The sequence below is a fragment of the Centruroides sculpturatus genome, unplaced genomic scaffold, assembly GCF_000671375.1.
Source record: "Centruroides sculpturatus isolate CEXI.00-Female unplaced genomic scaffold, Cexi_2.0 scaffold1509, whole genome shotgun sequence".
Classification (NCBI taxonomy): domain Eukaryota; kingdom Metazoa; phylum Arthropoda; class Arachnida; order Scorpiones; family Buthidae; genus Centruroides; species Centruroides sculpturatus.
Window position 1 is genome coordinate 97,617 of NW_019385645.1, and position 72,089 is coordinate 169,705.

A 72,089-nucleotide genomic window follows, 5' to 3' on the forward strand; every position below is an offset into this window, starting at 1 on the left:
TAGAGAGTAGGGTATGTCCACAAAATAGAATATCCCACATGATGTTTTTGTGAATAGTCAAGGTCATTACCCGAATGGCTGAATCAGTGGAAATGTTTGCAAGAATAGCAAGGCAGTGCTACCAGATGCAAGAAAATAAAACTTGTTCATTTGAAAAATTACGAATAGGACACTTCTTCCATCATCCACAACATCATAAGCCTCATCAACAGACGCAATAAAGACAAACTACAGACGCGCCTCGTTTGGACCCCAGCTCATAAAGGGATAACCATAAACGAACAAGCGGACAAACTTGTTAAGAGTCAGCCATACGACACCAAGAAAACCCATTATATTACTCTGGAAGATTACATCAGCATTATAAACACCGAAATCAAACAGCAAATGGTATAACTTTCCCAACCATACAGACTATCAATGGCTCATCACCGGCAGACACATCCCCGTCATGGACTATATGGATCGTTACACTACTATCCTGATACATTGAGCCAGGACCAATTCCCTCATCACTAACTCCTTCCTCCATAAACATAACTTGAAAAATACTGATCGTTGCACCTTCTGCCCGACAGAACAGGATACAACGATACATTGGTTGGATAACTGTCATCGATTTGAACCCGTTAGGAAAAAAATTCTAAACAATAACAATATCATTCATCACAAAATCTTCAAGATAAGCAATTGCCTCAAATTCACGCCCATCGAGATTTGTATACAAAGTATGATCACCTTTTTCACCGTCTACAAGCAGACCTATAATTATTGAGGAAAACATTACTTTCGCCATCTCTCACCACCATGGGGCGCAATAGTCTGTGTAACTCAAGCCCAACGACTACGATAATACGATAGGACATAATTCCGTATACGCTATACAGTATTATTATCCAGATATTGATTGCTGATCTAAACTAAATTCATAGGCTGTTGATAGTTTCGGGGTCATCTTATAGGACAGATATATGCTAAAACTATTAAACTTTGAAGAGAATTTATACCTCATCTTATCTGCGCAAATATACAGTAGCTAGTTCTCATGAAGACGATGACATATCTTGACAAATGCTGTAATTTGCAAAATACATTTTCGTATTCTTCATATATTAAAATATTTATTGCTTTTTATAGAATGTGTTGTTTTTGTATTGTTAATTAAATTAATGTTTATTGATATGATATATATGTTACCACTATAAAAAAATCTAATGACAAGCAGACAACAAAGACAGTTAGTCATTCTGGAGATCTGCATTTGGTGCCAGGCCAAATTCTTGAAAATTTTCATGAATGGTTTTGATCCGGACATGTTGGACTCTGTTCCTCACCACAAATCTGTTCCAATTGTCCTATTGTGGGGATAGTCAAATTCACAATAGGCATGAAAAAAGGATCTTAGTACCCATAGAATGATAAAAAAAAACTTTCTATCACTGAATCTGTATCATTCAGAACAAAATAGAAAATTGTGTTTTGTTTTCTAATTTACTTTTCTTCAATTCCAGATTATAATTTTTCATTGCCTTAAATAAAAGTCTGTCTACAGACTATCAAATCAGAATTAGTGTTTTGCAGATTCCTTATCCATTATCAACTATAAAATCAAAAATCTATAATTTTATAAGATAGCATTCATTACCAGAGTGAATTTAAACATTTAAATGCAAGCATTCTCAAGTCTTTCTGGCTATTCATCTGCTTTCATTCAATTCTAAAACAATAATGTTTAACTCAAATCTTTTAGTTATTTGGAATATTTTTGAAATTTACAATGTTTTTGTTTCTGTAAAACAAAGTAAGCAACATACCTTTAATGGTGAATAAGTTTTCAGCTCAGTTAACAAGCCATTAACCAGATATAAGAGAACTGTTAATCACCATTAAAGAAATATTGCTTACTTCATTAAATTAGCTACAGTGAAACTAATTAAATTTCATTTTGTAGAGTTTTCTGTATCATTGTTACATTCTTGAAGATGAGCAAAAGGCTCAAATGCAATTGGGTTTAAACTATTTAAATTCACTTTGATAAAGTATATTATCTTATAATACTGTGGTAAGAAATAAACATTTGAAGGCCTTAAATTTTATAAGCTCTTGATTGAATGTTTCCAAACTAACAGAATGTCATTTATGTATGTAATATGAGTGATATGATGTTACAAATATAATTTGTGAAACACTTTCTGTAATAAATATAATTTGTGACAAACAATACTAATGTATTGTTATAGTGAAGTGTGATAGATTTTGGTTAGTTTCCTGCTAGGTTTTTCCATTCATAATTTCATGGAGTTTCTTCTGAATAGTTATATAATTGTTGCCGTCAACTGTTTTTCCAATCTCCAGGAAATTAATCAAAATTATGTAAGTGTCAGGCAAAGAAAATAATTTATTTTAATTTCAGATTTTTGTGTCAGATATTGTGCTATTTTACTTATCGCATTTCATTCTTTGTGTCACGTCACGTTCCTACTGAAAGAGATTTAATTATATGTAATCAAATCTTCATCAAAAGGTTCACTGATCTATGTCGTCATTTATAAAATTCTAATTGTAAATAAATTGTAATTAACTGTATTTAATTTAATTGTAAATGTTACAGACCAATTTAAGTGTAAAGTAATCTGTGATGTTCTTTATGATGCAAAATGGCAAACTTCATGTTCCTACTGAAAGACCTGAAACTCAAAAAAGATACTTAGACATGTAAAATAATATAACCAATCATCTATTTATTAAACAATTAACAAGTATTTTAAAGTACATTTTCTTAATAAAGAATTTTTTGTATTACAAAACATTCTAGATTAAAACATTTTGCACTAAATAAAAATCAAGGTATTGCATTTTACACATAGCTTTCCTTATTATAAAAAATTAATAGCACCAAAAAATTCCTTTACAAATAAATGATTTTAAAAATTAGAGACCTAATTTATTTTGCAGAATTGCTGGAGCACGGCTTTTAAATACGTCTGGAGCTACACGATTCAACTAACGTAACTTTTAAACCATTTTCTTTAATTAAATTAAAAACACTCCAAACTAATTTTTAATTTTAAATAATTTTAAAAAGTTTTCTTGTTTATTTTTCTTTTAATGATTAACATATATATACTGTATATATATTCTAAAATTTAATAAATCTGCAAAATATGGGTCTATAATGTTAACAATGTTCACAACCTCATATTTGAGTTCATTAGTTTTATTAGCATTTACAACAATTTAATTATCATATGTATTGCCGTGTCTATTCAAAAACATTACTACTGCAACAAAGTATTTGAAAATAAGTATCATCCCAATAACAATCTTTGTAAAACACCTACGAACATAAGACAAACGAAGTACACAAAACTAATTCATACAAATTCCGGTTGTATGCGCTTCGTTTGTCATAAGCTTAACAGCATATAAAATATATTTTACACCAACAAGTTATTCCCAAAATGTTTTATTTGCATATTTATATATAACTATCTACTCATACACTTATTTTTCTTTTGAATAAACATTATTAGATAAGAACCTTATGCCACATGAACCTAATAAGTTTTATAAACTAAATGGAAGTGATACAAAGATATTTTCATGATATTCATTTATTCCGATTATCATTCACACTAAATACAATTATTTTATAAATGATTTTTATGAATATTTAACAATATTAAATAGAAAAACCCCTGTACCAATGTTTATCATGAATGCTGTAGTCAATGTACCATTTTCTGCAAAGTAACATTCAAATGCTAAAAATCTACAGGTACTTTGGACTTCAGCACAACAAACACAAACTCTAAAATTGTATAATATAAGATATATCAAAATAATAAAAACTAGCAATTTATATTTATATATTTTATTAAAAGAATGAATTTTTAAATGGTTTTAATCAATTGTACATTATTTTAGAAACAAAATTTTGATTTTATATATATATATATATATATATCTTTGTTATGAATACACAGGAAAGAAGAAAATTCAAATTTAAAGTTTTAAAGTTTAGTTTTTGTATATTTTAAATATATATTAATTTAATCATGTATTAAACCTGGAAGACAAAAAATATTTTTTTAATATGGACAACCTTCTTTTTATGATCAATACCTATCATTTAGCTGCCTAATTCTTAATACTTTTATAAATTGAATATTTAATAAATAGCTAAAATGTAAAAAGAATAATATATAATTAGAAAACTCCTTTCTGAATACATATTTGCAATAGCAAATATTCTAATACAAGCTTAAATGTTTAACGGCAGATTGTATACAAAAAGGACTGCATAAAATTCATAAAAATGCTTCAATTATCAGCAAAGCAAGCAGATTTTTTAATATTTTAGAGATTATAAATTGCAGATCTAGTGATATTTTATTGTGCAGGGTGTTCTGCTCGAAAGTACCCAATTTGAATTGGATACAAAAAATTAATGGTTAAAGATGTAAGTTCACCAATGATCTTATATGAGAGAAAAACTCACCAAATTTCATTGAAAAAAATCACCACATCTCTATCAGTCACAGTGACAACATCAAGGCAATAGGCAATTTCCTGTTATGTGTGCTGCAGCATGTCCTGTCTCATAGTGGAGACGGCTGTGATGATGCACTCCCAAAGATCTTGAAGGCCTCTGAATAAAGTTGCATAAACCAGATCTTTCACATAGCCCCACAGAAAGATATCTAAGGTGAGTGGATCTAGTCAGCCATGCTATCAGGAACACCAGACCATGACCTGCGCTTTCACCTGTGATAAAACCATGACAGGACAATAATGCTCATGGTTCGACTTCTGCACCATCTTACAATACAAAAGAATCTTTATGAAACTTGATAAGTTTTCCCACCAGATTCCCCCTTTTGCTCTTATTTATCTTAACCCATTCATTTTTTTATAGCAAATTAAAACTGGGTACTTTCGAGCAGAACATCCTGTATTTTGCTAATACCTGGTATGTTTTTCAATTGTGGTAAAAGAGATTATGGTATAATCCATAAAAATTTTCCTTATCTACTATGCTTTACAAACTATGCTATATATAAAAAAAATCCTCAAAAAAATATAAAGAGAATAAATTAAAATTAATTACAATACAATAATATAAATTTAAAAAAATAATAAATAAAAATATTATAATCGATTATTTCTTTTAATAATCATCACAGATAATAAATTAAAATAAGATCACTCTTTATATTTTGATTATAATTTTTGATTTATTTTACTGCTATTGCTAATGCAATTATTATTGCAAACTCTTATTTTTACGTTATAAAAATTGAAAACAAAATCCTTCAACATTATTCGGTACAAAAGAAATTTTGTAGAGAAAACAACATTAACAAAATAAGTTTTCCTTACAAACACATGTATATATATATGTGTTAAGGGGAACTTATTTGTTTAAACATTTAGTCAAATATTGCTAACAAAATATTGTAATATTATTGTTATTATTACTATTACTTTTTAACAACCAAAAACTGAAAAATTAAAGAAAATATTTTCTAAATTTTTAAACATTTATATAGTCTATTTGTTGATTACAAATCAATCTACTGTATACAGAATTAATATATGATTAACTATATAAAATGATTAACTAGATAAGCAAGCGAGAAAAATTTTTCTGAATAAATGTGAAATATTTTAAAAATCTTATTAATGATGTGATTATTATACTTAAATAACAAATACTTGCCTTAATTATACTTATATTTTAATTTTATAATTTGGATATAATAAAATAAAATTAAATTAATAAAATATTTATCTTCTTATCTATTAATTTTGTCAAATTTCAAAAATTTGACAAAAATAATAAATAAGAAGTTAAATATTTTATTAATTTTATTTATACAAAATCATTCAATATTTTACATTAGATTAACATCAAAATTAAAATAAAGCTTTAATAAACTTGATTATTAGCATTAATTATGATTTTCATTTTTTAAACTGAAGAAAATAATAACTTTTTATAAATATTTCATTTTATTTTATTCAAATTGATATGACACTTCTTAAAGATTTATATATAAACTTGTCTTAATATTAAATAATATAATACACATTATATTACTTATTATTAAGATAAATGTATACTATAATTACTAGAAAAAGAACGTAGCTAGAAGAATTTCAGACATAATGGAATTAACATACAGACAATTTAGATAATTGCTGAATAGTAAGAGAATAATTTACATAACTCTCAATTATTTTTAAATTTTTTATGAGAATAAAAATATGAGAATAATATATTATAAACATACAACAATTTTAATTAAAAGCTGTTTAAATCTAGTATTTATCCAGTAATTTACATTTCTAAATACAGTATTTTCTATTCTATAGATTTGGTTTAGAAGAATAACATCCATAAAATAATTTAAAAATATATTTTTCCCCATTAAATTTTTCAAGTTTTTGGTCTTATAGTTTGAACACAAAGAACATTAAATGTTTCTTTAATGATATGTTATATTATTTATTATGTGAAAAAAAGGAAAAATTTACAAGAAAAATATAACAATATGTATTAATAATGTAGAGTTAAAACATTATTGCAATGAAGTAAAATTAGGAAGTTACTATCAAAATAAATCTTTTTTTTTTCTTTTAAGAATATGAAAACACATCAGCAGGACACATATTAACAGTTTTTTAAAGCTTCTTTGCTTCTTCTTCAGATCTAATTCAACATTGCTGTTCCTTTCAGTTCAAAATGGAGTGCAGGTTATAATGGAAGATAGTTCATAATGTTCTAATATAAAATATATTTTTACATTTTAACTTGAAAAGTATTTCCATTTTAAGTCTGTCTAGTGGACGGATAATGCACTCAAATTTACAAGTTTAAATTCGTTCTTCACATTTTTTGGATTTTCTAGATTTATTACTAATCATTATGTCACCATCTCATATTAATTTTTAATTTAGAAATCTCTGGAAGAAAAAAATCAAGCCAGAAGGGGACTTGAATCTGCAATTTCTGTATACTNCATTGCAGGAGTGTATATGTATTTATGTATAGGAAGGTTCAAAAAATAACAATACCAGCCAAAGATGCTTTAGCTATAAAAATATAAAATATAAAGAAACTTTGTATTATTTAAGCTTTCTTTAAACAGATACAAATGCTAAAAATTTTGTGAAGTTATATTACTGAAAATAATATTATTTAAAGACACACTGTTAGGCATATTTCTTTCTTTATCTTTTAAACTTTCTGCCCTATACTAAAAGGAGTTTTTCCATGCCAATCATAGTTTGGTTAGGCTCACAACAGAGTGGCCATCTAATGTATCTAGATGGCCATGGCCGTGGCCAGAGTGACACGGCCTAATGTATCTAGATCCATAAAAACTTCCAAACAAGCAATATAAACTTCATAGTGGGTGGGACCCCATAGTGTGGTAGGCTAATATTTACTACCTCAACAATCCAGATATCTTGCACCAGATGTTAGAAACACTTAACATTTTTTAAATTCAATGATTTTTCAGATAGGACAAAATTAAAGAGCAGAATAATTACTATCTAACTTGCAATTTGCATAATATGTTTTCACAAAATCTTTAGTATATATCTCATTAGAAAAGCAGAAAAATAAAAATCTCTTCATAATTTGATGTATTTTCTGGTGCTAAATTATCTTGTTTCAGCTTTTATCACTATTTTTATGTACAGATATTTTTACATAGATTCTTTAAAAACACTTACCTTAATGATAACAACAGTTCATCTATTATTAAAACAACTCAACTGGAAATAATTAGCTTAATGAATATAATTGTGGAGTTCGTGGAAAAAAAAAAGTTAAGTTAAATCTCATAAATATTAAATTTAAAAATAAAACAAAGTGAATAATTTAGAGTAAACTAAACATAAAATAATAATAAAAAGTATTAACGAAGCAAATATAAATTTAAAAAAATAATAAATAAAAATATTATAATCGATTATTTCTTTTAATAATCATCACAGATAATAAATTAAAATAAGATCACTCTTTATATTTTGATTATAATTTTTGATTTATTTTACTGCTATTGCTAATGCAATTATTATTGCAAACTCTTATTTTTACGTTATAAAAATTGAAAACAAAATCCTTCAACATTATTCGGTACAAAAGAAATTTTGTAGAGAAAACAACATTAACAAAATAAGTTTTCCTTACAAACACATGTATATATATATGTGTTAAGGGGAACTTATTTGTTTAAACATTTAGTCAAATATTGCTAACAAAATATTGTAATATTATTGTTATTATTACTATTACTTTTTAACAACCAAAAACTGAAAAATTAAAGAAAATATTTTCTAAATTTTTAAACATTTATATAGTCTATTTGTTGATTACAAATCAATCTACTGTATACAGAATTAATATATGATTAACTATATAAAATGATTAACTAGATAAGCAAGCGAGAAAAATTTTTCTGAATAAATGTGAAATATTTTAAAAATCTTATTAATGATGTGATTATTATACTTAAATAACAAATACTTGCCTTAATTATACTTATATTTTAATTTTATAATTTGGATATAATAAAATAAAATTAAATTAATAAAATATTTATCTTCTTATCTATTAATTTTGTCAAATTTCAAAAATTTGACAAAAATAATAAATAAGAAGTTAAATATTTTATTAATTTTATTTATACAAAATCATTCAATATTTTACATTAGATTAACATCAAAATTAAAATAAAGCTTTAATAAACTTGATTATTAGCATTAATTATGATTTTCATTTTTTAAACTGAAGAAAATAATAACTTTTTATAAATATTTCATTTTATTTTATTCAAATTGATATGACACTTCTTAAAGATTTATATATAAACTTGTCTTAATATTAAATAATATAATACACATTATATTACTTATTATTAAGATAAATGTATACTATAATTACTAGAAAAAGAACGTAGCTAGAAGAATTTCAGACATAATGGAATTAACATACAGACAATTTAGATAATTGCTGAATAGTAAGAGAATAATTTACATAACTCTCAATTATTTTTAAATTTTTTATGAGAATAAAAATATGAGAATAATATATTATAAACATACAACAATTTTAATTAAAAGCTGTTTAAATCTAGTATTTATCCAGTAATTTACATTTCTAAATACAGTATTTTCTATTCTATAGATTTGGTTTAGAAGAATAACATCCATAAAATAATTTAAAAATATATTTTTCCCCATTAAATTTTTCAAGTTTTTGGTCTTATAGTTTGAACACAAAGAACATTAAATGTTTCTTTAATGATATGTTATATTATTTATTATGTGAAAAAAAGGAAAAATTTACAAGAAAAATATAACAATATGTATTAATAATGTAGAGTTAAAACATTATTGCAATGAAGTAAAATTAGGAAGTTACTATCAAAATAAATCTTTTTTTTTTCTTTTAAGAATATGAAAACACATCAGCAGGACACATATTAACAGTTTTTTAAAGCTTCTTTGCTTCTTCTTCAGATCTAATTCAACATTGCTGTTCCTTTCAGTTCAAAATGGAGTGCAGGTTATAATGGAAGATAGTTCATAATGTTCTAATATAAAATATATTTTTACATTTTAACTTGAAAAGTATTTCCATTTTAAGTCTGTCTAGTGGACGGATAATGCACTCAAATTTACAAGTTTAAATTCGTTCTTCACATTTTTTGGATTTTCTAGATTTATTACTAATCATTATGTCACCATCTCATATTAATTTTTAATTTAGAAATCTCTGGAAGAAAAAAATCAAGCCAGAAGGGGACTTGAATCTGCAATTTCTGTATACTGTGCAAATGCATTGCCTATTACATTACTCAAACCTCCACCCACTAGATTTATTGATGCCATAGTGAGAAAAAAAAATTCAAAAACTTTATATATTTAAAACTATAATGCTTTTAAAAATATAGTATATATTAGAATGCTACGATCTATGTTCTATTATAATCTATATTCTATTTTTAACTCTGAAAAGAATAACAACATCAAATTAGATATGAAGAATAAGCAAAAGGAGATCCAAAAATGTTTATCAGTATTTCTTTCCTAACCTTTCCGAGTTAATTTAAATATTTTTAAAAAGCTTAATAAAGGAGTAAATGAAACAAAATAATACATTGTTTAGTTAGAGAGCAATTATTTAATCAAATAATAATTTTATCTGTTCCTTTTTATAGATTATTAGGAGCAGACTTCTTTGCCAAATAATTTAAAAGGGAGTCAGAAATTATTTTTTGATTGCTTTGTCAGTTATTCAGCAAGTGTACTTTGCTGAATGTTTGTTTCAACTTACAAAATTCTGCATAAATTTTTCAACTTTGTATAAACGAATAAACAAATAATGCTAAATATATCACAAAATATTTAAACAAGAAGATACTATTCTAAATTGTATTAAATTCATTAAATTGCATTTGTTATTTTTAAGTAAATGAATATTTTACAATATAGAATAGTATGTTGCACAAAAACTAGAAAAAAAAAACAATATATCACATCATGTGTTTTGAAATCAGAAAATTGCATTGAAAATTAAAATATTCTTACATTTAAAATAAATGTTTGAATATTATAAATTGCTAATTTTTGTTTTCATTAAGTTACAGAAATTAATGAATGGAATAAAATTGAAATTCATTATTACAAAATTTCTAATAATGAATTTGTTAATATAGATTTATGACTAATTTAAACAATGGGTATTCAAAAAGCTCCTGGAAAANGAAAAAAAATCAATTAGGATGATAGATATCGCCTATTTGCCATATACACTACAAAACAATTTGCATATTCAAGTGGTTTATTATTACAGTTTGTGAAATTTTGTTATATCTTTATAAATTATAATTTATTGTTTGATTTAACAATTTTATTAAATTTGACAAATAAAAAATTGCATTATTCGGAAAAAACGCTATTTCCGACTGGCGTCCTCTTAACCCATAAGTATCTAGTATTTCAACTAAAAATAATATAATGTCACCATCTCATATTAATTTTTAATTTAGAAATCTCTGGAAGAAAAAAATCAAGCCAGAAGGGGACTTGAATCTGCAATTTCTGTATACTGTGCAAATGCATTGCCTATTACATTACTCAAACCTCCACCCACTAGATTTATTGATGCCATAGTGAGAAAAAAAAATTCAAAAACTTTATATATTTAAAACTATAATGCTTTTAAAAATATAGTATATATTAGAATGCTACGATCTATGTTCTATTATAATCTATATTCTATTTTTAACTCTGAAAAGAATAACAACATCAAATTAGATATGAAGAATAAGCAAAAGGAGATCCAAAAATGTTTATCAGTATTTCTTTCCTAACCTTTCCGAGTTAATTTAAATATTTTTAAAAAGCTTAATAAAGGAGTAAATGAAACAAAATAATACATTGTTTAGTTAGAGAGCAATTATTTAATCAAATAATAATTTTATCTGTTCCTTTTTATAGATTATTAGGAGCAGACTTCTTTGCCAAATAATTTAAAAGGGAGTCAGAAATTATTTTTTGATTGCTTTGTCAGTTATTCAGCAAGTGTACTTTGCTGAATGTTTGTTTCAACTTACAAAATTCTGCATAAATTTTTCAACTTTGTATAAACGAATAAACAAATAATGCTAAATATATCACAAAATATTTAAACAAGAAGATACTATTCTAAATTGTATTAAATTCATTAAATTGCATTTGTTATTTTTAAGTAAATGAATATTTTACAATATAGAATAGTATGTTGCACAAAAACTAGAAAAAAAAAACAATATATCACATCATGTGTTTTGAAATCAGAAAATTGCATTGAAAATTAAAATATTCTTACATAAAGAATATTTATAAATGTAAATATTCTTTACATTTATAAATATTGTTTAAAATGTTTGAATATTATAAATTGCTAATTTTTGTTTTCATTAAGTTACAGAAATTAATGAATGGAATAAAATTGAAATTCATTATTACAAAATTTCTAATAATGAATTTGTTAATATAGATTTATGACTAATTTAAACAATGGGTATTCAAAAAGCTCCTGGAAAATGTAAATAAGAAGACAAAAAATTGAATTTAGCACTTTATTTTTTAACTTATGTTCCATTTAATTAAGTTAAAACATTTTTCCATAAGGTGTCGCCATCCTTCTAAACACTTCCAGTAGAAGTCAGTACTTTTTGATTCTAGCCACCGAACTACAAAATGTTTCACTTGATCTTCAACTGCTAGCAAACACCTTTAATGCCTGTTTTTTAAATTTGGGAATAAAAAAAGTCTGATGGGGCTAGACACGAATACCTGATAAAATAAATCTCAACAAGTTTACACTTATACAAATTAATTATAAATGTAGCATTCTGTTTACAAATAATAACTTTCTGGGAACTTTTTGAACACCCCACATACTACCATAAGTAAAATTTGCAACTATATATCTTAAAAGAATTTACTAGTAATCAACTATCACACATGCAAACACACAAAATGAGCATATATTTTTCCTAGATCTCATCCAATTATTCAAGCCATATGATTTAGTAATCCCATTATACTATGGATGGAATTATAAGGCACAATTTGATGCATAACAATAATAATAATAGTAAAAATTCAAAATAACCCAGTTAGATATTTCCTTCCATTACTTATAATATATTAATTACCTTATGAAAGATAACTGAATTAAAGAATTTATCTCTTATTTTATGAAAATAAATCCCTGATATTGCATGTTTTCTTTTGTGGTTTGAAGCGAAGATGCTCTTCAATGAACTGGCAGGGACACCGAGCATTATGACAGTGACGAGGAGGAGACGGGTGACAAGATAGTTCGGATCCATCAGGATGCAATGGAAGATTCAAATCGAGTCGCTTTCTACTAAATTCTTTCACCCAACGCTGACTGTATCGCAGAAGTAACTTTTCTGCATATTTCTGTTCGACAAAATAAATGCTTATTACTTTTATAGACTGCAAATATAAATCCAATAAATTAATGATGTATATTTTATTTACTGAATGGCTCAAAATAAAGAACAAATCTATATTAAACCTATATAATTAATCACAATTTATAAAACTTGGCACAATAGTTAATACTTTTCCTCTTTATTCTGCTTGTTAAAGAAGCCAACCTATTAACTTATAATTTTTAAAAAGATTGGCTTCCTTAAATTAACAAGCAGAATAAAGAAGAAAGCTTATATAATTATTTCAAGTTTTAATTATACACAGTAAAATTTGAAATAATTATAATGCTGCAAAATTTTATTGATATAAGATTTCTTCAGACTAAAGGCTACCCCATAAGAACAATCAAATTCCATGCTACATTTAGGTACAAGAGAGCTCTTGAAAAAAATTAATTCAGGAGCTCCTAATTCATCTCTCAATTTTGAAAAGAATTTTAATGAAATACTGTCTTTACGCAAAATATAAATTTTAAGACTATATTTTACGTTCTTCCAAGTAATCCATACTTTAAACAAACAAATTAAACCTACTGTTATTCATTATTAACTCAATCATTAGTAAACCACTGTAGTATTACATAACAGCAATATATTAAACATTACTGACTCAATCAGTAGTAAAATTAAATCTCTCTTATTCATTATTAACTTAGTCAGTAGTTAAATGTATTATATGCATACATAAAAAAGGTAATAAAACTCGGTGAATAATTAGAATACAGAATTAATAATTCTGTAATTCTTCAGCCATCAAAAATACTTATCATAATATTGTCATCAGCTTAAATTAAATCCTTGCTGCAGTGCAAGCAACACAATAAATAAAACTGACTAAACTTTTAAAAATTCATACAAAAATTATTAAATTTTTTTCGTAAAAAAATCATGCTTTTTGTTTAGTCATCTTTCTAGTTATGTATTATATTTTAAAATCATATAATTCATTAATTAATAATAATATAATTATTTTATAGAAATTATTAAAAAGAAAGAATTAATTAATTAGATTTGAAAAATTTTTACTTCTTTCTGAGATACACGAGTAGTTGAACTTCCAGTGATAATGATATCAGAAGTATCAATGTCCATTCGAGAATGATCAATGGGTGGTTGAGGTCCCCTGTGACCAATTGTTGGCTGTAATTTTACAAAAGAAGCTCATTAAACTGAAATAAATTACTATTATCTTAAAGAATAAAACAGTTAAAGATTTAAAATCTTTAACTGTTTTATTTTTTAAGAGTATAAAGAGTTTTAAAACTCTTATCAAACCAAAAATATTATAAAATTATTTCTTTTTATTAACACTTTTTCAATTGAATACAGGAGTTTTCCTACTTATGAACAGTCAGTTTAATTTTGACCATACATCTAAAATTTAAATTTCGCACAGACTCTGAAGTTATCTTGCCAGTCATGGGAGAGTATTGAAGTCAGTCTTTGGCCAGTAATAAATAATTAATGTGAATTTATTTCTAATGCATATCGTCATTTTTCGTTTTTGTGTGAATTCTGACATTTCATTGCCACTGGTGAGTAAGCATTAAAGTTATGAATGTTTGAATAATGGCATTTATTGCTATTGTTTGCAATTTTTATAAACATTTAAGATTAGTGCTTCAAAAATTCATCCAAAATGTAATAGTTCAGTGGATATAAATGCAAGAAGTGTGGCTCTATTACCATGGAAACTAAACTTGACATTATAAAACTAAATGTGTTAGATAAAAAAAAAACTGCATTTGAAATACCTGCTACTAAGGAGTAGCAAGTGGGTAAACAAGCATAATAAATTCCATTAAGTATATTGAAGCATCAAACACTAACAATATGTGGTTATTCTGTGTACAAATGTACAGTACTTCCTAGGTGTAAATTTTTGACTTACAACAAAATGTCAGGAACTAACCAGTTTATAAGTAGGAAAACATTTGTATTTAAATCTCTGTAAGGAAAGCAGAAGTTGAAAAGAGTTTAAATCCATTATTCAATAGTTGTATGATTTACATATTTTATTACAGCTGATATATGCTCTATATATATATAGCTGATATATTCTAGATGTTTTTCTAAGAAATATTACCCATAGAAAAATTATGTAAGCATTTTAAAACTTTATATAATCTACCTTTAATCATTAATAAATATCAGTTATGGTTAATCATGAAGTGATCATTTTTAGAATGAATGTTTTTTAAATATTTCAATGAAAATTTTATAATATAAATAATGATAATGCTACATTAGAACTCATTTTATATAATACATAAAATAATCAAAATATGCTGAAATCAAAATTTATTTGCAATTTTCTTTCAGGATATTTATTAGCTATGTAACAGAATTAAGCTTAATTTCTAAATGACCAAAAACAGTCCAGAAGCAGAAATGTGATGTTGCTTCCTGTCTAGAAATTTTGGATTAAACAGATTCTGTATGGAAAAAAATTTGAAAATATTTTTTCTTTTCTGTTCCATTACATGTACTACACATGTAACAGAATACTGGATAATCATGATATTATATATGATACATAGTCTTAATTTATGAAAATATTTGCATAAATTAGAACTATTTATGAATTATAAATTATGAAATTAAAAATTATCATCATTAATTATTCTTTAGATGTGTGTGTAATGTTCTTAAAAGCATACCATATATTAACTGTACTAAATATGCATCTAAAAGTTCATGTCACTACCAAAAAATTTATTAAAGATTATATCTAGTTTTCTAAAATTTAATTTAAGGTGAAAACAGGACTGTCAACTCAGTTGCTGCAACCAGGTTGCACCTATTGCATGTATGGCTGTTTGCGTGAGGGTGACCATAAAACCTCCGTCATGTTTGATGCTTTTAATATCAAACATGATGGAAATTCAATAGTTCGATAGATACTGCAACAGGTGGTGACAAAAATGATTGTGTGACAGAGTATAACATAATGAGTGTTTCAAGGTTGTTTAAGCAATCACAATTGCTTGTAGGTCTATTGAACACAATTCTATACAATTACTTGCTTGCCTTGTATGGGTCCTTAATTGTCAAGTGGATATTGCACATATTCCAGCTCTGTTGGCACCAGAGTTAATGTTGAATCAAAAGTGGACGTGAACATCAAATTTGACAAATAGTGTTAACATATTGTTAACACTATTTGCCAAATTTGGTGTCCACTTGACAATTAAGGACCCATACAAGTCAAGCAAGTAATTGTATAGAATTGTGTTTAATAGAGCTACAAACAATAGTGATTGCTGAAACAACCTTGAAATACTCATTATGTTATACTCTGTCACACAAGCATTTTTGTCACCACCTGTTTTGTCACCACATACATTCATCTATCAACCTATTGAATTTCCATCATGTTTAATATTGAAAGCATCAAACATGATGGACGTTTTAGAATACATTGCAAGAATAATTACAACTAAACAGGTGAAATATATAACTTAGGCTATAATAGTAGACTTTGCAATGACTATAAACAAAGTGCAAGGACAATCATTATAAGTGGTTGCTGTGAACTTGAAAAGTCCACGCTTTTCTCGTGGCCTGCTCTTTAGCCACATATAACTGTTATCAACCTTGTTATTCTTGGAATTTGTTTCTTTACATCCTACACTGTAAACACATACATACATACATATCTATGTGACAGAGTATAACATAATAAGTGTTTTAAGGTTTTTTTCAGCTATCACTGTTGCTATACCTAAAACACACTTTCATCTGTATTTTCAAATCTATTGCTGCAACCAGGTTACAATTCTGACCTCACTCATATGAATTAATACAAGTTAAAGTGACCTGAGTTCTATGTACAGTACATATATGACCAAATATTGCTAAATGTATCTATTAATATTTAGTTATTTACTTTATGGCTGAAATATTTTAAAATTTAAATTTTATGAAGTTAAAAATAAAATATGCCTTTATTTTATTTTAAAAAATAAGCTATTATAATGAATGAAAACAAAATTGTACCTCTATTGCTTGCTGTGCTTTAAGTCTTTCTTCATTTTCTAACATATCTTTCAAATATTTCTGAAAAATTTATATTAAAAATAAATTATTTTATCATTATAATTCTCATGCCATTTAAAATAATTTAGATAGTAATCTATTCAATCTACTAAATATATTCTAATAATTACATTCAATATATTGATTTATTTTTTTGTAATATTATTATAATTTTATTCTCAATTATATTAGTAAAAACATAATAATCATAGAAAATTTTTTTAATCTGAGTCTTGTCACTCCAAATGTAATTTTATTATGACAATTGTTGTAAAAATATTAAATAAATATCCAAATAATGATTGTTTAATCTAAATTATATCTGATTCAATAGTCAATTTGCATAGTTATCAATGCATTTCAATAGTTCATGTTCATTAGATTCAGTCTTTGTTTAGAGCTATTCATAGATAGTATAAAGTGAGTCAAAGTCTCATTATGTAGGTGAAGGGTTCAATTATGACAAAAGATTCACTTGTAACTGACAAAAGATGCTCTGTATTAACACAATTTAACTGAGGAGCATATCTGTGTGTGCAGATATGCTCCTGCTCAACATAAACATACATTAACATGGTATTATACGAATACATGCATTATAAATGGTTGTTATTTTATGTTCCATGTAATACAACAAGGGTGGTCAAACCTTGTCACAATAGGAGTCATACACTGTCTATCAGATATAGGCTAATGAAAGCCACATCCTCCATTGAAATGACCATTGGAGAGCTGCATCCTCTGTTTATAGTATTTGGTACTTATGGGTTAAGAGGACACCAGTTGGAAATTGCGATCAAAGTCGCGATTTTGAATGAAATATCAAAATAACAATAGACTAGTAAATTTAAATCTAAAAAGAAGAAAATTTACTGATAAGGTTATAAAAATGAAAAAAAATCAATAAGGATGATAGATATTGCCTATTTGCCATATACACTACAAAACAATTTGCATATTCAAGTGGTTTATTATTACAGTTTGTGAAATTTTGTTATATCTTTATAAATCGTAATTTATTGTTTGATTTAACAATTTTATTAAATTTGACAAATAAAAAATTGCATTATTCGGAAAAAACGTTATTTCTGACTGGCCTCCTCTTAACCCATAAGTATCTAGTATTTCAACTAAAAATAATATAATCATCACTGTTCTATAGCAAATATCACTGTTTACCTAGTCATCATAAATTACTAGTAATCATTTACCTCTTTCAACTTTATGAACATGATATGATCTAAGCTTTCAGTTGCCTGTTTGAAGTTAAGTTGGAAATTTCCCATACAATTTCTGTGTATATTACAATACATAATAGTAAAAAACTTACCAAAATATCATATATATGTAAATAGTCTGTATCAAGCTCATAAAAATTGTGTATGTGAGAGCCACAATAAGAGTCTAGAAAAGCTGCATATGGCTTGTGAGCCACAGTTTGGCCATCCCTGTAATACACTGTTTCCTTCAAATGCTCCACAAATAAAAATCAAGAGGAATGAAGTCAGAGAATTTAGGAGACTACATTATAAATCATTTTTACTATTGTAAATCATAGAGAGTCTGCATGTATGAAGTATTTTGAAACACTGTACTCTATTGTGTATTTCAAATTTTTCATTCAAATTAAATAATACAGTTTTACTTAATCAATTCAGATAATTCCTTAATTGGGTCAGCTCCTTCCTACATTAGTATGGATTAATGAAATTTTACTATTTATTTTAAAATAGTAAAATTAGAAAAAGTATTTAATTTCAGATTTCTTTCATCCTTTAATTTCATTTAAGGAATCCTTATTTATGAATGTTATTAAATGTCATATTAATTTTGGAATAATATAATTGAGAATGTTTTTAAGTGAAAAAACAGTTAAATATATTAAAATAAAATTTAAAAAATAAATCTAAATTGTAAATTATATGTTCTACTTGATTTAATGTTTGTATATTCAATAACTGCTATATGTTCAACAACTGATGAAGACCCATCAACTGGACCAAAAACATTCTTGTTCATTAAATATTTAGTGCTGGAGTAATTTAAAGTGTGGATTTTTTATTTTGAAATTCCTTCTCCAGTTCCTCATTAATTTCTTTTATTAAAAATATTTTTTATTTTATTTTTATTGTCTCATTATTCAAATCATTCTATCATAAAACTTAATACAAAATTCATAGACAGTGTGAAAAATAAATTAAATTCATTTTTAATCATAGATATTATATCTAAGAACTTATTCATATATTAACAGATTTAAAAACTTATCTTAATTAATAAAACATTGAACTTTACTACATAAAAAAAAACATTAAAATTTCAAACTGTAATTATCATTTAGAAACAATTAACATAGGAAAAACTTTTAATCATGACCAAAAAACTATCGCCTCAAATTCTAGTATCGTCATCAAGTCATGCATTAATCAAATTATAATATGGTAAAAAAGCAAGCAATTTTTTGCAATATTACAATATAGTTTTTTGATGATTCATAAATATTTTAATGAAACTGTAATCATTACAATCTTTATATTTTATCTTATGCAAATCAAAATGTTTGGTTTTTTTATGCATTTTCTTTATTATACTTTCAATTAATTCAATTAAGTATTAAAAATAAATTATATCTTTTATATATTGTAATTATCAGTATATAATTACAATATATAAAACAATTATAGCATATTATATTTATATTAATACATTAATGTATAAAAAAATTTTTATAATATAAAGGAATAATACTTACAATACAATAACTAACATCGAAATACAGGAATATCAACTATAATTAATGTAAGGAAGTTTTATAAACTTTTATAATTTAATATTACATTATAGTATAATTATAAATTAATAAAGTAGCATCTGATATCCATTCTCCATAAAGACTTTATTTTATGGGAAAGTTCTGAGTACTAATTTTTTTCAGTGTATTTTAAATTTGTGGGTGTTTTACAGTGTTTATGATGCATGTGATTTCATTTCATTTGTCAATGAACTTGATATCTGATCTGTTGTAATGGAATTTGTGATTATAGCTCAATCACAGTATATTTTGTGTGTATCATTCATTTTCTATGACTGTCTGAGGTGTATAGTTTTAGTATGATTTCTGGATGTGTTTGTATGAAAGCTTTTGATGTATACTATCCTTACAAAAATAACTGGACACTTATGCAAGTATCAAAAATTGTATTTTATAAGCAATTTTAATACTTAATGGAACTTGTTTTGGCCTTAATGACAGCTGACAGTCTATGTGGCATACTTTCCACTAAACTTCTGATACATCTCAGATGGTATTTTCTTCCATTTCTTCTGCAAATGGATGGCCAGTTCTCTCACAGATGATGGATGGTTTGCATAATTCCTGATCCTTACTTTTTTCTCTCCTCCATCTGGTAATTACAAAATTCTGTTAATCTGGTGACCTTTTCTTTGGCAGAAACATCATGAGCAAACAAACTTCTAATGTGAGAACCAATGATAATACCATATTCATACTGATTTCCTTGAATTAAGGCATATTGACTGTAAATGGCAGATACCTCTAAGGTCCCATGTTTTATATTACACAGTTTAGAATACATAATTTGCTATTAAAAAATGATTACTATCTAATTCACTTTGCAAATACAGGTGTCAAATTTCTTTTGGAAGGATAGTGTATTATGCTGAGTACAAGGTAGTATCAAAAAAATTTTAAACTGGTAATATGCAGGAAATGAAACACAGTACAGCAGTGTGTGCCACAAGATGGTTTTTTTCAACAGCTTTATCAAGTCAGTGCACCAAAAGTCATTGTGCCAAGTGAATAAGATTTCATGCTACACTTCTTTGTTTACTATATATAGCACAACTTTCTTGCCATCAAAAATGTATGAGAAACTTAGAGAAGAATATGTACATAAAATATATGTCAAAACTGGTAAAAAAGCACCAGAAATGCACAGAAATTGCTTCAGCACATATTTAGTGACTATGTTTCAGGCAAAAACAAATAGAACTAAGAAATGCCAGAAGACAACAAACAAACAGCATAGCCTTTGATAATCATAACTCCCAAAAATACCAAAAAATGATGATGAAAGATATTGTCCCAGCAGATTAATTAATTGTGGGTAGATTGTTCCATAGTGTTTCTGCACTGTTTTTGAAGATGTGTAAAAAACAATGCAGAAACAGTATGGAACAACTTTGTCCACAATTAATCTGCTGAAATAATATCTTATTACGTCATTTCTCATTGACACTATCTGGAAAGTACTTATGTATGCTCCTAAACCATGGGATTGCCACCCTGAATGAATAGTATCAAGCATAGAAAAATACCAAGAAAGTTTATGTATTAATTCATATTGTCAGCAAAACATTTCAGATATTACTGAAAATTTTAACATGTTATGGCTAGTTTGATTGACAAATTGAACATGAAACAAATTTCTGCCAAATTCTTGTCACATATCCTGACAGCTGAACAAAAGGAAAAACAAATGCAGATCTGTTAAGGTCTCAAAGACACTATGACTGCTGACTGAATTTTGAAATGTGTAATTACTGCAGATGAAAGCAGGATTTATGAATAAAGTCAATAACCAAACAACATTCCTCACAATGGAAAAGCCCATCATCTCCACATTTCAAGAAAGCACAGCAAATCAGAAGCAATGTGAAGTCAATATTAATTACATTTGTCATTCATAAAGAAATTCTTCTAAAGGAATTCATTTCACAAAAGCAAATAGTCAATACAGACTATTACACTGGTATGCTGAAGTGTGTGCAGACCCCAAGAGGTTCAAGCACCCAGAGTTGTGTACCTTTAGGAACTAGATGATCCACCATTGAAATTATGCACCCCACATGTTTATTTAAAGTGCAGCAATTTTTAGTAGAAAACAACATAGTTGTTGTTGCCTCACTCTTCTTATTCTCACTCTTGATTTGGCCATATGTTACTTTTTCATTTTTCCTAGTATGAAAACAAAACTCAAAACTAAAGATTTGGCATAGTTGAGATGATTCAAAAACATGAGAATTGTGCTGAACAGCATAAAGAAAGAGGACATACAGAAGTTTCAACAATTGGCAGAATCACTTGAACCATTGCATCAACTCCTAAGGGAGTACTGGTAAATTTTAAAATTACATGTTGTATTTTATATTTAAATAAAATGCTATAATTATATTATAAAATTATGTTCTGAAATATATGGAATATGCCTGTAATTCTGATAATAGTTTGCATTTTTTTGGCTTATTCTGATTAATTTTGCTACTTGATTATGGCTTTGTTATCAATTTGCTCACAAAGAATGAAATACAGGAATATCAACTATAATTAATGTAAGGAAGTTTTATAAACTTTTATAATTTAATATTACATTATAGTATAATTATAAATTAATAAAGTAGCATCTGATATCCATTCTCCATAAAGACTTTATTTTATGGGAAAGTTCTGAGTACTAATTTTTTTCAGTGTATTTTAAATTTGTGGGTGTTTTACAGTGTTTATGATGCATGTGATTTCATTTCATTTGTCAATGAACTTGATATCTGATCTGTTGTAATGGAATTTGTGATTATAGCTCAATCACAGTATATTTTGTGTGTATCATTCATTTTCTATGACTGTCTGAGGTGTATAGTTTTAGTATGATTTCTGGATGTGTTTGTATGAAAGCTTTTGATGTATACTATCCTTACAAAAATAACTGGACACTTATGCAAGTATCAAAAATTGTATTTTATAAGCAATTTTAATACTTAATGGAACTTGTTTTGGCCTTAATGACAGCTGACAGTCTATGTGGCATACTTTCCACTAAACTTCTGATACATCTCAGATGGTATTTTCTTCCATTTCTTCTGCAAATGGATGGCCAGTTCTCTCACAGATGATGGATGGTTTGCATAATTCCTGATCCTTACTTTTTTCTCTCCTCCATCTGGTAATTACAAAATTCTGTTAATCTGGTGACCTTTTCTTTGGCAGAAACATCATGAGCAAACAAACTTCTAATGTGAGAACCAATGATNTAATCGATGCTCTACTGTAATGGCATAATAAAATAATGTGTGCATTTTATTTTGAAAATATTTTACTAATAACTTCAAGAAATTATCGAAATTTGTTGTTCCAATTGTTTGTAAGTATATATATAAAAAACTTTCTGAAGCTGGATATATTGATACTTGACCAAACAATCACCTTAACTAATCAGGCTATAAATTTGCTATTATAAATGATTAGATATTAAGTAATTTGGTATTAGAGGTAGATATTAGGTGCCATCTATTATCTAAATTAATAATTATAATTTCTAATAATTTATTAAATAATTTAGCACCATCTGGAAGAAAAGAACTAGCCCAGAGTGGGACTTGAACCTGCAGCCTCTGCTTGCCGTGCAGTGTGCTTGCCATTTTTGCCACCCAGACCTCCATAATTCTTTGCTTCCAGACATATGTAACTTTAGATATAACCATATGCAGTTACACACTAAATTATTTAATAAATTATTAAAAATTATAATTATTAATTTAGATAAGAGATGGCACCTAATGTCTACCACCCTAATACCAAATGACTTAATATCTAATAATTTATAATAGCAAATTTATAGCCCGATTAGTTAAGGTGATTGTTTGGTTGAATATTTGTGACTGTTGTAATACATTAATTACACCATATAATTTATGTATTGTAATTATATTAATATATGATGTGATATTTGTAATATTACATAAGAATAATATAAAAATAATAACTATTCCAATTTTACACATTGTTCATGTACAAAAATATTAAAAAATAAACTAGTACTAACAAATTATAAAACATTTGCTTTATTTTCCTCCTCAATATAAGAAATGCATGCTAATTTTCAAATAAACAAATTTCTGTCATTTAAAAAGCTGTTATTCCCTTTATAAAAAAATGACTACAATTCACTTTACTTAGTATGAAATCTTAGTATTCATTTTATGATGAAATGCTAGATTGCTTTACATTCTGTTCAGAGAATTCATAATTTGTGGTTGTTTTTAATGATAATTATAAAATTTAAAAACTAGCATTTTCATATGATGAAAAGCTAGAAACTGGCTTTATACCAATAACCAATTAGATATAATCAATTAGAAACTGGCTTTTAACTTTTCATTGAAAGTTAAAAGCCAGTTTCTAATTGGTATATCATCAATGATGAATTTTCATATCAAAAACAATATCAGCAGTATCTCTATTGGTATAATACAGATTATTGGCTAATCCTTGTAATCATCATCATCTTAAATTATAGATATAGGAATAAATAATCTTACAATTATTTTCTCTATGCAATTTCATTTAGGCAGATGTCTAATATGAGTGTGTGATTTTCATCAATAAAAAACTAATTTGTCAAATTTAAAGCCTACATTTTAAAGGTCTAAGTTTTTGAACTCTTAAAACATGTTATTTTCTTTAAAAACATTTTTAATTATTAAATTTGAATGGATATATTTAGAAAAAAGAATATCTAATCAATAATTTGTTATCATTAATTTTAAATTTATTTTTATCTCTCAAGTCATATTCTAATAAAAAGAATGTATTCAAATGATAAAATATTGTTACTCTTAAAGTTTGCTAATTTTTAAAATTTAAATCAAGTTTTAATACTGTATGTAATAATATAATTAAGTTAAAGGATACATTCACTTTATGACATGAAATCTTTCCACGATCATCCAATCCAACTAGGATGTTATGCTTATACAACAAAGCATTAACACTAGCCACACATTGTTCAAGAAGTCTGTATAGCTGTTAATTATAAAGAAAAACTGAGTATATTGGTATAATAGTAAATAATATACAGAATAACATCAATAATTTTTACCAAAATTATATTTAAAGCTCTCAAAAGAAATTTATATATATTGAGAAACAGATTAGAAAATTATTGTTTAACATGTTTGTTGCTCTAATATCAGTTATTCTGTATCTTCACATCACATATTAATTACTTTGTGTGCCATTTTTGATGTCCTTTAAATATTACAGAAATTTATGAAATAATAATTTAAAATTTCTCCTAATTACAATTGCAATTTTATTTTATATCCCATCTATAAAGAATTATCATCACATATACAAATTACTTTTGATACATCATATTCTTTATCATCTATATTTGTAATAAAATTAAACAACAAAAAGGCAACAATGTATGGCCTGTTTCAAATAGTAAATGCATTGTTAATTGTCATAAATTATATCAGATTTTGCTATTTGATTCTATTATAAATATAAATAATATAGATTTAATATGAATAAAAAATAAAAATACCTTTATTTAATTTTGACATGCAGGTAATTTGATGATTTACAAAAAATTTTAATTGAAAAATTTTAGTTACATGGGTCATTTTAGAAGTTTTCTGTATAAATATCCATGGAAAAAATGATTAGCACTTCAGTGCATAGTTCACATCCATAATTTTAACAACCTCATGGTAATAATAGAAGTATGAGATTCTATGTTGATACTGCAAAATGTATTGTGAAGGATGGTCTATAAAGTATAGTGTAAAATGACTGAGACAGTTTGGAATATCTTCTGATAGAGTATATCTGAGTTTGGGAAGCAAGCAGCAATCTGTGCCAAGTGGATACTGCAAGTGTTAAGCATCAGGAAAAAATTCATGTGACATTCTCCACTATGCATTTGTAACGATAGACAGAAAAAATGTATTCTTGTTCTACATTCTGATTGTGGATGGAACACAGATTTGAAGCTGAAGTGTCCTAAATTCACTATACAAGGTTGTATGATACAGTCAAAGTGTATTCATGGTTATGTACATTATTTTTTTTTCCAATGTAGGTTTGATAATTGACCATCCTATTCCACTGATACCATAGTCAGAGCTATATTATACATCTTTGTTGGAAAATAAGATTCACCAAGCCAATGGTTGAAAGTAACATACCCATTAGAACAAGGCATCATTCTCTTGCAAAACATGACCCCTTGCTGGCATTTCAATATTCAAAACCATATGGCAGCATAGAACTGGAAAATTCATCAAACATCTTTTTTATTCATCTGAAATTCTTTCTATGATTTCTTCCTGTTTGCAAAGTTTAAGAAGCTACTTGAAGAGCTGAAGATTTTACACAGTGGAAGAAATCAACACTGCCATATGGGAACCTTGATACTATACGACTGCCACAAACTACAAGGGTAAAACTGATCACTTGCACAATATTGGCAAAAATGTATTGAACCTGATGGTATGTTATATATTTATAAAGGACATTGTGCTTCATGATTTCTATCAAAGATAAATTCCTTTGTTTTCATTTCTCACCTGCAGCACATCCACATAGTAAACTTTTAAAATGACCTATGTAGTTCTATTAAGGCTAAATGGAAATTATATGAAATATTTATACTAAATGAATAAAGTTATGGTGAAGCTAAGTCAAACAAATCTACATAATAGATACGTTTTTTTAATGTTAATTAAATTTAATTCTAAATTACAGTACTAATTCACTTTCACTTCTAATAATTAGAAATCTTGGAACAATTATAACCAATTTAACCAAAGGATGTAAAAATTGTACATTTTTAGATATGCAATGTCAATACAAAGATGTTAAAGACACTTTAAACAATGTTTTATATGTACTATATTTAAAACGTTTTAAACTTAGGTATTTAAGACTTGTTAAATTATAACCGGAATCAAATCTATCCATCCTTCTATCTAAATATTTAATTTACAATACATTAATTACATAAAATTTAAATAAATTTATATATTTTATTTTTTAAAAAGTCATGAATTTTACCTTTATTTTAAGCCACATACAAATAAATATTCCAATAGCATTAACAATTAACCATACAATTCCACCTCCAAAAAGAGCCAAACCACGAATACCAGAAAACAGCAATGATAAAAGTATGATGAAACCAAGAAGTATCCATACAAGCAAAACACGTTTGTAGAACATTATATATACATTGAATCTGATATCGTTAACTAAAACTTGCATTGCCATGACGTAATCTTCAACTGTCAACTAAAATCAGAAAATAATGCTTCATATAATTGAAAATTAATCACAAAGAAAAAATTTAACAAAATAAGAATATTCAAATTGTTTCTCACATAAAAGATAAATTAGCAAGTAGTAATTGTAATATTATTATTCTTACAGTCAAACCATGAGCCATTAATTCCTCTGGTACTAATTCTGGTCGAAATTCAGCTTTAGTAATCCAAGAAAAACGTTTATTGATAGGAAGAAGAGTAACGATAGTATCACCATTAGCTGAAAATTATTCAATTTTAATTAATTATCATAAATAAATCAGTTATATCTATATATACTAGTTAATTAAATACTATATATACTAGTTAATAATTAAAAGATTACAAATATATTAATATTAAAAGCTATCATTATTTAGAAGAGAGAAAATAATGTCAATATAATAAAAATGAATCAATAAAAACAATTATTAATTTACTTTTAGGTTGTTTAGAATGTATTATTTACATCTAATACAGTGGTGTATTGTATAATGTACTTAATCCATTTCAGGTGCACGTCTGTTAAGTGAAAAGTCTGTTATACGAAATGCATTTTCCCATAGAAATACATGTTAAAACATCTAATTTGTTCCACAGCATAAAATAACCGTACTGTACCATTTAAAAAAAAATGAAAATGGAGCAGTCACTAATTATGCTAGGTATGAAGTGTTCCTCCAACTCCTCCTCAGATGTTATGAGGAGAAGTTGGAGGAACACTTTTCTTCACACATTCATACAGACACACACTTCTTACACATTGCAGCAGGTTTCTTTTTATTGTTTTTTAATCAGAGCTAGATTCAGGAGAGGCTACCGGGGCTTGCAGGGTCAACTCCTCTTGTTCTATCCTTTGTTTTTTGGCAGCTGGCTTCTTGAAAAATATGTCCAAGGAAGTCTGTTTCTCTCTCTTCTTCCTCTTGCCTGTCAGAAATGACGGGCAAGGGTGTCATTGTAGAGATCACTGATCCTGTTGGCCTCAGCTCTGTTTGGATAGTGAGTGTTGGTAAATTCCTGAACCTCTCCCCATTTGACAAGGAAGTCCTTGATGGCAGCAGTTGAAATTGGTTGATTGGACTGATCCTCCTCCTCGTCAGATGAAGCTTCCCTTTGAGCTTCATCATGTTCCTGGGCCAGAAGTGCTTGGAGCTCTTCAGTTGTCAGCTCTTCTTGGTGTTCTTCAATGAGCTCCTCCACATCCTCCACCTCCAATTCCAACTCTCTGGCCATCGAGATGATCTCCTACATCACTTCTGTATCCTCAGCTGGTTCTTCCTGAGTCCATTCAGGAACAAGCCTCTTCCAGGCTGAATTGAGGGTCTTCTGCGTGATTTCTTCCCAGTCCTTCTGGATGAGTCTGATTGCCACAAGGACATCAAACTTCTCTTTCCAGAACTTTCAGACAGTCATGTCTCCACAAAGCTGACATCCTTCAAACACCTTCATGAAGAGAGCTCTGGTGTACAGTTTTTTGAAGTTGGCAATGACTTGAATGACTTGCTGATGGCTAAAGGATGGCAATGGTGTTTGCTGGCAGATACTGCACCTTGATGAAAGAATAGCTTTCTTCCTGGATCTCCTCCAGGTCTTTTGGGTGACCAGGGGCATTGTCCAGTATCAGCAGGGCTTTGAGCAGCAGCTCTTTGTCTGCTGCTCAAAGCCCTGCAGGTATTTCTTTATAGCAGGAGCAAAGGTTTTCAGGATCCATTCCTTGAAGATAACCTGGATCACCCAGGCTTTTTGGTTAGACTTCCAATGGACAAGGCAGGTTGGACTTGACAATGCAGTTTTTCTTGAAAACCCTAGGATTTTCAGAATGGTAAACCAGCAGAGGTTTGATCTTCAGATCTCCGCTGGCATTGGCTGCAAACAGGAGTGTCAGCCTGTCCTTCATGGGCTTGTGTCCATCCAAAGTCTTTTCCTCCTTGGTAATGAAGGACCTGTTGAGCATCTTCTTCCAGAAAAGACCAGTTTCATCAGCATTAAAAACTTGTTGCAGGCGGTATCCTTCTTCTTGAGAAATTGTTGAAAATCAACAGAGAACTTCTCTGCTTCTTCCTTGTCATTACTTCCAGCATCACCATGCATGGTGATGATGTGGATTCCACACCTTTTCTTGAACCCAAAAAAACCACCCCCTGCTGACTTTAAACTCCTCTTCTTCATTGCCACTGCTGCTGCTTGTTCCAGGAGTGTTTTTCTTCAACTTGTCATAGATGAGTTTGGCTTTTTGACAGATAACTTCTTGGGTAGATAACTTCTTCTCACCTGCCTGTCATTGATCCAAACCATCAACAGCCTTTCCATTTCATCATGGCGTGAAGACCTATGCTTCACATGGAAGATCTTGGAGACTCCCTTTGGCAACCTTGGCTGACTTGATGGCATCTTTCTTGCTTATAATGGTGTTGATGGTGGTCTTGCTGAGACCAAATTCTTTGACAACGTCACACTATTTTACCCCACTCTTCTGATGATTTCTTGCTTTGTTTCAATTGAAATCAACTTACTGTTTTTTTAGAAGCCATGATTTGCACAACACTTGAATAAATGTAAATATCCTGCACTGAGGTGATGTACGTAATAAACAAGGGAGCAAGCCGAATCCCAATGGGAGCTCTGTACTTTAGATATACTAATAATATATTCTAAAAATAGCAGATTGTAATTGGCAATGGCAAAAGAGTGGAAACATCATTCGCACATGTTCGCAGCCAGTCCGTTGCTCGAGTCACATAACGGCTAAACAGAAAGTCCATTGTTTGCAGCGTCCGTTACTAGAGGCGTACATTATACGAGGCACCACTGTATATATCTTGAAATGTATCAAAAATTTTAGTTTATATAATGAATATGACAAAATATACTTACTAAATCCTTGTCTAATACCATGATCACAAGGTGGTGGTAAAGCTGGTCCAGTAGTTAATGGGATACTTTGCAAACTGCTTCTATTCATTCTGAATGCTTCTGCAGCAGGAATATTATTTTGAACATAACCCGATGGCTGTTCAGAAGCCGATTTTCTAATATGTCTTAAAGGAGCCATTGGTGGAGGAAGACTTGATGAATTTAAATTGCTAACAGACTGAGGAATCGGAGATGAAGATTGTCTCTCATAAACAGGAGATTTTGCCTCCATACTTTCTGATATCTCTCCAGTTCCATCACGATCTGCTAATGGATGTGACTGACTATCGACATGAAATGATTGAGATGGTTCTATAGTTGCCACACTTTCTCCTGCTTTAGTATTTTCCTCTTCAAATTTGACCCAAGATTTTTTAATTTGAGATTCTGATAAACCTCCAGAAACTGGAGGTGAGGAGCTAATGGGACTATTGCTATGAGAATCAGGACTGTGAGGAGTTTCTGCCATTTTAATTTCTAAAATATAAATATTAAATGTTTTTAAAATACATTAAAATTAACTAAAAATATACTTAAAGTAATAAAATTTTAATAGTTTATTAATTCACATCAATAAAATTAATGAGTTTTGTTGTAATTATTAGATTACATTATTTTTTTAAATTAATTAATTTCAAAATAGCAATATAAACATCCATAAACTCAATTATTATATTAAAGCCAAATGATTGCCAGATTATATCAGGCAATATTAATGCTATTATTAATAATTAAATGTTAAATAATTTGGCCTAGAGGTAGGCATTAGGTTCCATCTCTTGATAAATTTAATGAAATTAGTAACATTTAGCCTGATATAATCCAACAATCATTTGGCTTTAATCAAAATAGTAAATTATTAAGAATGAAATAACTCAATAATTTTGATAAAAAATTACATATAAAAAGTATTTTCTTAACTTAATAATTTAAGATAGATCAAGATGTTTAAATATTGTAATTTCAAATATATTATTAATATTCCAATTAATAAGATTCTTAAAATCTTAACTTTTTAAATACAGGTGCTCCTCTACTTATGAACAAGTTAGGTTCCTGAGGTTTTGTTGTAAGTTGAAATGTTTGTAAGTCAAAAACTAACCTAAAAACTACATTTTAATTTTTAGGTACATATTTGTTAGTAATGAATTCTTCAGGATGTGTTTTCTATAGTTTTTAGTGTTTATGACCTGATCTTGAATGGCAACCATTTCCTCAGTCTCTCCAAACAGACAGCCCTTAATCAGTCTTTAGTCAACATAGTCCTCAGCTAAGTCATAGGTATGCCTGCCATGAAATGCTTTTTTGGCCCATGACTATTTAGTGGTGTCTTTGTTATTTGTGTTGAGTTATGTCCAGGTGCTCAGACTGTAAGTTTAAAGTTGTCTGGTTACTGTCTACCAGAGTTATAGCTTTATGCAATCTTGATGTTTCTTGTTTTTTATGAAAAAATTCTCACAGTGTCAGAATTTGTTTAGTGCAGGTTAACTATATTAGTCAGGTTATGGCCACCTCCTTTATGAGGAGTTAGTCTTTCTATGGATGATTTCAAATTATATTGTTTATGCTTAGTAAGTGTTGTTCTTGTTTTCCTTAGGAATTGCTCAAGATCTGAGGTATCAAGTGTATAACTCCAAAAGAGTGAGTACAGGAACAAAATATATATTAATAGCTTTAATAGTATGTTTTGCATTTAGGTTTGTTCTTAGTACTGTATGTAATCTGTTCAGGTATTCGAGTGTTAATCTTTCTTTTATCTTTGCATGTTCTGTAAGTTTGGCCTGTTGGAATCCTAAATATTTGTAAAACTCGTCCTCTTCCATCTTCCATGGATTCGATAATATCTCCACTTCTGAGTACAAAGTCTCCTTTCTTCAAAACTCCTTTTTTCAATATGGAATGTTTTGCATTTATCTAGACCAAACTCCATTTATATATCATTTGAATGTGTGTATGTGTAGTTTGTAAATGATAATAAAGCTGATTTTGTGTGAATGTGTAAAGTTTGATATTGTCCATGTACATGAAGTGTGATAATGTGTTGTTTTGTTATGTCTGATATTATAACCATATTGTGCTTTGTTCAATGTGTTAGATAAAGGGTTAAGTGCAAGGCAGAATTAAAGAGGACTCAAGAAATCGCTTTGAAAAATTCCTCGCTTGATGTATATTTGATTTGTTTTTATGTGAGTGCTGTGGAGGTTAAGATGTAATGTTGTTCTCCAGTGAAGCATGGTAAAACCAAGGAAACTAATGAGTTGGGGATTAATTTTGTAGATGAGAAGTGTGTGCAGCAGCCAAGTGTGTGGAACACTGTCGAATACTTTTATGTAATCAATGTATGCCATGTGTATGTTTCTGTGTTGCTTAAGAAGTAGATAACAGAGTCAATGAGTAGTTGTTCTTTGCAACCTTTGTGGTTTATATGACAACCTTTTTGTTGTTCTGTAAGAATGTCATGTTCATCAATATGATCATATACTTTGTTTTCAAAACAAGAGATAAGAATCTTGTAAAGTATTGGAAGATTTAATTGGTCTGTACTGTGCAGAGTCTTTGGTGTTGTTTTGGTAGGTTTGGCATGTCTTGTGATTGTTGATATGTGTTAATTTGCATAAATTTTACTAGACTTGTTGACTAGACTATGTCTCATCTTTAAAATCGCGCTGCTATCAACGGCTATATACCTTAGAGGTATATAGGAGTACATGTCAGGAGTTGCAATTTGGCACAGAGTATATAATGCCCAAATCATGTGCACATAAAATAAACCAGATCAGTAGGTAGTCCAAGGACCAAGAACCGGGTCAAGAGAAAATACAAAATGCTGAGACTGTTTCTACAAACAAGTGTGAGTGCAAGATTTGTGCACGTGTTGCTTGCACTCTCTGAGACATAGTCTCATCCCAAATATGGCTTCGCCATTTTACTTGTTTAAAATTCTATGCTATGTATTGTTTGACGTTTCTATCAAAAATCTGTAAGGTTAATTTTAATTAACAGTCAATTTTTTAAACATAATAATTAATACTGTTCATATTGTCAAATGCATATACAAATGTACTTACTGTTTTTAATCAGATTTAGATCTATATATTTTTATATGCATTATAAAAACATTTTTTTTATTATTAATTAATGAAAATTATCTTCTACATAATAATAATTGCCATAATTAAATAGATAAAAAATTTTTTTGACAAAAGTAAATAACTGTTATAAAGTCAATCATGAACTGGCATCTTACAGTATAAGAATATGTTAATTAGTACACTATTGCATAGTAAAAGAGTAGAAACAGAATGACGATATAATGCAAAGCAGGTGAAGATACAACCATTTATGCTCTATTGTTATATTGAATTTTATAAAAAAAAAAAAAAAAACACAGGTACATCATATTTATTCCATGTTATTACAAGATAATTTCTAGTGAATTTCTTTTCTTTTCTTTTCTTTTTTAAAAAAACGTAAAAAATGGTAGAATTTAATTCAACACCATATTGCTTCTTGGACAAAGATAAGAAAGGATGCTAACAACATAAGTTTCAAAATAATAAAAAACAGGTATATTATTTATTAATATATTCATATAGATAATACAGAGACATGTAGGTAAAGAAATTAAGTATTTTTTTAATATGAAATAGATGAACGTAAAGTTCTGCACTGGCAGTATACTTACCCTTTAATTGTATTTGCCAAAAAAGAAGAAAAAAGAAGGTACATTGATGGCATAGATATATGTATTGTAGTGATTAATATCAAATTTATGATATTTGTATAAATAGATATACAATAGTAAATGTGTAAGCTGTATATATATTATGTACTCACCTAATAGAACCCAGTTTGCAAAAATCCCGAGGTATGTCTAAAAAATATCTTAACCATTTATATGTATTTTACTTTTTTATGTATTGTATGTATTTTTGTCATTTTTTAGTTGGCTGAGGTGGGGCATGTTAGACCCGAAACGTGTAATCTAAAATGCATATCAACTAAATTAAAATAAAGATGAAAGAATGCCAAGTGATCGAATTTATTACACTACATAGTGTTTAATTAAGCAATAAAGTATTATGATCATTTTAGTTCAGGTCAATTAATCATGAATCTCATCATTATTGTTACAGTTGTGATAAGTGTAAAGTTTTTTCTTGATGTACAAGCTTTGTTACTACAGAGTTCTACCATTGTCATCCTTCCCAATTTATTCATTCCTTCTTTCTGCCTTTAATGAAGTAACGTCTATAGGTAGTACAAAGGAATATAAACATAGGAGATGGAATTACCAATAACCTTTATGACAACAATTGCATATCAACTAAATTAAAATAAAGATGAAAGAATGCAAGCATTCAAATTTATTACACTACATAGTGTTTAAGCAACAAAGAAGACTTACAACATGGTTTTGGATTATCAAACGATCATAATACTATTTTAGTTTTATTTTGTCTATTGTTAAAACCTATCCCAAAACCAAGGCAGGTTTTAATAACTGTAGTTAATTGCTTCATATTTTTTTTATCTAACATGTCTTTCAAACTTGTTGTTTTATTTTAAATAAAGAAGCAAATAAATCTACTATGCAATGCTGTATTCACTTTCTCAATTTTGTGTTTTGTGTTCTTTAAAAAAATTTTAAAAGTTAACAAATATTAGCAGCTTCACTCTCCTTTTCTATAAAGTTTCAATTCAAAATACAGTACTATAATTACAGTTAGCAAAATAATATTTAATTATTATTAGATAGCTAATTTTTTGATAAAAAATAAAAAGTGATGTAGATTGTTGTAAATTTCAGATGCCATTATTTTTCTGAAACTAATTAGTTCCTAACTTTATATTATATTATACACACTGTTATCATACCATTAAGTTATTTAATATATAATTATTGTTTGTTATAGGGCCTAAGTAATATATTTTTTATATATTAAAGTAATATTTACTATACATTGGATTATTTAATTTATTTTAATAATATCAGGACTGTATTCACTAACAAATTCTCGAATGAAACAAAGCTTAGAAATAAATGTTTTATGGATTAACTCCTGACCATATCTAGCATAAGCAAAAAGTTCAAAAATGTCAAATTTATTTATTAACCTTTTCATAAAATATGAAAAAAATCTCTATTGTCAATTAAAGAATTTCTTAAATATTATTGTGGAATGACAGAAGCAAAAAACTTATCAGTTTCATCTATCAAGGTTGCTATTTCATAACACTTTACTGACAATTAGAAGATATAATCATTACTACAGCTACAGAAAATAATTTAAAATATAGAAATTTTTCACATTTAGAATGATTTTATATATTTTTTATAATTATCATCATCTCAAAAATTATAAAAAATTGAATATTTTCTTCAAGAAGCAATTTGTATTCTATCATAGTGATTAAATGTACAATAGAAAATATGCAAATATACATCAGTGCCAATAGAAAGATTTTCAAAGTTTTTATTTGTAAGTATATTTTATAAATTTAGTCACAATACAAAAGTAATAAATATTTTCCAGGTCAATTTCACATTCAATTTACATGTGATACTCTAAGGACATGTATATATATCATATTCTCTATTGTCTATCTTTCAATACACAACTTTGTATCATTAGAAAAACTCAACTTAATAAAACAACAATCATTGAAGAGATAATTTAGCTATTATTAGTACAAGTATGCAAAGTTTTGATTCATAAATTGCAAAGTGGTCATTCAAACAGGTCATCTTATCATTGAGTATTAAGTTGAACAACTATTTTATTTTTGGAATCTAATAACCTACAGTACAATATAATGACTGGTATATAATAACAATAACAGGAATAGGCTATGTAATGTTTCAAAACTTTTAAAGATTATGAAAATGAATGATAAATATCAGATGATGATGATAAAGCATTTTCCATTTACAAGATTTACTATATTGTAAAACTTGTGATAAAATTAGAGTTGATTTGGATTAAAATTAGAGTTGATATGCAAAATTAATATATGAAAAATTATAAATTATTTTTATCACATTAGTTTTTAGTTAAATTATTTTATTATTTCAAGAATATGATACTACAAGTAGGTATATTTCTATTTCTCAATATTTTAAACTACAGGGAGGCCTTAAAATCTTGAAATATGAATAAATTATTATTATCTATCATTGTTAATGCACTGCATTCACTATAGTTTTGCACAGCATATTAAACTATGTACTCCTAAATGAATAAAATGTACAACACATTAAACATATGTGTTGTCACATAATATCAATATACCATTTATTATGTATACTTATCTGTTTCCAAACTTTGTGAACACATTGTATTCTAGATTAAGTATGTCCAATTATTATTATTTTTTTAAATGACAAATAGTTTAAAGTTAATTTTCAACAGCAGACTAACTTATCTGACTAGATTTTTAGAAATTTAATTAAATTATTTTAAATTATCAAAAAATTACAAATGCATTCCTCTAAATCAGGTAAAATTTCAATAAAGCCATATTTGATGTTTCTGACAGTTTAATTAAAGATTATATTATAAAGAACCCATTTTCAAGAATTTTAATTAATTCTTACTAATATCTTCAACCATGCATTTAAATTTATTTTTCAATTAAAAAAATGTGTTGTAGATAAGTTAACTTTCATTTTTCTTAGTTTCTGTTTAACTTCTGAAGATTGATATACAGGATATTAAAAATGCATTCAGGATTTACAGGGGTAGATAGTATCATCATACTGACTAAAAATTTTAGTAAATGTAGATAAAACAAAACTCAACTGTTTCTGAAATATTAAGAATTTTTTAATGTTAGTATCATGATTGACTTAGTCTTCTACATGTTGCATGTAATGTGAAAAGAGGGATAATCTTGCTAAATCTTTACCTTGATATTCACAAGTATTACACATGTCCTCCATTTCCATTTATACTTGACATCTTATCTTTTTGAGCTGCACTCATAAAAATTCCAGGTCTTTGTCAAATTATTTATCTCATATACTTGAGTTTATTACTTATGCTTACTAAGGTTTTTTACTCTACAATATAAATACTGAATACTTTTCTTAACACCCTTGAATGTACTTGAATGGCTTTTAAGTTTTATTTCTGAAAAGAAGACATTTTGTGTTAGATTATATAGCCTGTTTAAAATTTCTAGATAAGTATGTTGTTTCTGATTCAGATAATAAAATTTTATGTTTAAATATTATGTGTTATGGTTAAATTTTACATTTAAAGTTCAAAAGTATAATTAACAGACTTTCAAACTTTTATCATATTACTAAAAGAATCAATTCTCATATATATTTTGTTTTGTGTTAGAATTAACAATTAATCAATACAGTATTAAGAAATATTCTGAACAATCTTATGCATTACTGGTGCTGCTTTTCAATATAACACTATAAAACCATTCTTAATTTCTTATTTTTGACATCATCTTGTATTTAGTGGGAAAAATCTCTATTATTACAATATCTAATTAATTATTTTTACATATAAACAACAACTCAACAAACCTGATTTTTGATTAAAGCCAGACAAATCTGCCGAATTATTGAACTATGATTAGGCTAAGTTAATAATTAGATACAAAGTAATTTGTCTAGTGTTAGGCAGTTAAGCCACCATCTCGTGATAATTTTAATAATTATAATGAATTAATTTTAATTTAGAATTTCTAGAAAAAAAGAATTGGGCAAGAGCAGACTTGAGCCTGTAACTTCCATTTACTGACTTACTGTACAGATTAGTTGCTAGTTATGCTATGAGGACCTATGTCCAATCTTCACTTCCAGAACTGTTAATTTAGATATAACCATACATGGCACAGACTGGGGACAACTTTAAGTACCCATGGCTCTCTTTCAAGGCACTCATCTAGCTGCCACTTAGTTCTAGATAAATTACTTCATATCTAATTATTGACTTAGCCTAATCATAACCAAATAATTCAGCAGATTGTCTGGCTTTAATTAATTTTACATCTTCAAAAATATATGAATAATATATCTTAAAATAAGTAGAAGTTCTTTCAACTTAATTTTAAATAAAAATATTTTTGAGGGTCTCCAAAATTCCATGTACACTAATTTTGGGGGGTTATACCTCACAAAGGGTCACATGTAGATGTAGGGTTTCTTTGATTTTTTTGCTCCTGTGAGTATGGTCTACAGCTCTGTTAAGGTCTCAACCTTCTCATTCAGAGGTGTAATTGTGCCCTCTCATTATAAAAAAATAGCTTACTTAATCATTTTTTAAACATAAACTGCATTAAAAATACATAAAAATGTGCATATTAGTTCTTAATATTTAATTTCAATAATACTTTCACTGCAACTTGATATTGCAATCTGAAGTACTGCTTGATATCATGTTTTGCTCTTTTATATACTTTAAAAAGTAAATTTATATCTAAGAAAACATTATTTCTTGCTGAATTATTCTATTTTTATTACAAATTGTATATATTAGATTTATTTTAAATGAATTACTAAAAATGACATTTATAATATTGAAATTATAGAACAACGTTTGATAATGAATGAAGTGCAAGTTGTAGCATCAAAAATTTATTAATCACAACAAAATAAGACTCAAAGTCAAATTAGGGTTCAAATATGCAACTTTATTTGACTTTGTGACTATATTTAATCACCGTATACTCCATAATCATTTAAAACTTTATGAAATTCTTAAGATATCAATCTACATTGTATAAATTTCAATAAACTTTTGATGATAAATCTTCCGTATTTTAAATGGTGAACTTTGTAGCTTACAAAATGATAATATTATTGAAATTTCTGATATTTTTAATATATAAATAACAAATTCATTAAGTTGTAAGATATCAGTCAATTGCTATATTTCTGTACTTTTTAATCAATAATTATCATAACATTATAAAAAGTATCATTTTATAGAGAATATATCATATTTCTAAACATCCATCAAAGATTATCATTTACTAGAGAGATTATCAAAAATATATCAGATCAGAAGTCATCTGTGATTTCTGTTATCACAAAAATGTCAATATTTAAATTTAAACAACATATATCACCTACTTTTATATAACATTTTTATTATTATAATAATTAAAAGTTTAAAAATCTTATAAATAAATAATCTGTACCAACGTAAAGATTAATACCAAATATTAATTAAATAATAAATCCAATTATTGCCTAGTAATTTTTTTTAAACAATTATTAATATTGTGATATTCAGACTAAATGAATTTACGAAGTTATTCTATATATAACTTAATTAAGAAAACAAGACAATAGAATAAATAAATACATTAATTATGTATATTTCCTTAATAATTAGACTTCGAAGTAAAAATAAATAAAAGATCTCTGATAAAGGAGCCGTCGATGTACCAAAAGTGGCCAAAAAGTTGACATACAGACATTTGTAAACAAACTGTTGTGACTTTTATTTATAATTTGTTTATCTATACATTTACACATTTGAATTTCTTGAAGTTAAAAAAGTTAAATAGCCTACTTTTACACATTAGTGTTATTTTCTTTGGTTAATTCTGACTCTAAGATATTGCTTAGAATGCAAATATATTGCATAAAAGATGTTCAGTAATTCAATGAGAGTCAAAAATGATTTAAAAAATTTTTTAAATATATTAAAAATATTATATATATATATAGTCAAATAAAATGAGAATACAACATATTTAATTCCAGTTGAACATTTATGGTGAAATTTAATTTTTTATTTTATTTTTTCAACTAGTTTAACTTGTTACAAAAGGACTTCGTATGTGGGATGATACTTTTATAAAATTTATATAAAAATAAAAATAACCATCTGATTAAAGAGAAACACTTAATTAGCTTCAGATTTATGTGAAAAATGTTTTAAAATTACATGTAAAATAATATGACACACATTATTAAGAAAAATTATGAAATTTGAACATGTGATGAGAAATTGTTCAATTTCACTTTCAAGATAAGGAAGATGAATGCATGCATCACATTATATACAAATTTATTTATTTATTTTTAAAGATTTTAAACGATTCTGGTTAATATAAAACGCTCATTCAAACTCTAATTAATAATAATTAAAATATAAAAATGAGAAAAATAAACTTACTAAAGTTCTATATAATTCACGATTCCCACCTGTCCATGCCTTAACTTTATTACACCTGGGAAAAACACCGTTTGCACGGACTTAACGCCTAACCTATCAAAATTCCGAAAAATATTTAATTTTATATAAATTATTTTATATTATGTATAATTATGAATAATTAACGATTAATCTTTAAAATTTCTGCACTAAATTTTTTTTTATTTTCGACTTTTTCTTACAAAAGTTTAATAATGTCAGGTGGCGCTATGTAAAGTTACATCTGGCAAAATGTGGGGAGATAGCGTTCTCATTTTATTAATTTCGGTTTTTACAGCTTTATTAGGAGAAGGTAAATGGAATGATTTATTTTCTTCGTACTTAATGAACTTTATACGGTTAATCATCCATTACATTCAATAAATTATAATAATATACGAGTTATAAAGAAATAATTGTGACTAGCAGAAATAATGCTATTCTGAGGTGAAATTTTTTATGTTCTGCCTATTTTTTAAAAAATTATTATGAAAAATGAAGTCCAATTCTTTAATTATTTATAGGTTTAAGTTTATAAATGTTCTAAATAAACAACTATTTATAAATCAAAGTTGATACTTTAAATAGAATGTTCCCATTTTATATTATTCTTACATAAAAACAAGTAAATAAGAATTATTTTTTGCAGTCTTGAGTAATATTAATCTATTGGAGAAATTACACAAATTAAAATTTTAACATGCAATATAATAATTAATCAATGCATTTATTTATAATTGGCTGACAGTTTTACACATTATTAAAAATACATAGAATGTGTAGCCTCTAAAGAAAGGTCGTCTCTACGGTAGAAGATTGTCGTTTCCGGTGATTGGACATGGCAAGAGTGAAGACATTTTAGTCTTTCTTCGTACTTTTACTAATCAATGCATCTTTAATAGTAGGTGAAGTTTAAATAATGCTAAATTTTGGGTAAGATTTACCCTCCAAATGAGGGGGTCGTCACCCCCCAAAGGGTGGAAATGAGGTTTGGGTGGAAATGAGATGAAGTTTAAATAATGCTAAATTTTGGGTAAGATTTACCCTCCAAATGAGGGGGTCGTCACCCCCCTGCGAACAATAAATGTGGCTCTGAATGATGTGGTTGAGACCTTGTTACCGTGCTTGTAGGAATAGTCAAAGTAACTGATGGTTTACGTATGACCCTGTGCAAATATAGCCCCCTCAAAATTAACCTATCTGGAATTTTGAAGATTGAAAAATGAGTAAAATTTAAAAGTGAAAAAAAAATTGAGAACTAACTTTCTCAAAACAATGCTAAAAATCAACTGTTTTCTACTTTAGTAGAGATGGTTAACAGCCCACAAAATATGAGAAATGCCATTATACAGACCGACTATTTATGGGGTGCAGTTGGAGCCACAGTGCATGTTCCTTTAAGTCTATCACATGTTTAATAAGCAGTTTGGTCAAGATTTTGGAGGCTAATGTTAAAAAAGGACTACATGTAGATCGTTCCTTTTGACTTTTTTACCTCTTGGGCTTGTTCTACAACTCTGATAAGATCTCAACTGCCTCATTCAGAGCTGCATTTGTACTGGTATTTTGGTGAGTCAACTCTCATATTCTGCTTTTTCAAACCATTACTCAGTTTCAGTGTGCTCCCCTTTGCAAAAGAAAAATGTTGATTAAGAATATTAGCTGAGAAGTTGGAATGACTGAAGCACTTTACCATAAAATTAAGTAAAGTCAGTCATGAATCTNTTAATTAAATCAGAAGTTAAATTAAATAACAAAAATTTATTAATATAATATATAATATAATATGTATTATGATATTAAATATTTATTAATACTAGGTAGCCAGTTAATTAAAACTAAAAATAATACTAATAAACTCTGACCTTTATACCAAAACTAAAATTTAAAATAAAATCAAAATTAATTAATTAAAATTAAAATCAAATCAATTGAAACATATTTCAGAAAGTGTAGATAAAGTGCTTGTTGTCCATCTTTATTGATTTGATTTTACAGTCAAACCTGTATATAGTGGAAACCTGTCCAATGTGGAAACAGAAAGGAAAATTGGACCATATAGCAGAAAAATTGGTATCTTTATTCGATTTAACACAAATTTAACAAGAAGTTTACAAGCCTAGCATGTATAGTCAAAAAATACACATATCCAATACAGAATAGCAAAATATGTCTACTTTATTACAGTAATTTTATTGGAATTTAAATGGAAAGTTTAATAAAAATAGGCAAAAGTATTTTTATTAACAGTTGTTCTTACTTAACATAAATATGTGATGTAATTATAAGTTGTGAAATTTAACACATTATTCCTGATGTGAGATTATATTCTTTGTTTTGAAGCTTATTTTAAACATTTTTACATTACATTTCTTTTGAATAAAATCAAGTCAAAATGTCTGTATATAAAATGCACATTGGGCACATTATGCATGCTTTTTAAGTTTCGTAAAGGATATCATGCTATACAGACAGTAAAAAATATTTGAACTGTGTATGGAAAAGATGCTTCTAAACTCCGAATGTGTCAAACATGGTTTTGAAAGTTTCATTTGGGAAATTTTGAGCTAAAGGATACAAAATGTACGTGTCCCCAAAAGCTGTTGAAGAGAAATTGCAGGACAAAATTGTTAAAGAATGACAAATAACAACTTGGTAAATTTGCAAAAAATCTTAGTGTCTCACAGACTGTATTGTTGAAGCATTAAATGGTTGTAAAACATGCTGATGATTATGTTCCATGTGCAGTTTTTTTTTTTTCACTCATGGGGAAAAAAAGAAACAAAATGAATTGAGTATAATTTTGTTGGACGAAGGTAGGCAGCTGTAAGGTTTTATTTTATTTTTAAATTAGTTACTCATTTTTATTTTAGACAACATTTTTACGGATGAATGAAAAAATTAAAGTTAAAATAAAAATATTTGTTATAAGTTGAGAATTTGTTCTAGCGGGTGGTGATTGTTTGGTCATACCAAGGTACCACTGTATTTGATTAATGCAATTTTGATATACGAGGTAACATTGAGAAATTTATTAATCACATTAATCAAGGGATACCTATTAGGGTTTCTCATTTCTGGTTCTTTGCTTGTCCCGGGATTTTGAGAAAAAGCAATCTGTTTTCCGGGATATAATTAATTATTTTTATATAATTCAATTTTGAGATTTATTTTACATAATTATTTTTAATTTTTTAAGTAATTTAATATGTCCTGGACCCTCCAAAATAATAATAATAATAATAATGCTGTGTAAAATATGTATTAAAAATTACCTTTGGATTATTTAGAAATTTTCACAATTAGAAAAAAATATTAAAGTTTGTTGGAAACTGCTTACAACAAAAAAATGCCTTTGAATTGAGTTGAAAATTTAAAGAAAAAAATAATGAACTTAGATCAAACTTCTAACTTAAAAGGTAATTTTCATTATTTAAATAAAACATAATATAAAATATTATTGTAAATTTTTATAATAAAATTTTAAAAAGCAAAGATGGTCTAATATTTTGATCACTCAATCTTTATGGACCAATAGTTTATGGACCAATAATTCAGCAGTTTGTTTTGCTTTAATAATCAGGTTTGTGAAGGAAAACTTCATACTTGCAGACTTCCTACTCATTTGTATCCTTGCCCAATTTGCACAACCTGGCATAATGCAGTTATTGAAGCTACTGACTGGGCTGTTTAAAAATTAATACAGCATTGGCACAATTATTCAAGATATTACAGGTTCTGACAAATAAAGAATTTTCAGAGTTCTGCCACAAATAGGCTACATATTGATTATTGACAATGTCACATGCCATAACAAGCAAAAATTTAAAAAACTAAAGATTTCTCCCACACCGGGTCATATAAAACAAAAATATGTATACTCTGTAACCAATATCCGGCGTGAAAACTCCAAACAAAGATTGGCAAACGCTTTCGATGCCCTTCCAGGGCTCTTCTTCAGGCCAAATTTACTGTACTGGATTCTTAAATCGAATGCTTTTAAATAAGAATATGCTCCGTTTCCAGAAGTTCAAATATACTTTCAATTTCGAAAATTTCCTCAACTTTAACACAAAATAAGAAAAAAGTGACCTTTTAAGAAATCTGTGGGATTTCCTGGGTAAAAAAATAGCCAGGATTATCAGGATCCTGTTAGAGAAACTTGTCTACTATGGAAGACTTGTTCATTTTCTTGGGGTTCTGTTATAGACAGGTTTGACTATATTTCATCCAGGCAGTCAGAATTGAGTCTATTTACAGCACTTCTTTGTAAAGTGTTAGTTTCAGTTTTGGTTTTAGTTGGCAGTGATGGATATTTTGCTTTTAATATATACATATAGAATAGATATAAATATAGATAATATTGTATTATATTGCATTTTTATGCATGAAATATAGCTAAAAAGTAAAAAAAGGGGGTCTTATTTTGGGGTCAGGAACAGATTAATCCATTTTATATTGTTTCTTGTGTGGAAATTTGTTTTGTTTTGGTTTAGTACAAATAGGTTTTCGAACAAGTTTTAGGAACAAATTAAGTTAATCTGTGGTTTGACTGTATTTACTTTGCAATGAAGTTCTATGCTATTTTATCATATTTTTTAAGTATGTGAGGAGTTCAGAAAGTTTTCAGAATCACATATAATTTGCAACTCACAAGGAAAGTACACTTATTGTCACTAATCAGTTTAATTAAACATGGTACCAAACAAAAGATAATTAAGAATACAATCATATACTAATATATTATCTGCAGAATACAAGTTTTAAACAATTTAACAAAATTTTGAATATAGTTAATGTTGATTTTAGTAAATTATCTTTTTAAAAGATTAAGAATTTGTTTAAAAGTGGTGCTGTTGGAGACTGTCCACCTGTAAGGTTGTGGTGAGCTAAACATGGACCCAACATCAGGCTGTGGTGACAAGCTGGTTGGTCAACTTCTGTTGCAACCTAAGGATCAGAAACATCACTTTTAAAATGAAAACTAAACCAAAGTCGGTCTAAATCGCTACATTCAACATTGGAACCACGAGCTCACCGATATACTTAAACAATGTTGTGTGAGCATTGCCTGCCTGCAGGAAACAGGAAGGGAAGAGAGAGAAGTCACTGGATAGGAGAGAAGTCACGTGACATCGATGATGGGTTTAAACTTACGTACTACAGCAAGATGAACCAGCGTGGTGTTGCCTTGGTCTTTAGCCCTGACTTGTGTAAATCGTCATTCTGATTGCCTTATGTATGTTAACATCAGAGCCGGATTTGAGGAGATTGGAGCGATTTGCGTCAATTGGGCCCTGCAGGACATCAAAATTTATATATTTAAAAATAGTTTCAAATTACAGAATAGATTAAACAATTTAGCGATCATGTTGATTGAGAGTCAAGAAGCAAGCCAGTTAGATTTTGATACTATTTTAGAAGATTTTACAGAACAAAAACTTAGGAACATATAAAACATCTCTTTATAGGTTTATATTCAATAAAATTCAGTTATATTCATTCATCAACACATTAGAAGATTTTTCATGGCAAAAATTTATCTAGTTATATTCATTTAAAAATATAGAAATACTAAAACATATCTATGTATGTTTATCTATATATATAAAACTGTGTGTGTGTGTATCTGTCCATCCTCATGCATTACCACACCATTTATCCGATTGCCGTGAAACTTTGGGAAGTTGTTTAATATACTCCGGCGAAGGTTTGTGGCATAGTATGATTGCCATAAAACTTTGGAAAGTTTTTTAATACACTCCCGCGAAGGTTTTTGGCATAGTACATTTATCCTACAATAGATGGCGCGCGTTTACACGAGCATTCGAGCACAGTGTGTTCGANAAAATTATTTATTTTTAATTTTTATGTAGAATATATCATATAAATACCTGCTGATGAGGAACGAACAAGTCCAAAACGCAATATTAACATGTATGTGTCCAGGCAAATTAAACAAAACAACAATTTTCTAATCTGTGAAACTGAGTTGCAGTATCCTTAAAGCCAGTTGAATAAGTCCTGTTAATAGATACGTACTAGTGGACGAAATAAGATTGTAACAAATTAGGACATTGAGGCATATTAATTTAACATCACAGAATACATTGCCACCATCTGTGTTACAGACAATAACACTCATCTTTACATATGTTCTGTCTACATTCCAGACACCACTAACATTGAGATGGCCATAGGAGACATTCATCACCTCCTGAACTTATACAAAGATAAACCTGTCCTAATAGGAGGAGATTTCAATGCCAAGTCTATGACCTGGCATAGTCCAAAAGATGACCTTAGGGGTAACTTAGTTAACGAAACCATGGCCCAACACAACCTTATTCACTTGAACACCAGCACTCTTCCAACCTACTCCTGTACCATGGGGGAAAGTTGGATCGACCTAACATTAGGAAACAGTCACTCCTAGGGTCGACCACTGTTACACTACCGATATAGATTCTGCCAGTGACCACAGGTGTATCTTCACCCAACTGAACACTACTAGTAATACTAATGATCATAGTTTTCACTATATTTGCACTAACTGGCAATTATTCCATGACACCTTCAATAACAATTGGACTGGTACCCGTCACCACTGTCACTATACTTGGGACACCTTAGACCATCTGGTCACCAGGCTTATAAATACAATCACTAACTCTTACGTTATTGCCTCCGAGCTCAAACATTGTAAACACAAAAAGGTTCCTTGGTGGACCACTGAGCTAGAAAATCAGAAAAAAGTTGTTAGGAGATTAAGGAGGTAATTTCGGAATGAACAGGATCTGGACATTAAAGTCACACTTAGAGACTGGTACAGGCATGAACACAACACTTACAAAACCCTTATAAATAAAACAAGGACTAACACTTGGAAGGATTTCTATACCAATACTTTCATTTGCAACCCCAGGTCTGAATTGTACTACTTAGCTTGTAAGGAAAACCGCCAGCTCCAAAACCCCCTCCACTATCCAGCTCCCTGATGGTCGCTACACAAACAATATGGAAGAAACTATCACGCACATCCTCACCAGCCTTTACCCTTCGGATGACTCGCATCAGTATGACAATACACAAGTGGCCATCCGGAGTTCTACAATCACTCCACCTAATACAGACAATGACCATGACTTCTCCTACATCGAGGTTTTGAATGCCATCTGTTCGCTCACTGATAACAAAACCCCAGGTCTTGACAGCATAACCACTAGGATGATAAAACACGCGCTTGAGGACAATCCTACAGTATTTGTAATTTTCTTCAATATCTGTTTGAACACTGGCCTTTTTCTTACTCAGTGGAAAAAGGCTAGTGTCAAATTGATTCCCAAACCCACCAGCACTAACACTTACAAAAAAATACAGGCTGATCTGCCTTCTCCCTGAAAAGTGTTAGATGGTCTAATGATTAATAGGATCACATGACATCTACACAAGCATAGAGCCCTGCATCAGAATCAGTTCAGCTTCTCTAAAAACAAAGGTGCAGTAGATGCCATCCATCAGGTTGTTAACTACATCCAGCAGGCTAAACAAAACAATCAGCATACTGCAATTATCACTATTGACTTTAGAGGCATCTTTGATCACGTCTAGTGGCCTTTTGTCCTGCACACATTACATGCTCATCACTGCCCTCAAAATCTTTACAAACTTCTTCAGTCCTATCTTAGCAACAGGAGTTCAGGTGTTTATGCAACACAAAATAACATAGTCATACCTATCACTTAAGACTGTCCTTGGATTCAGGTCTGGATTTGGTCTCTGGAACATAGCCTATAACTCTATTCTGCCTTTAATGAGAGCTGCTATTCTTAAAGGGTACAACTGGCCTTGCAACCTGCACCAACTCATTCACATGCGTACAATGTTTCATCAACTACTCACATTCATATCCCTTAGTGGGGATCTTGAGAGCACGTACTCTGGGGGACATGGATGGCAGTTAGCTTTCCCTTGCTTTGTTTCAACTGTTGGTATATAGCTGCCTTTCAACTTTATACAGTGATATCCCGAACTTATGCAATAGGTGGGACTGAGCGATAACCGCTTAAGTCGAATTCGCGTAAGTCGGGGTATAATTTTGCAATTTGTGTAAAATCCAAGTCAGACATGTGTAAGCTAATAAATGTTCTCGTTAATCTTATCTCGTCTTTTGATTCGTTCACGGTTACAAGAAATCACCACATAGAGTCTCTCAAGTCTCTATAGATATAACAAACACAGAAATAAATAACACAAAATAAATTGTAGGTATGTGACGATTCCGTGCGACACGTCTGAACATGTAAGCTGAACAATAGTGTGGGGGAGTGAGTAATCAAGAGTTGCGTGGCGCTCACACAAAAGACGAATCGACGAGATTTGAAAATCGCGTAACTCTGAGTTCACATAAGTTGGGGTAGCATAAGTCGAGGTATTACTGTATTTTGATTCTTATTTTTTGTCTTCTTTTTCAGTCTAAATTCAGTTAGTCCTAGTTGTAAGTTAGATTAGGGACTCTTAGTTTGGTTTCCAGTTAGGTTATGATAGGTTAGGTTAAATTAGCTTAGGATTTGTTAGCTTTAGTCATTTGGTTAGGTTCATCCTAGGTTATGGTAGGTTAGTTTAGTTAGTAAGTTAACGTTTAAAAAAAATAAAAATTAATAAATAAATAAATAAAACATTTGGGGTCTTGTTCGTTTGTTTCTGTTGGTCTGTTCGTCTCTTCTAGTTTATCATTGTGTTCGTTTGCTTTTCGCGCTGCCTGTCTACCTGTTAAGTAGTATTAAGATTCACGATCACATTCAGTTTTATTAGTATTAAGTAGATATAAGTCTTTCTACAAACAGCCACTTGGCACTAACTTCTACACTTAGCTATTCGTGGTGGCACTCAATTATTGGTGTTCACTACACTCATGTTTTCTTTTAGACCCTTCAGGGGACTATAGCCTTGCAGCCTAAAAATTGCATACCAACATCAAACATAGAGGGTACTGTAGCCATATGTATGCTGTTCAGAGATCCTACCTTTCTCTACTGACCTTCTCCTCTCCCTCCTCCTTCCCCTCCTCTTTCTCTTACCCTCTTTTCTGCTGGTTAAACACCTTGTGTTTGACTGATGTGTTTCTTGTATGTATGTGTGTGTGTGTAAATAATGTAAAATGATAAGTCTTTGTTAATTAATTAATGCTATAAATACTAGTGTTATTAATAGTGTTCATTTATACCTTCCAATATTCTGGTAAAGGGAAACCTTACAGTCTGTATATGAAAGAATCAACTTGGATATTAACTAATGAGCATCAGCCATTGATCACTTAGTTGTGGCAAGTTAGTTCTGGTATTTTTGTCATTTGTTATACATGTCACTGCCATTATAAACAGTGTTATGAAAGTTTCACATTCTGGTATTGGAATAGAAGGAAATTCATTATGAAGTCAGATCCAGATTTATAATGTGCAGCAATATTTTGCTAAGGAAAAAGAGAAAGGATAACCATTATTGCTGTAAATTAGGTAAGAAAGTGGACAGCCATGGCTACTAATGTCAGTTGTTCCACAGTAACTGCTATTCTTAAAGAAGCAAAGCCTTTCCTTACACGTAGAAAAAGAGGCCAAGGACTCTGTAGACAATTCTGTGGATGATTTTGATTTATCAGTAATTTAGTGACATATTTATAGTTTTGTACTGTGCAAGCAAAATCCCAACCCTACGTCATCTACATGTTGATTTAAAACAGGGGTTTCCAACTTGTGTTCTGCGGAACCATAGGGATCTGCCAATAAAAATTTGGGGTTCCACAATAAAATCCATTGAGTCTAGTGATGTATGAATTTGCCAATGCAGACTTGGGATGTAAGGTGTAATTGTTCTAGTCTTGGATTGAGTCCTCGTATTGTCATATGAGGACTCGATCCAAGACTATACATGTGCTAAAGTTATTAATAACTTTATAAACATTGAGGAGTCTATCAGTAACAGAACGAACCAAAATCATGTTATAATGTGTGACAAGATAATGGAAACATAAAAGCAGTAAAACATAAGCTAAAGCATTTAAAAAATCATAACCTTAAAAAGAATCCAACATATAAATAAAAATACAATTGTTAAATCTGCATATATGATATTAAAACATATTAAAGGAGAAACATTGTCACCACTGCACACAAAAATAATGTAAATTTTGAAATAAATTTGATTTACAATTTGAAAATTTCAAAACAACTTTTAAATGGTTTTTAAAAACATTGTTTTAATTTTCAATTGATTTGATTTCAATTTTAATTAATTAATTTTGATTATATTTAATTGTAGTTTTATTTTTGGTATCGTTCTGGTGTAAAGTGGCTACCTAGTATGCTTTAATTTGTTGATATCTGCAGGGTTCCAACATTTTTTATTAAGGTAAAAAGGGTTCCGTGATAAAAATAAATTGGGAACCTTTGATTTAAAAGAAAAGATGGTGCCCACCAGTGGCCAAGCTGTCTTTGTACCCTGAACATTGGGAGTTTGCACTTCGCTCGGACGGGCTGGTCACGTGGCGTTTTCTGGGTTTTCTCCATGTCTGTAACACCTAAATAGGGGCCAGTTTCCCTTAAAAAGACCTCCTGGAAGGCATCCCCCCTAGGCAGATTGCCCAAGTGTTGTGTTGCCATAACTTAACCAACAACAACAATAGCAAAAGAAAAGATAGGTTTTAACGTATGCATTGAATCATTAAAGGAGATTGTGAATAAGCTTGGATTTTATTATTGTAAAGTTAACTGGCTAAAGGCACTTGTGGAAAGAAATGACATAGTTCCATTCAGAATTAATTTTTTATGAACAGTTCAAACTGTGGATAAAAGCCAGTCTTGTAATATTCAGATGAGACAGATGAATGAACATCACACTATCAAAATGCTGGCAAGACAGTGCAACTAATTTGAAAGTCTCAATTGGAAAAAGCAGACAATTGATAATTCTTTTTGCTGGAAATGAAAATGGTTTTATTACCAATGCCCAATTTGTTTTCATTTCCAAAGGCAATGACCCAAACTACTGCAAAGAAATGGATGTGGATGTTTCTCTAAAATGGTCTGAGTCAACTTATTCTCAACATTCCAGAAAAATCATATATTTTTATGGACAATGCTTCATATTACTGTATAGTCGTCAGCTGGAGAACCCTCTGTCCAGCAATAGTCAAAAACAAAAAATGACAGATTGGCTAATTCAACTTGAGCCCATAATTTAATGAGATTAAATTTGCAATGATAGGGAAGCAAGCAAATAATTTTATGACCTCTGAATGCAATCTCTTCATCAACCTCATAACATACCCTGAGTTCTTATGCATCTGAATTATTTCATTTTCTGATCAACCATACAGAGCTGAACTTTATGAAATAATTAAGATGCATAAGAACTCAGGGTGTTATGAGGTTGATGAAGAGATTGCATTCAGGTCATAAAATTATTTGCTTGTTTCCCTATCATTGCAAATTTAATCCCATTAAATTATGGGCTCAGTTAAAGCATACATTGTCTATAACACCATATAAATTGGTGGATGCAAATGCTTTTGCATCAATAACTAAAGAAAATTGGATAGCGGCAATTCATCACATAGAAAAAATTATGGAAGAATATTGGGAATCCACTGGCTAACTGGACTTTGTGGAACAAATATTAATTAATACATTGCCGAGCAACTTCTGAAAGCAAAGATGAAAATCCATTCTACCATCACATTGATATGAAAAAAGTAAAAGGTCCTTTTCAGGACTAAAAAACTAGTGGTAAAGAGCAGCCACGTCAAACTTATATCTAAACTTATAATAAAACAACTATTATATATGTATTGCCATATAAATAAAAATAGAACATATAGTAGTTATTAAATGCATATTCTTTACAGTTAATGCACACTATAAAAAATAACACAATTAACAGAAAATTTGTGCTGCTATCTAGTGAGAGAAAATAAAATAAAATTCACATATTGCCTGACATATTAAGCAAAAAGTGTTGACATCATTAGGGAATGTGCTGATTGGTTTAACTGAAACAATACCATGCATGATGATGATCTTGAGTTGATTCTTTCCATAAACAGATTGTAGGTGAAGTTTGCAGATATGCAAAAATATAACCAGAAATTAAAAATACTAATTTTTTATAGAATAAATATACTTTTTCTATTATTTTCCAATGTTACAATATTAATTGCTATAATTTAAACTATAAATTATATATATATTAATATATTTTGACATTGATTTCTGAAACAAAAATGGTTATCAGATTCCAAATCTCAGAGAAAACTTGCTTAATTTTTAATATTATGTAATAAAAATAAATTCATCTTGAAAATATTTTTATTTTCTTGATACAATTTTCCTACTCAAATTAAGAATATTCAAAAATTACAACAAAAACTATTTCTGATTAAATTTTCTCATAAAGTAACAACACAATTGCATTCTTATATATCTTTCCTACAAAAAGTAATTATTGTTATAGTTTAAAAATAGATTGAGATTGAAATATTTGAATCTCTTTTTACATTTATGATAGGTTTAAATTTTCTACATCATAACCATTTTGTAATTGTTATACTACAATGAATTGTTTTATCACAATAGTATTAATTATACAAGCTGAAAATCACTGTTGTGATGTAAATAGTCTCTCAATAAGTGTTGGAATATTATAACATATTTATAGTGAATAAGTTTATTTTTATTGGAAATATATCTGCAGTGAAAAAAATGAATATAGTAGAACTTTGTTAAGAAATTCTCACATTAGAAGTTTGCCTGTGTAAGAAGTTTAATTTCACAAGTCTCAATTTTTCGTCATAAGAGATGTGCAGATTTTTCCTATATAAAATGTTTCTGTTGAAGAAAATTTCTTGTTTAAGTGTTTGGAGATCCTTGGCTATATACTATAACTAGAAAATGGACTCGCTTCAAATTGTAAATTTTATACATTTAAATGAATATAGAAAAACAAAACAAAAAATTACATTAAGAAATGCACAAAATTTCATATGTCATTGTGCATGCAACTTTGAACTATTTTGAAACAGATTTTACAATTTTCTTACATGGTTATCTGGTAACAATGCTTACAACAAACAGCAAATTCTGACAAGTGCTATCAAACATGAGTGATATTGTAAAGGCTGGTTCTTGCTTGGAACTGTGGTGGAAAATACTTCAATGATGTCAACAGAGCAGTTCTGATGTCATCCCATGGCAGAAACAATGCTGTCACTTTGAAATGATCTTGTCTTGACTTTTCTGACTGGTAAAATTTCACAAGTGAGAATTTAAGGCTTTGGATTGATGATTTTTTCATGTTGATCTTGATTTTGTTTTCTACTAATATTTTATTGTCTTAAGGCAATAAGATATTAATAAATACATAACATTAATAAGAATATATTAATATCTTGTTTTTTTATTTTATAATGAAATGTTTTAAAATATTTTAACATCTCAACATTTTAAAATTTGTAAAATATCTATAATTAAGATTTTTTCATTTCATATTCTGAGTATTAGCATCTATAAATTTTGATAAAATTTTCATTATTTAATAAATGAATCAAATTTTTTATTAAGCAAACAACTCCAGATAAAAATATCAATAGTTGTATAGAATTATAAAAAAACCTTAAAATATAAAAACTGAAGTCCTAATATTACAGAACAGTAATTATTTTTTCACAAACAAGCAGTTTGATTTAATAAGTAAATACTTGGAAGTCTTTAATAAAAGCTAAGGTATTTTGGCTTATTTATATTAGAACAGCCTTTAAAATTAATATTAATTATTAATTTTAAACTTTAAAAAAAAGAATTAAAAGAACATGATAGATGATGAATAACTTTTAAAGCAACCTTGAAAAAGATGAGTGTGACTGTTTTTGTGAAATAGTTGTCAAACTACTATTTCTAAACTACAACTATTTCACAAAAACCTGTTTTTGTGAAATAGTTGTCAGTTTTTATTCTTGAACTTCATTAGTTCTTTAAAAATTCAAAAAAATAAAAACTTGTGTTGATAAAATGGATAGAAATATATTTTAGTAGCAGAAGGGTTTATGGCAAAATTGTATTCCATGAGATAATTTTATACAAAAATATAAGTCTTTCATATCATTTGTTGCCATATCTAAAGGAAGCTTCCTTATGTAGGATTTATATATATATACTTTTAAAAAATACCTTTAGATATCAAATAACTTATGAGAAAATTAAGGAGCTATAATTTTTAAATCTTAATTTATTGTATATTTTATTGAACACACTATTAAATTTCCATATTTGTGTATTTTTAACTTTAATCTCATCTATATTAGTAAGAAAAATATATTTAAATTTTGATAAAGATGTTCTAAAACAAAACAACAACAAAAAAAACTATTGATAACTCACAACAGACATTTTAAAAAGCTGCTGTTGGAATTCAGGGTTTTAATCTTTTCTGTAACTTTTGTTGGAACTGTCATTACATTTATATAATGATGATAAACTATAAAATTGGCCATTATTATTTGCTTAATTGCAAGAATTTAATAAATAATGCTTTAAAAGAAATTTTCTGTATATGTTCAAAATATGCATAATTAATTTTTGTTTTAAAAAAGTTCATTTATAATTTAATAGTAAGATATTTATTAATATTTTTTGATCCAAGTTTCTCCATCATAATTTTCTTAAATTTGTATCATTTTATTCATAACATTTACCAAAAATACAGCAGTGTTATTACTGACTGAAGTCATATATATTTCATAATACAAATCAGATACTAAATTCAGATAAATCAACTAAATTTTTTTACAATTAACTATCAAAATTTGACATATATAGGTTAAGAATTATTTTATATTGTACTTGTTATGAAAAACTTTTAATGTATTTGTGAATTTCATGAATGACACATATTTAAAATTTTATCTTTCACTTTAAGAAAAACAAATATGATGATTAAAAATACATGAATGTTTTAACATAATTAATTTATATGCTACTCTTAAACTTAATCTTAAATTGCAGAATTTGACTTCAAGGTAGATGACTAAACTGCTGTCTTATGCAAAGGTATCTAGAACAATTTCAATAGCCAAACATCTAAAAGCCAAGAATGATTGTTAAAAATATATTAACAATACTGCTATCATTCCTGATTTGTAACTAATTTACAGTCTCTTGATAACTGAAATAGAACAATTATCATATCTGAATCCTTAGACTGAAAAAATATTGTATCTTAAAATCAAATTGAATAATATAATAAGTAATTTAATGAGTAAGATTGATAAATTAAGATACATTCAATTTGCTAAATTATAGTATACTTTAACATTTTAACATTATACTAATAAATTTTTAAATTTGTATTTTCTAGGTCAAAATGAAATCCATGTTTGCAATTGGATTTGCATTTACAGCTTTACTCAGTATGTTTAACTCAATGTAAGTAATATATTAATTTTTAGAAGTTGACACATTGCACGGAACATGTTAATTACATGTTCCGTGCTAAAGCTCGAAAGTCGTTAATGTGTACATTACCTAGCTAATCTGCAGATTAACTAGGGTGATCCGTTAAAGCTGCGAAAATTATTCCATTTCTCAAATTACCTAGATAATGTGCAGAGTATCTAGGTAATCTGCACATTACCTACTAGGCACTCGGTAAAGTGAAAATAAGATCTTTGCTGGAACAACAGCAACATTTCTGTATGCTTAAATTAACATAATGTTATTTATTTAATTTTCGATATCTAAAGAATCAAGTTAATACAATCAAACAATCAGTTGATATCAATCATCAGTTTAAAAAACTAATACAAAAATCAAATGGTTTAAAATATTTTTACAATTAGGGAAATGAATTTGCAAAACATATGATAAAACTATGCTTACTTATTAGTGAAATCTAAAGATTGGTGACACTTTGAATTACATAACAATTGGTTTTTGCGACAAGCACACTTATTTGAGGTACGTTTAGATTTGCAGTCACATTCTCTGAAACCCTGCCCAGTACCAAAGGATTGTTTTATTGCTGTTTGACGTAAAGATATTTCTACACAGGGAATCTTCTTTCGTTAAAAATCTCTCTTTGCAAACACTAAATTCAGATTTTGCAAACAATTGTTTTAAGATACCCATTTTAGTACCAAGTTTATAAAAGCATCTTCTATTTTACTAAGAACCACAGCTAAAATTGAGCATGCATCAGTTTTTGTTCTGTCTTCTTCGGGTACTTTAATTCTCACAGTGATAACTTCTTCAACATTTGGGTGCTTTGCATTAGAAACTGCTAACATTTTCTTTGCTTGCTTTTCTAAACATTTCTTGGCTTCATTACATTGTATTTTCTGATCCATATTTTTTTACAGATGTTGCACAATACATTCTTACCATATCCTTCCTCTTTAGGATGTACTTCACCACCAACTATATGAATAAACATATCACACGATTTACACTTTGAGCACTTGATACTGCTTTTGAGCAAACAATACAGACTTGTCTTGTATAGTGTTCTTTACAGGCTCTGTACAAAACTGTGATGGCGATTCTGCTGAAGTTTAGGGTAACTCAGTGATGACTTCTTCAACTTGCAGAGGTGATTTCTTGGAGGTGCAGGGTAACTGAATATTCCTCAATCAACGGTGTAGAAGGCAGTTTAAGATTACTATCAATAAATTATTGTATTTCTATAGGTGATTCTGTAGAAGCAGGGGATAATGGAATGTCATTTTGAGTAAGATTTGGCTGTGATCCAATAATCACAGTCTCTTGTGAATCTTCTAATTTTTCAAGATATTCTTCAGTATTTATTGAATGTAATACACTTTGTGGTATAATAAAAGAAGACAATCCCACTTTTGCGGGACAACCAAACATGGCTTCGTATGGATTTCTTTTAATTGGAGAATGATAGGCACGATTCTTTGTGAATTGTACAAATCATACACCCTCACTCCACTTGTTAGTTTGGCTATCAGTCATCCAAGTAGTTAGCATGTTTTCAATGTCTTGATTCGCTCATTCTACACTTCCTTGACTTTGGCTGTGTCTAGGTTTGCCATTAACCATTTTGATTTCTGGCCACAATTGTGTTACACATTCTAAGATTTTATTGCAAAATCCATGTCTGTTATCAGAAAGCAAAATACTTGGAGCGCCAAAAAGGAGAAAAATATCCAGCAAGTTATAGGCTATTTCATCCACCCGTTTTGATGTGAGTGGCTTTAATACAACAAATTTTGTTAAGTGATCTTGGTATACGAGAAGAAACTTAAACTTTCCATCTGGTTGAGATTGGTAATTGATAATATCACCTGGCATCTGCTGTAGAAATGCAATGAAATAATCGGCTTTACAACAAACCCTTTTTTGCACATTTTTGTTTTTGTTGACAAGGTTTGCATAAATCCAAAAACATTTTTATTTGGGCTTGGGTTATGTTTTTATAAAAATGTTTTTAATTGCTTGATCATTCTGTTTCTTCCACCGTGGCCAATTCACAAATGAGTCAAATACAATATGTCAAACAATTCTTCGGCATGGACAAACTTTTTCACACTTTCTCGCGCATCTGACAACGGCTCAATGAGTTTTTCACAGCCTCGTACAGTCAACACATCATACCTTTGAATTATTTGTTAGTCTCGAGCAGTGGTGTAGCATAGTGGGGGCAGCCCACCCTGGGCAGCACTTTTAGTGGGCGGAAAAATTTCACAATAAATAATAAAAATATCTTGTAAAAATTTGAACCATTTCATTTCATATTTTTGTCGCACCTACGATTCAGACCGATTGAAATGAGCACAGAATTTTTCATTACTTATTCTGTGACGAAACTGAATTAACTGTCTTTTAAATTGAGATACCTAAATAAGGGGGCGGAGGAAAATTTCGCAGCCCCCAGGTGGCTGACACCCATGCTACGCCACTGATCTCTGATTCTTTCTTCTTGGAAACTTTTATTTGCTTTACATCTTCAATTATGGAATCATACTTTCGTTTTGTCATTAAAACACTATTATATTTTGAATCTTTGCTAAAGAGGTTTGCGAAGAATCTTTTCTTCATTTTACTCACCAATTCGGTGCTTTCTTGCATGCTAGGAGTTAAATTTATCTACATTTAAAAAATCATGGCACTAATTCACGCGCTAACAAGCAGTAACGAATTTGAAAACAGAATTAGCTATGCTACGCACTGGCAGCCGACGAAAATTATAAGAAATAAGAACAACCTGTGACATCAAGACACTGGCAGAACCAAATTAAAAATGGAAGGAGAAAGGAAGGAGTAGGGAAAGGAAATGAGAGAAACAAACTTTTGAACTTTAACGATACGGAAGCCGTTAATGTGCAGATTACCTAGGTAAAATGCGAAAAACTCTTGATTCCGCACGTTCACGGATCACCCTAGTTAATCTGGAGATTAGCTAGGTAATGTACACATTAACGGCTTTCGAGCTTTAGCGGTAACATATACATTACTTAGATCTATGCATTTAATAATTAAAAATTTTTAGCAAACAAAGTATTAGATTCAAATGATTTTGAAAATAGAAGAAAACATCATGTAGTTTTTTTTTTGGTCATTGTTTTCTTTTACAACTGAACATTATTTTGAAAATATCTTTTGCATAATATCAGCTTCTTGGCTTAAAGTATTTTAAATATATCTCTCGTTTGTCAATGCCAATCACAGAATTGGATGAATGAAAAGCAGGAAATAAATGAAAATTTATTTCAAAAAGCACTGACTTTTTATATTTGGTAATTTCATTTGTATGGTGTCAATATCCTGAAAAACTATTTTCCTCTTCATATAATTGTTGTTATTTTATTTGTGAACTTCAGAAACTAAATATACAGTCAAATTCCATTAATACAAAGTTGAAGGGACTTAAAAATTGGCATTTTGTATTGATGAGGTTGTACATTTTTCATTTAAAAAGTTCTTGGAATGAAATAGAAAAACAGTTTATATGTTTTTGAAATTATTTTTATTTTTCAATATAGTCTCCCATAAGTTCAATACATTTTGTGCAACAGTACTCAAAACTCATTATGCCATTCCTGAAGTGTGATTCTGGAAGTTCTGCAAAATAACCATCTGCTATCACCTTTTCATTTGAAGAAATCTCTTTCCAGCAATGAATTTTTCAGGTTTTGAAATAAATAGAATTTGGATGGAGCTAAATCAGGTGAATAAGACATGTGGCATCAAATTGTAATTTTATTAGTTTATTTTTCTGATCATGAGAACACTTCTGTGAGCAGGCACATCATCTTGGCTTAAGATTACTTTTTCTTTTCCTAATCCTGGTCTCTGTACTCTCATATCTTATCTAATTGGTCTAAAAGCTTGGCATAATAAACTCTCTTTGAAAGGAATCTATTAGTCAAATTTCTTTAGCATCCTAGAAAACTGATGTCATGGCTTGTCCTGCAGATGCCTTTGCCATCTTTGGTGCTGAGTATATAGATTTCAATGTTTTGATTGCCCCTTAGTTTCTAGTGTGTAGTGGTGGACCCATCTTAGATCTGTGGTAACAAATCAGTAGACAATCAGTTGTATTTTTCTTGAAACTGTTTCAGACACTTGAGAAATTTGAGTGCACATGCATTTCTGTTCAATTGTTAACAAACAAGGTACCCATCTTTTGGCTAGTTTTTTCATATGTAATTCTTCAGTTAAAATATGAAATGCTGATCCACCTAACATGTTCACAGCTTTAGCAATGTTGGGTAACTTTAATCAGTGATCTTGCAAAATCATATCATGAACTTCATTAATGGTTTCTGGTGTTGATGCACTTTTTGGACATCCATTGTGAGAATCATCTTCCAGGCTTTCATTACAACACTTAAATTGAGTAGTGTTGGAAACTGTTGAAAATGAAGGAGCATAGACCTTAAAAATAAGTGTTTAATAAGTATAATAAGTATTTTTCATATGTATATGAATTTCTGTTGTCAATAAACCTTTTTTTAACAAAATATTTAATAACTTCATGAAGTTTAATTTTTGAGAACTGAGAACTTTTTGAATTACTCTCATATTAAGCAAACTAGAAAAAATTCAACAGTCATGCCATCATATGGCTAAAGCAAATTTTTTCCCAGTTATTTCATTATTTTATCTTGTTTGAATATGTTTAAAACTACATAAATAAATAAACTTGTGTTGCTCAAACATTATTGAGATAGTGACTTGAAGAAAGAATCAATGCTTGTTTTTTTGACATCAATTAGAGTTGGTATGACAATGATTAAAATTGCTGTATATAACAGAATGATCAAGCCACCAAATTGAATCCAGGAGCTGGATACCCATAAAACTTTACAAGTTTAAAAATAACTTATTTGCTTGAATTTCAATGGAAGTGGTTTATTTTTAATTTTAAAATTATATATTAATTACAGTATTTAATAATATAATTCAGTTGTTTTGTTATTTCTATTGTTAAAGCAATTAAAAATAAGAACTATTTCATAAAACTACAGATTTTTAATTGAAAAACACTAAAATTACTAAAATTAATTTATACAATGTAAAAGGCTTACGAAATACAAAAATCCAACTCCCAACAATAATGTCTTAACTAATTGTTTAACATTGTTACAGTGTACAAAGCACTGCCTATAAAGGAAGGTGGCTTTATTTTTGAAGTTGAAGTGAACATTATTGGTTATTGTCATTGTATATAACAATGACAATAACATTTACATCAAAAGCATTTTGGCTAACATTAAAGTCAAAAAACACATTCCTGGCATTGATGTTATCTTGTGTGAGTTTGAGAAAGCCAGAAGCAAAGTGCTTTATATTAAATAACATAATACAGTGGTGCCTCGTATAACGTACTTAATCCGTTCCAGGTGCACGTTCGTTAAGTGAAAAGTCCATTATACGAAATGTATTTTACCATAGAAATACATGTTAAAACATATAATTCATTCCATACTGTTCCATAAAAATAATGAAAATGGAGCAGTCACCAATTATGCTGAGTAGTCAGATGTTGTGAGAAGGAGGTGACTTTCTTTACACATTCATACAGATACAGACTTTTTACACATTGCAGCAGGTCTNAATACATGTTAAAACATATAATTCATTCCATACTGTTCCATAAAAATAATGAAAATGGAGCAGTCACCAATTATGCTGAGTAGTCAGATGTTGTGAGAAGGAGGTGGAGGAACACTTTCTTTACACATTCATACAGATACAGACTTTTTACACATTCCAGCAGGTCTCTTTTTATTGGTTTTAATCGGAGTCAGATTCAGGAGAGGCTACCGGAGCTTGCTGGGTGATCTCCTCTTGTTCCATCCTTTGCTTTTTGGCAGCTGGCTTCTTGAAAAACATGTCCAAGGTAGTCTGTTTCTCTCTCTTCTTCAACACCTGTCAGAAATGACGGGCAATGGTGTCATTGTAGAGATCATTGATTCTGTTGGCCTCAGCTCTGTTTGGATAATGAGTGTTGGTAAACTCCTGAACCTCTCCCAAGGAAAGGAAGTTTTTGTCAACTTTCACTTCTTCTGATGATGTCTTGCTTTGTTTCAATTGAAATCACCTTACTGTTTTTTTAGAAGCCATGATTTGCACAACACTTGAATAAATGTAAATACCCTGCACTGAGGTGTATGTAATAAACAAGGGAGCAAGCCAAATCCCAATGGGAGCTCTGTACTTTAGATATATTCTAATAATACTAATATATTATAAAAATAGCATATTGTCATTGGAAACAGCAAGAGTGGAAACATCATTCGCACTTGTTCGCAGAAAGACCATTGTTTGCCTCACGGAACTGCTGAATGGAAAGCCCGTTGTTCGCAGCCAGTCCGTTGCTCGAGTCATGTAATGGCCAAACTAAAAGTTCGTTGTTCACAGTGTCCGTTATTCGAGGCATACATTATACGAGGCACCACTGTATAATTGTTATTGACTTAATTGGACAACATGCTTTGTATTAGGCTAAGACTCCACTACCCTAAAAACGGCGTAAAAACCCCTCGCCGTAAAAGCTTTTAATCACGTGATCCTGATATTTTACGCCTGAGCAGGTTGTAAAACCAGCATAAAAGTGAGTTGAGCAGTGTTCAACTTTCGACGCGGAAAAGAGGTCAGTGAAATCCAATCAGAAGTCAGTGAAATCTACGTCATCACGACACGGAGCTAAAATGGAGGAAAACAAGCTTTTGTGTACGTTCCCTCGTGGCTACTCTAGAATAGATCCGGAAGAATTTATCGAAAATATCTGAAAGTATTCGTGTATCTACGACAAGAGGTAACCTGATTATAATAATGGATACCAAAGGAAATCCTTCAATTTAGAGGAGTATATAATAAAAAAGCTAAGCTTATAAGTGCTGTATATTATCTTAATAATACGATGATAAAAGTTAGTATATGAAAGTAAAGGTATTATTTTTACTATATTTGTACTTATAGTACAGAAAAAACTCGTAGAATATAATCATTGTCTTTATATCACGTATACAACCGTCTTCTGTTTCTACCAATTCACGTGCGAAGAAGTATTTACTTTCGACACTTGGGGCAGCACCATCGCTGTAAAAACTTTGCACTAGCCGGACCTCCACCGTAATCTGAGCGCAAACGCAAATGGGTCACGTGATTAAAAGCTTTTACGGCGAAGGATTTTTATGCCATTTTTACGGTAGTGGAGTCTTAGCCTTACTTATTAATCAAACTCATTAACATTGAAATGCTTGTCCTTGTCCATGGGACTACAAATCTACTTCACATTAACACAGCCTTTGCATAAACCAGTAATATGTGATGATAGGTTTTGACTATATATATAAAATGTCCATTTTTACAGTAACATTTTTAAGCTGTCTTTTTACTTGTTATCAATCTGAACAAGTTACTTTGTATTATGTCAAACATTTTAACCATTATTTGTTCACAATAAAATAGTTAAATTGCTAGCAATTAAAAATTATTTATTTGCTATCTGCTGTGAAAGACGGTTCTGCAGATAAACATTAGGCAAACAGTACTGAAGTAATTGCTGTTAGATAATTAAATATTAATCTCCTCTGCTCTAGATACCCATTAGCTACAAGTATTAGTAATACCAAGTTTTTGAAATTGACATCTGAGCTTTAAAATGTTATTACTACCAATTTAATGCAGGCTAGTATAAACACCAGTGTTATAAAAAAAGAATTTTCACAATTTCATTATTTTTATTACATATTACATAACATTCAAAGCTATTCATTTAGTTAGTAACAGTTTATTAGATTAGTGCTTTTGTAGTTGACTTATGACTAACTGAAGAACAGCTTAGTTTAGCTTTGGTATTTTCAAGAAATAATTCACTTACATTCATAAAAAGTCACACACAAATGAATGACTCATCCAACATGAACTTGCAAAAGCAGTAAACAGTTTTCTATTTTCATACTAAACTAATCTTGAGTGATTTACAAAATAGTCAAGTCCACAATATCATGCACAATTCTAACACATGTACAGTAATACCTCACCAAAGTAGACTTGTCTAATAAGTATTTTGGCTGAGATAAGAAAAAGCATGCACACATGTCTCTACAGTGGAAATAAATAAATCTTCAAGTCATACATTTTGTTTTAACATGTCCTTTTAATATCAGAGTCAAGAAACTAATTTCTACTAGTTAACATTAAGCATAATAAATAAATAAGATTTTATCTGTCAGTTATCATCAGTATTAACAAGTCCCAAAGTGATGATGATAAGCAGATTTTACTGTATTATTATATTAGAAATAAAATTATAAAATAATGAAATATTTTATTGTCTAATGATAACTTTGAATGAATATCATAAATCATATCATAGTTAAAAAGTTAATTTTAATGCTAACAGTTTTGTCAGATTTCCATTAATATCATATTTTTATTCATCTATATTGTATATATTTATATTATCATTAATGAAGTTTAAAAAAAAAATATGTAAATTGAAAAATTTATTAACAAACTTTTTTCAGTTTTGATGGTCGGGTTGTAGCCAAATTGCCTTTTGTTCCAATATCTTGGATTCAGGGTCTGTCTCATAGAAATTTATCTGGAGATGATTACACCGACTGTTCATTTATATTTCTATATATTCTCTGCACAATGTCCATAAGACAGGTAATTTGTCTACTTTCAATTAAAGTATTAATTTTTATTATTACAATTGTGTATATTTTATCACATTTTATTTTAGAATATACAAAAGCTCCTGGGCTTTGCACCATCGAGAACTGCAAACAAACAGAGCGGAACAATATTCGTTCCGTCGGCACAACCAATGAAGTGATGAAATTTTGACCATTTAGCAATATATAAAGTATCATTTGCTGTAGTACTGCAAACATCCATTTGAATCATTTATATTGGAAAAATATTTTTTTAAAACAATAACAATAGATATAAAAAAACTCTCTCTCAAATTAGACTTCCATCCTCATAGTTAAATTAGAGTAGAAACCCATTTAGAATTACATTTTAAGTCAGAAAACGTCTTCACTCAGTTTACTCCGGTGATAAAATATTTATAATTATTTTTATACGATATTGTCGTATCTTTATCATGAATGAATGAAAATTTATGTATTTCTTATGAAAAATATATTGTGTGATAATTTGTTTTAACAAATATTTTTCAAAAATCATCTTATACATACATATATATTAATATAAAGTCTAATAAAAAAAAAAAAAGATTTAAAAATATTTGAACAAATTTACTTTGTGTAAGAATATCAGTTTTATTTTTTTATGTATTCTGAAAACTTATTTATCAATATATTTGAAATAAAATCAAAATATTTTAAATCTGCAGCATGTGATATGACACGACAATTTTAGAGTAGACCTCAATTTTTTAAAACAATACAGATATTGAGAAATCCCAATATGGCAATATGAAGTAATTAATAGTTAAAATTTTTTAAATTAAATTTGGGTTATTGATTTTAACTGTTTGGTGAACATGATTTAAGTCAGTAATTAATTATTGTTTTGAAAATATGAATCAGATATACCAGAAAATTAATTTTACGACATTTTAATGAACAAATTGGTTATAAAATATTTAGATAATAAAAAAAGTTACTTTATATTCATGTGATGTTCACCTTCACACATGGCACATATAATATCTATATTCCAATGCTTTTTGCAAACGTTTCTATTCATTCCTGACAAATTGATTTTTTCCTATTGTTTTTGTTTATGCCACAAATAAAACAAATTCTAGGTTTTTGCCGCTACTTTAGATGGCTCTTTGTTTCCCTTATATTTTTCAAAAATATAAACTAATATAAATTTAAAAATTTATAGAAACTTACGACAGTGTTAATTTAATATATTTATTTAATAAACTTGCAAATATTGACTTACTTTATTAAAAAAATTAAACACATATATATAAAAGTATACTGATATTTTAGTTACATGGCACGGTGCGTAGCGGCAGTTACAACACAAATGAGGTACGACTTCATTCAAAGTCCAGTAACAACTAAATGGTTAGTATAACTGACCCAATTTGATAAACATGTTGTATCTTGTAATATGAAGAGAGAATACTATGATGTACTTCTGCAATAATTAAGTACAATGTCAAACAAAAGACTTTATTTTGTGGCAATTTGCCATAGGCACGATCACCAAAGGATTAATCAGATTGTTTACTTAAGAGAGTGATTATAAACACTACTTGCTTCAATATTCCCTTCAGTTTTAACAAGCTAATTACTGTTTAATTAAACTAAGATTGTCTGCAATCTAAAATTTTTTTCAACATTTTCAACACTTAAACATGAGTCAATATCATTATGATGCATCTTTATGCAATGTCTCTTGTCATTTCCAGATTCTTTCATGGGTTTTGAATACAAATAATAATTAAGAAAAATTAACAGCTATCAATACATATTGTCCAGGTCTATTATAAATTGTTTAAAGTAGATTTTTGTTAATTATTAAAGTATGCAATATAAATATGATTTGCTATTTCAAAGAATTTTAATGAGTAATATCAGATTAGTTTTCATAATAGTAAATAAAACTAATGTTTAGTTCTAGGTGAGACTCAAATTAACATTATTCTGAAATGTGTTTCATAAATTTGAAGTAATAGGTTTGATCAAAATGTTTTCTGTTGTATACAGTTGGGTAACAAAATATATATATTGCATGCAAAAAAATGCTGCTTTTTTAACATGCCAATGTACATTTTAAAACCTTAAGTGTGCTGTCCTTTTTATCTTAATATTAATGTTTTTCCCCTCCAGTTTATAGCAAAAAAAAACTCATACACCTCCACATGAACTACATAAAAGAGGGTTCAATCAAGCCTCTATTGGCCCCCTTTTATTTCTAAGTCAGATTAGAGACTGTCTCAAATGCAAAAGATCAAGATCAGATTCAATCCCAATCAGAGTTGTTTGATCTTGGGCCTTCGTTGTGTCAAAAGCATGAAGCGCATACCTCTTCCTGACAATTGTTTGAAACAGTTTGTAATTTTGCAAGGTAAACAAATTAATAAAAATTATCTTGCAATATTATTAGAGGAGGAATTAAGGTAAGCATTCAGTGTTTGGGTTCTTTCTTAAAATCTAATTTTTCTGTTCTCTGAATGCCAAACTAGTGGACTATTAGTTTTTCCAGGATACTAACTTTTCTCTATTCCAAGCTGCAAATCTTTTTTCAAAAATATGTCATTGCCAATGCAGTGATGTTGAACACTGGAGCCTTTTTCAGGTTTGCCGCGAATCATGCGAAAGCAAGAGCAGACTTATCCAAGTCATGAGAATTTCTCTAGCATTGTGACTTTACAGCCTCGATCATCTGATATTAAACTGTACTTTTATCAAAATTATTAATAGGAGAGTAGACCAACTAACCGTAAAAAGGGGGCTTATTGTACCACTTAGCAACTTCCTAAATATGCATTTAGTGTGTTTATGATTATTATAAAATGGATTACAGTTTGATACTTGTAACTTTGCATTAAACACCATTACAGATCTTATCACATCTGTTTCAGTGCAGAAATAATTTTCAAACTGAATTGTAAGCAGTTTTCCTGGAAAAATTGAAGAGATGCTTATATCGGGGTCATTCAGTAAAGATTTCGTTATATCGGGGTCATTCGGTAAAGATTTGCTGCTGTTCAACAATTTCGTAAACCTTAAAATGTATGAGGAAAGGACAATTGATTAATTCTAACTAATGGTCTGAATATTTATATTGAATGATTCAACTTTATTTTTAAATGTTTTTAATTTATTTATTTATAATGTAAACATCAAACACAAATAAATATTAAAATGAAGAATGATAACACAAATTTTGTCACAAATTAACCAGAGTTCAGATCTGTTCGATACTTCTAGTCATTTCCAGTTGTTTTATTTTATCTTTGTGGAAATGTTTGACCAATCTTGGGACTTTGTTGAACAAAAGATGAAATAAATCAACTAGAAATGACTTTAGAAGTGTCAAAGAGATCTGAACTCTTTGGTTAATTTGCAACAAAATTTGTGTTATCACTTTTTATTTTAATATTTATTTGTACTTGATGTTTTATTTATTTATAACGTAATCAACTTCTATTCTTGATGTTTTTAATCACAAATCATTCAGTAGAAATATTTAGACCATTAAGTACAATTACAGTAATTAATTGTCCTTTCCTCACATAATTCCTTTTTTAATGCTTACTAAATTGTTGAACTTTATCACAACTTTATCACCAGTCAAAAACCAGAGATTTTTTTAATAACTGCAAATCTTTACTGAACAACCCCAGTATAACAATTTGAGTCTTAAATTTATCCCTGCACCAAAACAGATGTGATAAGCTCTGTAATGGCATTAAATGCAAAGTTACAAGTTCCATCTGTTTCATAATCATCACTTGGAGAACTTATCCCCAATGGCTTGTGAACTCACATTAGATCATTAGGGAGGTGCTAAATTATGGCAGTTTGTCACACTGTATAAATGGCAAATTTTTATCTTTGTTCTAAGACTTCCTTAACTTGCTTCATAAACATCATGCAAGATAATCTATATATTAGTCTATTATAAAGTATACATGGTCAATTTTTCCAGAAAAATGGAAAAAGATCAGTATTAATTTAATCTGGCATGTGCTCATTTGCTTGTGTTTTTACAAGACAAAATTTTTCCTCACTTTAAGCCAGTGTTTCCCAACATGGGGGCAATTTGATTGTTAAGGGGGCAATTCGAAAATGGACTCGTCCAGAGTTTAAGTTAAAACTGTATGGCTGCTGTATATGTTAGGGGGGCATAAGAATTTTAGAAAGGCTTAGGTGGGGGCATAGAACAAAAAAGGTTGGAAAACACTGCTTTAAGCCCACCTTGCTTAAATATTTAGGACTCAAATCCCAATGATAAGGCTTTTAAATTGTAGCATTATTATTTTAATTATTTTATTAACAAAAATAATTCCATTATGTTTGCAGTATGCATTTCAGCACAGACCCCAATTTGATCCCCTCTTTTATATAACGGGACAGACACACAATGTACTGGCAAATACTGAAAATTCTTTAATTTTAAAATAATTTAGTATTGAAAGGGGGGTTAACCAAATTTATAAACCAATCTGGGCAGTTCATTAATTTTGTGTGATGGACGAGTCTTGAAATCTAATGACATAAGTAAAATCCATAAAAATATCTGAATTATTGTCAGAGATTGAAGCCAATACAGTATAGATGTATAGATGTATCAGTATACAGTATAGATGTATCATGAGTTCACGTGGTAATTCTATTTCTTAAACATAAATTGTCTTGTATAATTATGTTTGTGTCTGTCTAGTCTTTGCATTTGAAGATCCCAAGAGCAGATGCAAACAAACTTTCCAAAAGACAGGTGATTACTTTTTGTCTGAAACTTTGGCTTTCCATTTACAGTCGGCCAGACAGCCTTTATCCAACCGATGAAATTGTGGCATTTGCAGTATTAGAGCAGTACCAAACATGGTACTTTTAAAAATTTTTGCTCTGGCTAATGTATTGTACGTATCTTTACAGATATGTAAAGCTTTTAACAAATCTTGTACATAAGGCTGAAAACCAACCAACCAGTGGCTCTCTAGAGAGCCAATGGTCCCTTTGGAATGACAAGCACGTGATGAAAATGAGATGTTTCTCTTTTATAAAGCAAATTTTGGGAAAATATTTTAAAATGCAGAACAAGACGGTGTCGAGAGCATAAGTAACATCAAATATCCCCAATCGATGCCAGGTCTCTGCTAATTTAATTTAAAACCAGTTCAAAACAAATGAAATTGTCTTACTGACAGACAAAGAGTAAACATTACATAACGTTTCACATTTTAGGTAAGAGTGTAAATCAATCGATAACCACAATGTAAAAAATGCTAAAACGATTTTACTACAGGAAATATTACATTTCATTTAATAATAATACACAGAATTCAGAAATATTACAATAAGAGGAATGCTTATGTTTCTGACTGATTGTCTGCAAAAACAACAACAAAAAGTGTTTTAAAAGTCCCAGATAGAAATAAAACTATTATACACTTCAGATAGTTATAAAATAACAAATTAATTTAGGCACAAGTTCACGAGACAAGCAAAAAAACCTTAATTTAAAATTGCATCAAAACCGATGCCGTCTCGTCATACTAAAATGCTTGATGTTTCGTGGGGAAAAAATGGCTTATGTATATGACACAGATGCTTGCTTTGTACAGTTATGAATCGTTTTTAGATTTATATAAACAATGTACAGTCGAATAAACGTTAAATTACGATGGGACGCTTTTGTCGTCTTAAGTAGAAACGTCCGAACTCAATGCAACAAAGCGCTCGAACTTTAACATTCGTTTTATGTTGGCGAATGTCGTCAATACAGATCACAAAATGATATAAAAATCAAAGTAGAAAATAGTTTTGTTAATAATCCGCACCTCTCGACTTGCTGCCTGAGTTTGTCCTTCCGTCTGAGGTAATCGTTTGTTGTTTTTTTTTTTAATTGTAATTTTTTTTTCTTTTTTTTGCACTAAGAGCTCGACAGACATTTTTGCGCAGCGCAGTTCACAGCCTCTTCAAGATCCTCGAACACTGGAATTCCGGCTCGGTTTGCCAGATCGGACAGGTATACCCTACCTCGGTTGTAGTCTTTTACCGCCTGGTTCGAGAGCTGCAAAATAGAGATAAATATTTCAGTAAATGTAGCTAATTTTCACTCAAAAATTATGCATTATTGTGAATTAACAAACCTAGAAAGCATAATTTTCCCAGTTGAAATTTGAGGCTAGACTAGAAACAAACAGAATTCTGCATACTTACAGCTATCTTTCAATACATTTGCTTTTGTAGTTCGGATGTTTGTCGTAGCTTCTTCGACAAGCTTACCAAATCTTACACAGTTGTTACAGATCGGCCACAAATGTTGCAATTAATGTGAAATGATGAAAAGCCTACTGAACTCTGGAGTAATTTTGGCTGCGCATTATTGTAAAGCATGTTCTTTCCAAAGTCACAAATTTCTTTAATTCCCAAGTGGGAAATCTTTGAACACTTGGAAAGTGCTGGATCGGGACTACATGGCAACGTTCATTTGTTTTCTCATTCAAAGTAGTTTTTGGGAGTCAAGATTAGAGATTGCTGGATAAGCCGTATCCAAAATTGACAAAAGACTTCTTTTGCCGGGTTTTGCAAAAGCTTATGTTACTACGACAAACATCTGGAATTTAAAAGTGAATGCATTGAAAAGTAGCTGTAATTATAAAAGTTCAAAGAAGCAAGTTTCTGTTCCTTCCTAGAATATTTTATAATAATTATCTAATCTCCAATTGTCTTAAGTGTAAAAGTTGAATTAAAATGATAAATGAAATAATAATCTAGTTTGTTGCTGTCTATTTTATAGTTTTGATAACTGCAGAAATTAAAAATACTTCAATGTTGCAGCATAGATACAGAATTTTAAAGTCTATGGTGAATTAACAGTAAGATACTTCACAGGTTAGGATAAAATATCACTGCCACCCTGTTTAATTATCAAATCTACAATGTGTTAAAAAGAAGCATTTGGCATTTATATTGTAGGTAGACAGTTTTTCACTCAGTGGCTTAATCGTTTAAAATACAGTCGACTTGCATTAATACAAATTGCTAGGGGAACAGTAGGTTGTTCGCTTTATCAAAAATTTGTATTTTTAATGATTTTGGGGTTGAGGTGGAGGTTGTATAATTTAGCTTAATAGGCCATCAACATTCTAAATTATATAGTAAATTAATTCAAAATATTTTAAAATCTAACAAATGGCAAATACTATCTCCTCCTCCTCATTTTAAGTGTGGAGCAGTATATTACACCTGCATCCCCAATGTGCAAATGCAGTAGTTTGCACAGGACATATCCATTTAAAGGGGTGGGCACACTTAAACTTTAATCCCTATTTTCCAAGTACTATACTAAAATCATCAGTTTGAATTTCTCTACGATAGGAGGTTGAACCAATCTATGCTTACTAGAAGAAAATCTATTCCACTCAAAATGGAACTTTATTACTCCGCCACTTTTTATTGTTCATGTCAAAAAGTAAAAAGCAACCATTATTGGAAATAGGTTATTTCTTGGCATTGCAAAGGTAAATATTACTTTTGTAACCCCTGTATATTTATATTTATGATGCCAAATAAAACACCATCTATAAATCACATTTAATCAATCAGAGTTAGAAATTCAAAAATTCCAGGTCTTTATTGGATTATTTA

The 72,089-nt window shown here is 28.9% G+C and overlaps 3 protein-coding genes across 4 annotated transcripts in view; 1 reads left to right on the forward strand and 2 right to left on the reverse strand.

Moving 5' to 3' along the window:
* Positions 1-11,975: 11,975 nt before the first annotated feature.
* LOC111640849 (transmembrane protein 268-like) lies at positions 11,976-40,321 on the reverse strand. Of its 2 annotated transcripts, none has more exons than XM_023386921.1 (9): positions 36,993-37,488; positions 30,045-30,560; positions 27,296-27,411; positions 26,926-27,159; positions 24,778-24,888; positions 19,822-19,857; positions 17,031-17,090; positions 14,058-14,171; positions 11,976-12,996 (listed from the first exon to the last, which is right to left on the reverse strand). In XM_023386921.1, exons 1-9 carry the CDS (start codon positions 37,030-37,032, stop codon positions 12,766-12,768), a joined length of 1,458 nt encoding a protein of 485 aa, XP_023242689.1. In that variant the 5' UTR covers positions 37,033-37,488; the 3' UTR covers positions 11,976-12,765. The 2 variants fall into 2 exon arrangements, with proteins under 2 accessions (XP_023242689.1, XP_023242690.1); XM_023386922.1 differs by lacking the exon at positions 36,993-37,488 and adding an exon at positions 40,235-40,321 and having other exon boundaries at positions 11,977-12,996.
* Positions 40,322-55,305: 14,984 nt separating this feature from the next.
* LOC111640854 (calcium load-activated calcium channel-like) lies at positions 55,306-64,988 on the forward strand. The gene is made up of 4 exons (XM_023386927.1): positions 55,306-55,350; positions 55,658-55,725; positions 64,302-64,446; positions 64,523-64,988. The coding sequence occupies exons 1-4, from the start codon at positions 55,324-55,326 to the stop codon at positions 64,613-64,615; spliced, it is 333 nt and encodes a 110-aa protein (XP_023242695.1). The 5' UTR covers positions 55,306-55,323; the 3' UTR covers positions 64,616-64,988.
* Positions 64,989-69,714: 4,726 nt separating this feature from the next.
* Positions 69,715-72,089, reverse strand: part of LOC111640848 — a 14,662-nt gene continuing 12,287 nt past the window's right edge. The window contains exon 11 of the mRNA XM_023386920.1: positions 69,715-70,509. Coding sequence (XP_023242688.1) covers positions 70,369-70,509 — 141 coding nt within the window. The 3' untranslated portion in view covers positions 69,715-70,368. The remainder of the gene's footprint in view (positions 70,510-72,089) is intronic.

What these genes read in the sequence shown, in the direction of transcription:
- LOC111640849 (XM_023386921.1), bottom strand. Translation starts at nt 37,032, where the DNA reads ATGGAAATGGAGGACATGTGTAATACTTGTGAATATCAAG. An exon ending in AAGCACAGCAAGCAATAGAG is followed by an intron (nt 14,172 to 17,030) that starts GTACAATTTTGT and finishes GTAAAATTACAG; the next exon opens with CCAACAATTGGTCACAGGGG. An exon ending in CTCGTGTATCTCAGAAAGAA is followed by an intron (nt 12,997 to 14,057) that starts GTAAAAATTTTT and finishes TTTGTCGAACAG; the next exon opens with AAATATGCAGAAAAGTTACT.
- LOC111640854 (XM_023386927.1), top strand. Translation starts at nt 55,324, where the DNA reads ATGACTAAACTGCTGTCTTATGCAAAG. An exon ending in CTCAGTATGTTTAACTCAAT is followed by an intron (nt 55,726 to 64,301) that starts GTAAGTAATATA and finishes AACTTTTTTCAG; the next exon opens with TTTTGATGGTCGGGTTGTAG. An exon ending in GCACAATGTCCATAAGACAG is followed by an intron (nt 64,447 to 64,522) that starts GTAATTTGTCTA and finishes ATTTTATTTTAG; the next exon opens with AATATACAAAAGCTCCTGGG.